This window comes from Salvia splendens, chromosome 4 (assembly GCF_004379255.2).
Source record: "Salvia splendens isolate huo1 chromosome 4, SspV2, whole genome shotgun sequence".
Lineage (NCBI taxonomy): Eukaryota > Viridiplantae > Streptophyta > Magnoliopsida > Lamiales > Lamiaceae > Salvia > Salvia splendens.
This window is the reverse complement of record NC_056035.1, coordinates 17599245-17671333: the sequence shown is the minus strand read 5'-3', so window position 1 is coordinate 17671333 and position 72089 is coordinate 17599245. Positions and strand designations below refer to the sequence as shown.

Genomic DNA, 72089 nt, shown 5'->3' with positions numbered 1-72089 from the left:
TACACATTGATGCCTATAATATACTATTACGGAGTACAATATAATATTGTAAGAGTAGTACTATTACTATAGAATGAAACCGGGTTGGAAATCTATTTAACAATTTATCCATGTTTTTTTAATTACAAATATTCTTTTTGTACCAAGGTAAGACATTTTTAGTCATGCTTTGGATGTTCCAAGATAAGTGAGAAATTTTCTATTTTAATGAAATTAATTTTTTAAATCCCTCCCGTTTTACTCTCTATCTCCTACTCCTATATTTTTAAAAAATTTATAATTAACTCATTAAACATTGTATTTTTAATTTGGTTATTGGCGTTATATAATCATTCGGCTCATAACGGAGCAGGACGACACTAAGTGCATTAATTTGCGTGCGAAAATTGCGATAAGATCGACTATGTCTTGAGCATCCACTATAGGGAAAATGGGGCGGACGCCTCGGAGGGGGCGACGGTGGGCGAGAGGATCGAAACAAGACACACAATGCGCGATACCCGAACTCACACTGAGCTTCAAGAAGACCTAATCAAACATATTTGGGCAAAATTCGGCCACGAGTAGTGATTTTTTTAATTTTATGAATTTAATTATGTAATTTTAAATTTTTAGGATTTGAATTATGTAATTTTTTATTTTTTAGTAATTTGTAATAGTATTCCGGGTATTTTTAATGCATTCTAATATTGTGAAAATATTTTTATTTAAATTGAATAATTGAATGGTAGAATCATTGGGCATGTCCTTACGGAAGAGCATGAATGTGAGTGTTGTTCTCTTACCTAAGAGTATGGAGTAAAAAAGTAATAAAAGTGGATACGTGCCCACATCCGTGCTCTTTGGCAAGAGCACGGATGGGGATACTCTTGATACTCCTTTGTCCTTTGGTTCTAAGTTAGTTGAGACTTGATAGGACAGTTTTTGTCATTTGCTCTAAAGCCTTATGCTTGGAAGTTGGAAGGATGGTGGTGAACAAGTAACCTCTGGAACTCAAACTACCTAGTTTGGTAAATTGACTAGTTTGTGATCGACGTTGATACACTTTACACTTTCACGCCACCTCATCAAGGCTTGAATCTCTTTTGTTACCATACTAAAAAATCAATGTCTATGTATTTTAGAGCTTAAACCATTCTTCCTTGGAGAAAAGAAGAAGTTCATGTCCCAAAATGTGAAGACTTAAAAAAATAATCTTTCGACTTTGTCACCTAAACCTTTTCATTCACTCATTCCAACTCTGAGCATAGTTTTATTTTATTCTCTATAGCATATTTTCTCTCTTACTTGGAAGAGAATTTCGTTCCCTATTTAGCCAAGAACATTTATTCATCATGGTGAAGTAGTTCTAGAAGTTTGTAATACTCCCTCCGACTTACTCTAAGTGGGATATTTCTTAATCGGCATGAGATTTTATATTATGCCGTGTTGTTTTTGTGAGTTCAAGTGTTGATAAAATAAAGCTCATTAAAAGCTGAGCTCCAATGTTTCATTTGTTACATTGTTGTGTTTGAATTTTCATTTCCAATCTGCAGCCCATTAAAAAATGCAATTCGAATCAAGCCCATTAACTTTTGAACAGACCCACTTACTGCTTAAAAACTTGCCTCAACACCATTGTATTCATCAGGTGAGTCTAGACGCATCAGTTTTATATGCTCAATAGTCTCAAATTAATAAATAAACTAAACAATAGTAGAAAATATCAATCCATTATAGAGTAATGAAGCCCATTTTGAAAGCCCACTCTTTCTTGTAGATTTTTGTTACAAGTAACTAAAATTCTAGCGCATCTGGATTCCAGAACATCCACAATGGATGTCCTAGTGAAAGCCTTATTGGAAGCCCTAGTGGTTCTCATATCTGCATGTCCCTTCTTTCTGCAATAGTTTGGCTCTAGTGGGTGCCCTATCAATTAAACTCAATTTGCTTTTAATTTTTAATATTATTATTTTTTTAAATTTTGTTGTTAATTAATAAAATACCAAAATGTATTATATTAAACATTACAAATTTGAAAAAACACCTACATTACTTAATTAAAAAAAACTACATCATATTTAGTAAAAAAAAAACATTACTAAACTAAATTACTTAATTACTTAAAAAAAACTTAAAAAACCTTTCAAAAAAACAACATTGCTAAATTAATAAAAACCTAACTAGTCATCTAAGTTCAACTTCTAGCTCATGTTCTTGATCATCTTCCCAGTCCTCCGTCGGGCATCTGGATCGGATTCGGTAGGAAGGTTGTTTTGTGCGTCAAGTATAAACCTATACTCAACCACCTCGCGAAAACCACTGAACTCTTGGATCGCTGAGGCAACGAGCTGAGTAGACGGAAGAGGCGCAGCCTGCGGGGGAGCCGATCCAGACGCGGCTGCCTTTACCTTCCCTTTGGCTTGGGCTTTGACAGCCTTGGTGCCAATGGGATGTCTAAAAGTAGACGTAGGCGTGCCGGAACTCCCTTCCGGCTCAGCATTCAGATCCACAGGAGATGGGCTGCTGCTCGTGTAACCGCCAGCGGCGGTGTTCTTCGTACGCTTCGCAGCTAAGGAGGATCCAACCGATATCCCTCCGTTGAACTTAGCCTTATCCTTCAAGATCGGCCAAACGTTGTACAACTTGAACTGCCCAAACTGCGAATGGTACTCGGACATCGACTTCTTGAGGACATCCTCCATGCTCTCATCGCTGCCCCTTGCGTCCCTGTTCCTGTTGTAGATATAGGAGAAGTTGTTGACGTGGAGCTTGATCCGATCCCAACACTTGCGAAGTTGAACCTTGGTCCGCTTGTACGCCCAACTCGGTTTCACCTCGTTGTATCTGGTCTCAATGCGATCCCACATCCTGGTCGAAGTCTGGTTGTTGGAGTATATCGAATCCTCTGATATATCGACCCAACATTGAGCCACCTTCACGTGCTCCTCCAACTCGTAGTCAGTGCGCCCTGTTGCGTACTCTTCGTTGGGCTCGTTGGATGGGAGTGGGACTAGGACGAATGGCGCATTTTCCTTCCGCACCATCTTCTTCCTCCTCCTCGGCGGCTCAGGGGCAGGAGGTTGCCCACAACTAGGCTGCATGTCCTCAACCCGATACGCGTCGGTGTTGAAGAACAGATCGAACTCAGAGTCCGAAATAAAAGTGGACCCTATAGATCCAGGCGTCTCAACCCGGTAGTCTTCGTGGTCGGGCCACCGGGCGCCGCCTCCGCCTCCTGCAAACATCGGCATATCGTCGTCGACACCATGGGGGTTTGGGAATTGACTCGGATCCATTCTTGAAAGTATGAAAATGAGAAAAGAGAAGAGAAAGTGAGAGGAGTAGAGTGTGTGAAGTGAAGAGAAAGTTGGGTATTTTTATAGTGGTTTAATTAGGGTTTAAAGAATTAAAAAATATATTAAAAAAATGAAAAATCGATGATCGGGCTCTGGCGCTGGGCTGCGATCTCACACCCGATGGATCGGGCGCGACCGATCTTTCGGTAGCGCTCGAAGATGCCCGATGTCTGCAATGGATGTCCGACGACGCCGAAGCCTGGTCTCGGGCGATCGAGCGTGAGATCGGACATCCATCGTGGATGCTCTAAGGTTAAATAAATTCATAGGAACTTGTCGACAAGTAACAATGAATGTGCTGGAATAACAGTGGAGGAAAAATCAATTTAATAGTATAGAGTAGTCAACGCCACCACATTATCTAAAAGAGTGATGCTAAATGGTCATAATGTGGCCGACCATAAAGATTTAATTTAGTCCATTTACATGTATAAAAAAATTAGAATTACCGATATAAACTTATATATGTGTGAATGGACTTGTAAGTTGATACTTATATTTGAATTCCATTACATAAAACACATTAATATCACGGATTACTGTATACGTTGAACAACAATCAAGAAATGACAGTAGTAATAAGTTGAGCAACACTAACATGTTGAACAATATATAATGAAGATGATATAAAAGTAAAATCAAGTAGTATTAAACCAAAAATTTGAAAAAAAATCAAAATTTTTTATTATTTAATTAATTTATGGCTGACCATAATGTTTCCGCATAGCATTATTCTATCTAAAATCTGTCCTAATTTCAAAGAGATACTAGTAGTTAAGTGTGGTCAGCAAGGAAACATCCATACCCTGCTCTGTTTCTATATCCAAAGGCAGATCCAATTGAAGGACGCTGCCCATCTGCCACGTGGTGGAATCTGGTGCACTAAGCGTATGATCGACGATACTCAGAGCGGCACTGATTGACGGTACGTGGGATTAAAATATACACTTTAGATTCACCAATGATTTTAATACTCCCTCCGTCCCCTAATAGGAGTCGCTCTTTGACCGGGCATGAGTTTTAAGAAATGTAGAGAAAAGTTGGTTGAAAAAGTTAGTGGAATGTGGGACCCACATTTTTATATTGGTTTTATAATAAAATGTGAGTAGAGTGGGTTAATGGAATGTGAGGCCTACTACCATTTATGGTAAAAATGAAGAGTGACTCTTAATGGGGGACGACCCAAAATGGAAATTAACGACTCTTATTCGGGGACGGAGGGAGTATAAAATTAAAAAAGTAGGATAAAGGTAGGAAAAAAAATTAAAATATTGTTAGTGAAGAATAAGTTTATATCATTAGAGTGAAAAGAGTTTTAAAATTAAAAATTATATATTTTTATGGGACGAATTAAAAAAAGAAAGAATGTATATTCTTATGAGATAAATTAAAATGGAAAAATGTATATTCTTTTGGAACGGATATAATAGCTACTACTACACTTTACTCCATTTATTTGCGCCTCAATTTATGGATCACTTATATATTTTCTTTCTCTCAGATATGATTAGGTACACAAATAATTTTTATAAATATAGGCTATCAGTGAGTCAGCTTTATTTAATATCTTAAGGCAGTTTTTAGGTAAGAGTTTAATCTGTATGTTTTAATGTGTTATTTGACTCATGAACATGGCAAAACAAAAGGTAAACTTAGTGGAGCAAAGGCGTACATCTCCAACTAGGCTGATCTTGTTTGGTGATTTCTTGGCTAAACGTAATAATTAGGGTAAGCTAGTTAGATTAGCCTAGATTTATTCTTGTACTTGTACAATCACAATATCCTTCACTTCTATTCCATTTTTTGGTATCATCACTTTATGTCAAACTAAAAAACAAAATTAGTGAATAAAATCATCAATTTCAGTTTCTTGTATTATACCTAGTACTTGATTGTCAAATAATTAAATAGATTTCATTGATCCAATTAATATCTATGATTTTTTGTTACGTGATTAATTTTCATTTTAACATTTTATATTGATCACACATATCTTATTCAGAATATAATACTGAGAATTAATAAATATAGGAACGAGAAATTAAAGAGATGGGGGCCTACTTGAATCAGAAAATGTTACGATGGAAAATTGGTACCGAAAATCATGTTTCATGAATATTCAATCAACGCGGCAAAAGTGCATTGCCCCTCATTATGAGATACTAATTACTTAATCGCCACTTATTAATTAAGGTTTGTGAAAATGTAATGAGGAAGGTGGTAGCATATATGGATGCAAGGGATGGCCAATCATCAATTACTTTAAGGAATATTCTCCACCGCCCTATTAATAAACTCTATACAACTTACCACGCGTACGCCCCAGATTCATTTGATACTCCCTCCGTCCCACATAATTTGACTCAGTTTTCCATTTTGGGCCGTCGCACATAATTTGACCCATTTCACTTTTACCATTTCTGGTAGTGGACCCCACATTCTACTAACTCATTCCTACTCACATTTAATTATAAAATTAATATATAAAAGTAGGACCCATATTCCACTAACTTTTTCAACTCATTTTTCATTACATTTCTTAAAACTCGTGCCCGGTCAAAGTGTCCCAAATTATATGGGACGGAGGGAGTATTACATACACTACTTACCAAACACCCCCTAATATTTTATCCTACTATTAGTCAAAACTAAATTCTCACTAGTCATTAAACTTTTTCCCACCTAGACCCATCTAACATTTTCTACTCCAAAAAATGTTACTAATACTTGTAATAGTATACTCCATGCAACAGTCATTTTTCCTCCCGAAACGTTTCTATATAAAGCGGCCACTCCCCTCCTTCAATATCAAACACACTAGCAAAACACCTCACTCTCTTTCCTAAACAAGAAAGCTTTTACACTTCCCTTCAAAATGGCGCCGGAAATCATGAACCGTCCCTTGAATCGGGGTCTGGCGAAGGCCGGAAGCCTCCCCAGCCGCGCTTACGTCACGTTCCTTGCTGGTAACGCGACTACGTGAAGGGCGTGGTGGGTCTGGCCAAGGGCCTCAGGAAGGTCAACACCATCTACCCTCTCGTGGTGGCCGTCCTCCCTGACGTCCCCGCCGATCACCGTCGGATACTCGTGGACCAAGGCTGCATAGTCCGCGAGATTGACCCCGTGTACCCGCCCGAGAATCAGACGCAGTTCGCCATGGCCTACTAGGTCATCAACTACTCCAAGCTCCGCATTTGGGAGGTATGTATATAATATAGAGTATACTATCAGTATCGATAATCACATAATTAATTCCAGAATTGATTTTATAAATCGAATTTGCAGTTTGTGGAGTACACCAAGATGATCTACCTGGACGGAGACATCCAGGTGTTCGAGAACATCGACCATCTCTTCGAAATGGAGAGTGGCTATTTCTACGCCGTGATGGACTGCTTCTGCGAGAAGACGTGGAGCCACACGCCGCAGTTCCAGATCGGGTACTGCCAGCAGAGCCCGGACCGGGTCGAGTGGCCCGAGTCTCTGGGCCCGAAGCCGCGCAAGTACTTCAACGCGGGAATGTTCGTGTTCGAGCCGAGCCTGCCGACGTACCACTACATGCTGCAGACGCTGAAGGTGACGGAGGCGACGGCCTTTGCGGAGCAGGACTTCCTGAACATGTTCTTCCGGGATGATGAGGTACGTACTAAACAAGCCCAATAGCAGTGACGGCCCATCAGCCCAAAGCCCAAGGAAGAGTATCAGTTAGGCATTACCAAAGAGTTCGGCCCCAGCCTACAGCTCGGTAAAAGCCGACCAATCAAGCTCTACTCTCAGATCGGCAAAAGCTGCTCGGCAATAGTTCAGCAGTTCGGTCTCAGTATTCGACCGAACTGGGAGATAGTGGTGTCAACTCATGCAGGATAGCGGACCAAACAAAGAGATAGTGGACCCATGCAGGATCTCATGACCTCCACGACATCCACAACCTAGTTAGTGGTGATGTAAGCCACGACCTAATTAGTGATGATGTAAGCCACGACCTAGTTAGTGGTGATGCAAGCCACGATCTTAGTTCAATGTATAAATAGAACTTAGATCAGATAGACTAGGGGAGAAAGAAAGCTCTCTAGACATCAAATATCATATAGCAAGTCTGTATTTGTAAGCTGGTAAACCAGATCAAGCAATACAATCTTGCCCTCCTTTCTTCCCGTGGACGTAGATTTACCTCAGTAAATCGAACCACGTAATTCCTTGTGTCGTGATCTATATTTATTACCTGCATTTACTACCATCAAAAATTCGCCCAACCATCACTGGCGCCGTCTGTGGGAAACAGAGAACCAAATCTGTGATAAAAGCGAGTTTTTGATCCTCTTCCACCAAAAAAATGCATACCAGATCACATAATACCCGTGCTTCCGTCCGTGATAACCATGAGGAAGCTAGTCCAGCCCGCAGGTCTGGAAAACAGCCTCGGGAGAAATCTACTTCCAGTTCTCACGGAGAAGGAACAAACCGCTCAAAGACTCATCGCACCGAGTCTTCCCAGCAGCCCGATTTGAACGAGGCTGTCAAGTTGTTTTTGGCCGAGAAGCAGGAAGAGTTCTTAATTTTCCTGCAAAAGGGCCAAAAGCCGGAGACGAAAACGGTGGATTCTCCCTCCTCATCCAGACATGAAAGTCACTACCGCAGTAGTGCCGTGTCTTCCAGGAAGAAGAATCCTCAACCCCGACATGTTCCTGTTCATCCTCGGTACCGGAATCACAGGAGAACTCCATCTCCTCCATACCGAAGAGATGTCGGGTTCGCCATGTACGGAGCATTGAAGACTCCGTTCTCGGACGATATCACCCGAACTCCCTTGCCACAGAACTACCGAACTCCATCGATGACTTATGACGGGTTAGTGAATCCTCATGACTTTCTGGGACGCTATCAGTATAACATGGCGAACCAGGGTCTCAATGAGGTCCATATGTGCAAGCTGTTTCCCGAGCTGCTTATCGGGAACGCAAGAAGGTGGTTCGATAGCCTCCCCCAAGGCAGCATTAGATCTTACCGAGATCTAATGGATGCTTTCCACAGGAGGTTCTTTCAGAAAGCGGAAGCCCGAATCACTTCGGCTCAGCTGCTTTCTATACGTCAAGGTCGCGACGAAAAGATCAGCGACTTTATGACGAGATTCCACAAGGAATGCCTACAAGTAGATGATCTCAATGACCTACTTGTCATTTCGGCATTCCAAAATGGAATCCTGCCCGGAGCTCTCTACAGAAAGCTCGTGGAATGCAGTCCGCAAACAGCTCAAGAGATGTGGGACATTGCGGACCAGTTCTCCCGTGCCGATGAGGCAGACCGTCGCAAACGGTCTTTAGACAGCTCATCCCGAGGAGACAGGAGGAAGCCCGATCATAGCGATCAGGGACATCCTCGCCGAACTCCTTTTGGCGATCAGGGACATCCTCGCCGAACTCCTTTTGGCGATCAGGGACATCCTCGCCGAACTCCTTTTGAAAGGATTCAAAGGACTCCGGTGCAAGACCGATTGGGGCCACGTCTCAATCCTGAGAAGCCGCCCGCTCAGCTCGGTTAGAACAAGCCAAAGGACAATGGGTAGAAAATCTCCCTCAAGTCCTATGGTCCTACCGAACTACACCCAAAACCTCCAACGGTGAAACTCCGTACAGTCTGGTGTACGGCACTGAAGCCGTGATTCCGGTTGAGATCGGCGTACCCAGTCCCCGAACTCTAAATTTCTCCTCAGAAATGAATGATGACGGACTGAGAGCCGAACTAGATCTGGCCGAAGAAAGAAGAGAATTGGCCTGCATAAAAGCAGCCAAGTACAAGGAGCAAGTAGCCCGGTATTATAACCAAAGGGTGAAAAAGCTGCAATTTCAAGTGGGAGATCTCGTCTTGAGAAACAACGAAGTAAGCCGAGCAGAAAAGCTGGGCAAACTCGAACCCACATGGGAAGGTCCATATCGGGTGTCAGAAGTCCTCGGCAAAGGGTCTTATAAATTGACTCACATGTCAGGAGAACAAGTACCCCGAACATGGTACATTTCCAACCTCAAGAAGTTCCATTTGTAAGAGACAGTCCGGTCAGTCAGTCTTGTGTCTAGTTCGGTCCTAGGGGTATGTGCTTTCTTTGTTTTTTACTTGTTTTTCATGTTTGTCTATGTGCGTTTTGTTTGTCTATGTGCGTTTTGTCTGTCTATGTGCGTGTCGTCTCTTACAAATGTTACTGAGGTATCTTGTTCTTCGAAGGCTGATCCCCTTTTTAGAACATGTATAAGCCAACGATTGTGAGTCCAAGCTTCTAAGGAGGATACAAGACCACAATTCAGCTTAAGAAACAAGCAGTTCGTCTGAAACGAACTGCAACAAAGGGAAAGTCCGATCCACGCGATAAAACTCGCCGAATTAGGACAAGGGAAAGTCCGATCCACGCGATAAAACTCGCCGAATTAGGACAAGGGAAATTCCGATCCCCAAATTAGGACAAGGGAAAGTCCGATCCGAGCGATAAAACTCGCCAAATTAGGACACAAGCTTAGTCCGGTCAAAGAAATTTACTTCATAAGACCAAAGACGAGTCCGGTCAAAGAAGTTTACTTCATAAGACCAAAGACGAGTCCGGTCAAAGAAGTTTATTTCATAAGACCGAGGACCAAGTCCGGTCAAAGAAGTTTACTTCATAAGACCAAAGACGAGTCCGGTCAAAGAAGCTTACTTTATAAGACCGAGGACGAGTCCGGTCAAAGAAGTTTACTTCATAAGACCGAGGACGAGCACGATGAAATTTTTTCGCTGAGCTGTAAATACGCAGTGATAGAAGCGAAATGAAGATTTCATTTATTAAAACTTGTTCGGCATACAACTCCGCTGCCCTACGAGAAGGCGTTACGCTATTACAAAGGACTATTCTACTGTCCACGGTTGCTAAAGTTGAGCCACCTATTCAAAAAATCCTCGTGAAGCCGAGTTCGGGCGTTCTCGGCAGCTGAAGAATAAGCAGGTCGACGAGATGCTCTAATCGACCTACCGCCTCTTCCCTGAGCCCGGGAAGCTCTAGCACCTCGGCGGCGAAGAGTCTCTTCACGAAGCATTTGTTGATCTTGCTCACTCATAATCACAGCTCCTCTACGAACTTCAGTCCGTCCTTGTCTTGACGTTTCCGGTTGCTCCTGAGTCCGTTCTCGTCTTGACGTTTCCGGCTGTTCCTGAGTTCGTTGCTGACTTGGAGTAGGGTTTTGAGCAAGTGAATCAGGGGTTTGAGCTGGAGTGCGACCATCTGTTGGCGGGAAATGCCTAAGGAATCTCTCGATTGAGGGACGCCGGGAAAGAATGATGTCGTACCGAGAAGCCCAGCGCCGCAATGATTTCACGACTTGTTGGCAAGCCGAGCTCTCCAGCGCATTGTTCCTCCGGAGTACATGATATTCCTCCCACAGTTCGTCAACTTGTTCCTGAACTTCAGAGATGGTCATTCCCCCGCGCCTGCAGATGAAATCCTCATACGCAGTCCTCTCAGCGACGGCAGTGTTCAGCTCGGCCTCCAGATCTTTCTTTTCGGACTCTAAGTCCTTATTGTCGGCCTCCAGCTTCACTAAACAAGCCAAGAGTTCGTCATTCTTCATCTGGTCAGCTATGGCTTTTTTCTCAGCTTCGTCTAAAGCGGAAGAGTACAACCGCTTCCAGTGAAGTACCTCCAGCTCCTTAAGAGTTAAGAATACAAAGCAGCTATGTCAGTTCGGCATTTCAGTTTACTGAGCAGGTAGTAAACCACAACAGGAGTAAAAGAGAGTACGAAAAGCTATACGAAGACACAAGTGTAGAAAGAAGAATTTTTTCATTCATAAGAAAAAAAATTTTTACACAAGGAGGGCTTCAAGGCCATTTTACAAGAAGGAAGAAACTAAACCAAGAGAAGGGAGACGAAATCATACTCCGCCAGCTTCGTCTCCGGCTCCTCGGTGAGGTTCAGCTTCCTTCTCCTTGTCTGCCTCAGCTTCAGCCTCGGCCTCCCTGCTCCCCCCAGCCTGCTCGGTGCCCCCATCACCGATCAGCAGCACCTCTTGCTCGGCCTGCCCGTCTCCGGTCTGCTGATCAAGCTGCTCGGTCTCACCCTCTCCGTGGAAAATTGGAGCGGGTGAAACTGGCCCTAAGGAGGCAAATATAGCCTCCATATTCTCGTCCCGGTCAGCTCGGCAACTACGAACTCGGTCAGCAGAAAGCAGGACCGAGGACGAAGCAAGCTCCTCAAGGAGCGGCAGACTCTGGAGACGAGCTGCTATCTCTCGGCCGTACAGCGGCAGGACGACTTCGGGCCCCTGCTCGGCATTATCGGTCATCAGTTTCAGCAGATCACCGACAAAGGCCGAAAATTGATTGCTCAGAAAGAGTTTCTCCGCGAAAGCACGGAGAACCTCCCCTTGGGCAACCACGGCGGCAGCATCCCTCCGTTTCGTCTGCTCTCGCTGGATGACGAGCTGGTTCTTGGCAAACTGGGCTTCATCCTGGGCCGAGATCCTAGCAGCTCTGGCCTTCTCAAAGTCTGCCTTAGCCTGTTCGGCCTGGTGACGAGCAGCCGCCAACTTCCTCTGCATCTCAGCATAATCGTTGGACGCTTTGGAGAGTTCAACGGCGACGAGCTTGGAGAGCATATCGTTCCTCTGAAAATGGAAAAAGGAAAAAGTCAACCGAGGGGCCACAAAAAATACAGGAAAAAAGCAAGGCCAGAAAATCAAGAAGAGAATTCACCTCGGCGAAGTCCGTGGGCCATAAAAAGGGCTCACAGATATGTTCCGAAGGAGGCGCCAAGACCACGTCTTTCTCTGGCGCTCTTGGGGGTTTCTGAATCCTCCCCTTCCCCCTTGCCGAAGTCGACTCCGGCTTCTTTGGATCCGAAGAGGTCTTTTGCCTCTTCGGATTCTTCTCGGCATCAGACGCCGAGCTGCTGGTTTTCGGCCTCTCCGGTTCCTTAGATTCGGAGGATTTGCGACCGAGCTTGTTTAGCAAGTTCACTGCCAAAAAGCAAGAAAACAAGGTTAGTTTTCGTCGTCAAGGCAGTAATGCATAAAAAAGAAATCCTCACCCTCAGCCTCTTCGTCCGAAGACGAGGAGTCGAACGCGAAGTCGCCCTTGACGAGCTCAGACTCCAGGTACTGCTTCCTAATCATAGGAATCTTATTGAGCTCGCCCTCGAGCTCGTCCAACGGTTCTAACCGAGGATGAGGAATCACGGACTTCGGCCCTCTCCAGGGAAAGCCCGGAGCCGCTGTCCTATTATAAAAAAAGAAACGATTTTGCCATTTCGGCCATTTGGTTTTACAAAAGGCTCTAAAGGGCTGTAAAGGGATCAAGTAAAACCAAGATCCCTTCCTCTTAAACTGGAAGAAATTAAGGATTGCCCTCAGAGACAGATCCTTATCTAGCCTACGCAGTTCGGCAGCAAAGGCCGATAAGTGCCTCCAAGAGTTCGGAGTCACCTGACCTAAAGGGAGTTGAAAAAAATCAAGCAGCTCTACAAAGGCAGGGGGAAGAGGGAAACGAAGCCCGCATTCCAAGCCGGCTTCATAAACGGTGGCGTAACCCTCCGGCGGCGAGTCAGCCCTATGAAGGTCATCGGGAATCGCAACCTTCCCCCCAGGAAAAAAATATTTTTCGTGTAGGGATATCACAGTATCCTTACTCAAGATGCTGTGAAAATACTCTACGGTCTTCTCCCCGGATTCTTTCCGGATAGAAGACCCCTTATCCCCTTTCCTACCGCTACCTGACTCAGAAGAAGAAGAAGAAGACATAGTTCTTACTCTTTGAAAGTCTGAAGAAATTCTGAAGAAATTTTTGAAAGCGGAAGGAAATTTTTACGCAAAAGAGAGAATGCAGAAGAAGCAATAGCAAAAGTGTTCAAATGATGAAGAAAGGACGTATTTATCAGATTCGGAGAAGATTTCAAAATCATCGCACCGTTTCGAATCCCACCTTTTCAGGATTCAACGGCCGGATTTTACTGTCGCATTTAATGCAGTCACGCGCAAGGCACGTCCCCTAACGTCAGCCTCCCCCGTACCTTTATCCAGAATGCCGAAGTGACTCGCTTCGCCGAAGTGATTCACTTCGCTTTTCGGGGGGGGGGTAGTGATGGGGTACGTACTAAACAAGCCCAATAGCAGTGACGGCCCATCAGCCCAAAGCCCAATGAAGAGTATCAGTTCGGCATTACCAAAGAGTTCGGCCCCAGCCTACAGCTCGGTAAAAGCCGACCAATCAAGCTCTACTCTCAGATCGGCAAAAGCTGCTCGGCAATAGTTCAGCAGTTCGGTCTCAGTATTCGACCGAACTGGGAGATAGTGGTGTCAACTCATGCAGGATAGCGGACCAAACAAAGAGATAGTGGACCCATGCAGGATCTCATGACCTCCACGACATCCACAACCTAGTTAGTGGTGATGTAAGCCACGACCTAATTAGTGATGATGTAAGCCACGACCTAGTTAGTGGTGATGCAAGCCACGATCTTAGTTCAATGTATAAATAGAACTTAGATCAGATAGACTAGGGGAGAAAGAAAGCTCTCTAGACATCAAATATCATATAGCAAGTCTGTATTTGTAAGCTGGTAAACCAGATCAAGCAATACAATCTTGCCCTCCTTTCTTCCCGTGGACGTAGATTTACCTCAGTAAATCGAACCACGTAATTCCTTGTGTCGTGATCTATATTTATTACCTGCATTTACTACCATCAAAAATTCGCCCAACCATCACGGGAGGTGTACCGCCCCATCCCGAACAGCTACAACCTGGTGCTGGCGATGCTGTGGCGCCACCCGGAGAACGTGCGGCTGGAGGAGGTCAAGGTGGTGCACTACTGCGCCGCCGGGTCCAAGCCATGGCGATACACGGGCCAGGAGAAGAACATGGATGGCCAGGACATCAAGATGCTGGTGGATAAGTGGTGGGATATTTACAACGACGAGACGCTTGACTACAAGGGAGAGGGAGAGGGAGACCTGGCTGCTGCCGAGAAGTTGATCCCCCTGGGCGGGGTGGTGGTTCGTTATGTTCCCGCCCCTTCCGCGGCTTAGACAACGCTACGCTGCCTTCATTCCCTTCATTCTCTTCATTCCCTACGCTGTTTTTAATCATATTTTGATTTGGGTTTAAAATCCTACCGCCGGTGACTCATCGAGTGTGTCGCCACCTCACTTATGTTGTAATTACTTCAAATATATAGAACTACTATATAATAATTCAAACATGTTTAGCATTTTGCTCCCTTTTATAGTATTAATATATACTAGTACTAATGTATGCATTTTAAAACCTCTTTCTTCTGCTTAAACTCAAAATTGATCATATATAACGAAACTCTCTCCCACCTCAAGTAACTCGATCGACTCACAGATACGCATAAACACCTTCATGTGATTTGCAACTAATTCCTAAATCCATTCATTAAACTATTCTTGCTATTGCATTATTCTAAAGTGAAAAGTGTTTCTCGTGGACATTAAAAAAGAGACGGAGAGAGGCAACGTTTGAGTCACATCTAACAGTGGCATATTTTAGTCGTACATAGGCTCAAAAATCAGAACGATTAGTATTCCAGTTTATGTAAAAACATAAACAAATTAGTAAGATTTGGATGGTAAGACTTGTAAACCAAGGGTATGCTATATGTGTATGTCGTTTTAGTGAGCTAGATCTGGACACTGCAAAAGTTGCCAATTTATGTTAATCCCCAATATAGAAAGTAATGCCGTTAATAGAATCATCCAAAGTCAAAAAATTAGCACAGCGCGACTAACTAATTAACGACCAACAAAATCTAATGACGTGAAAGAGAACTATAACTTCCACTGGGACACGTGTAGAGATATGAGAACCAAATCTTAACTGCTAAGACTAGAGATTTCTGTGTGTAGATATAGTTGTAAACTTGTAATATTAATGGGACCCAACCAATCACCACGTCACAACTTAGCTTTAAACCCCACGCGTAATTAGGTCATCCGCATCCCTGTCAACCGTCTCACCCCATCTCTTAACTAAGAGACAACACCTGCATCCTTCCATCTCTTAACCATCTTATCCCTTTACTATTCATTCAATTTCATTTTTTATTTTTATTTCTAACAAATTCAATTAATAAAAACACACTTCATTAAATAAAATAAAATAAAATAAAATTACAATTTAAAATCCTAAAAAAACACATTATTAAAATCCTAAAAAAAATTAAAATACATAATATAAAATACAATTTTATATAAATTATAAAAACTACTCCGCCGGCGAATCATCTCCCGAAGGCGGTGGCGGTGCACTCAAGCTACTTGGAGGCGGAATATCAATTTGTCTTGCCATATACTCAATTCCGGCAAGATGGGCTTGATATTGGGGAGGCGTCATGCAGGAAGTGCCATCGTGGCAACCAAGTACATGGACATTAGGGTGTTCGAGCCCGAGCCCGAGCCCGCCTGGCTTGATTCGTCTCGGCTCCTCCTCCCTCTAGCCACCTTCACCGCCTTAGTCCCTTGCGGCCGACGGCGTGAACGGGAGGAGCCCCCTGGATCGGTGGTCGTGCCCTCAATCTCTTGTGAGGCGTTGCCTGACCCGCCCTTACTAGACGAGTATTGGCCACTTGCCGTGTGCTTCGTGCGTTTCGAGCTCGAGCCCGTGCTGAACTGGACACCGCCAGCCTACCTTTCAACGTCTTTGACCGACTCCCAAACATCGACATGTTTGAATTCTTTATTGCTATCATCTTTAAAGACTTGCAAAGCCACTCTCAGAATGTCGGCTCCACTGGCTCCGCTTTGGAAATTCGTCGCTTCATTCTTGTAGATCCCGCAAATTTTTTTGACATCTCTGTCGACTCGGTCAAAATGACTGCGGAGCATCTTCAAGGTGCGGCGGTGGGCCCCCTTTGGCTTATTCTCGTTGTAGGCATTGATGACCTTTTCCCAAAAACACTTGCGGGTTTGTTGAATCCCGGCGATGGGATCGAACGAGACGCTGACCCAAGTGTTGAACAGAGTCATCGTATCCTTGCGGTTGTATGGATGACGGCCTACATCCTCATCCTCCTCCTCCTCGGCGCCGAATGCGCGACCCATGGAGCTTCCACCGCCTCGTGCTTCTTCCGGAGTGGGTTCATCCGGAAAATTCTCCCTAATTTGGGATAATCCCTGCGATTGCCCATACCTCGGGGCGGAGGGACGAGAGTATGCATCCACATCAAAATATGGTGTTTGGTACGCCGCCGGCGTCGATGAACCAGAACCGGAAGCACCCAAGACATTGTACATGCCCCCCAGTCGCCAAACGTGTTCAAGTTATAGCCGCCGGAACCGCCAGAGTTTCCGTCGCCGGACATTTTGACAGAAATTGGGGAGGAAAGAGAGATGATTTGAGAAGAATAGATGTCTGTTTATGTGTAGAATGAGAATGAAAGAGGAGTATTTATAGAATAAAAAAAATTAAAAAAAAATTTACCGTTCAACGGTAATATTACGGTTTTTTTTAAAAAATTCTGAAAATCGAATTTATTTTTAAAAAAATTATTTATTGCATCAGCATGACGACGTCCACTCGCGGGCCGGCGAGTGGGCGTCACGCCTAGCGCCAGCGATCGCCAGCTCTCCCTCCGGGACGGGACGAGGGACGAGATGGAGGATTGGATCGCTGTCTCGTCTCTTCGAGACGAGACCGAGACTGCATCGAGACGCGATGTGGATGGCCTTAAAGTCGAAGTAATTATGGGACAAAATGTTGTGAAATAGTATTAGGTAAATCTTCGTGTTTATTTTTCCATATTTATTGTGGTAAGCGGTTAGTATTGTCAGTTTGTCACACACATTTTTTTTACCCTTTTGTTGGGAGATATGGCTTATCACAGCAAGTGAGGATGCATGGAGACCGAGCATGGAGTCTACAACACACAATCAAGATAGAGTAGTTCAAAAATCAGTTGAGCTACGGCTACTAGCCGTTGGGGTTTCAGCGGCAGTTTCAACTGCATGGAGTGACTTCTTGTTCACTTCTTGATTAGTTAGATGCTAGTATAAATACTGTTGTAGTAGATCAGTTTAGAGATAGATCATTTCATGTAAACACTTCTTAAATACACATCAATAAGATCACTCTCATATTCGGTTGAACCTCAAGATTCATACTCTACTTCTAGTTACAGTTTTCTTCTCGGTGATCTGAGTTTCCAACAATTGGCGCCGTCTGTGGGAAGGGTTATTCTCATCGATCAACGAGGTTATCAATGGCTGCAAGGTTGGAAGTAGAGAAGTTCTCCGGCAAGAACGATTACCGTTTGTGGAAGATGAAAATGAAGGCGGTTCTAGTGCAGCAGGGTTTAGCGGTTGTTCTCACGCCTGCTGACTCTGATGACAAAGGGAAGGCTCCTGCACCGGATGAAAAAGCTCGAGCCAAGATGGAGGAGATGCAGATAAAGGCCCATAGCGCAGTGATTTTGTGTCTAGGCGATAAAGTCTTGCGTGAGGTTCAAGGGGAAACAACCGCATCAGGAATTCTCAAGAGGCTCGATGATGTGTACATGGCTAAATCATTGGCCAACCGTCATTATATGAAGAGGAGACTATATTCATATAGCTTCTCTGAGGAGAAATCCATAGTGGAGCAACTTGAAGACTTCACAAAATCTATTGATGATCTTGAGGCGGTTGATGTTAAGATTAGTGATAAGTACAAGGCAATCTTGGTTCTTAATGCCTTGCCAAGCTCATACGATCAACTAAGAGATGCTCTTCTTTATGGGAGAGACAAACAAATCACCTACAATGAAGTTCAATCTGCTCTCATGGCCAAAGAATTGCAAAAGGGTGGTTCAAAAGTGTTGGATTCCCAGCCAGAGTCCCTCAATATCAAGAAATTCAGTAAGCAAAAATTCAAGAAAAAGGGTGAAGAAAGTAAGGGTCAGAACTCTGGAATGAAAGAGACCCGCTCTTGCCATTGGTGCAAGAAGCCCGGGCACTTGAAGAAAGACTGCTATGGCTAGAAGAAGAAGCAAGCCGAGGAAAGAAAGGCTCATTCTAATCAGATTAGCAGTGATGCTGAGGAAGCTGCAGAGGTGATGAATATTGTGAATAGGATTGAGAAGGGGTCCTGGATAATGGACTCAGGTTGTTCCTTCCTCATATGTCCAAACTTGGACTGGTTCTTTGATCTTGTTGAATGCAATGGATCAGTTTTGCTGGGAAACAACAAGTCATGCAGTATTAGAGGAATTGAGAACATAAAACTCAGTTTAAATGATGGAAGTGTCAAGGTTCTTTCTGAGGTCAGGTACATCCCAGAAATCAAGAGAAATTTAATATCTCTTGGCACTCTTGAAAGGAATGGATGCTCCTTTGTGTCAGAGAAAGGAGAAATGAAGATTTGAAATGGAAGGGCAAGTTAAAATGATAGCACAAAAAGCTGGTATTCTGTATTATCTGTAGGCTAAGGTGATTATTGGTGAAGCCAATATCACTGTCAAGAATGATCTGAAACATTGGCATCTCAAGTTGGGACACCCGGCTGAATGCACATCAATAAGATCATTCTCATTTTCGGTTGAAGCTCAAGATTCATACTCTACTTCTAGTTACAGTTTTCTTCTCGGTGATCTGAGTTTCCAACAATTGGCGCCGTCTGTGAGGCTACATTTTATTAGAGATGAGGTGGAGAGTGGTAGAGTCAAAGTTATAAAGATTGATACGGCTCATAATCTAGCAGACATGCTGACAAAGCCTCTGAGCAAGGAAAATTTTCAGTATTGTTGTAAGCTTGTGGGTTTACATGCAATGGAATTTTGAGAAGCTTTGCTGCGATTAGCCAAGGTGGAGTTTGTTGGGAGATATGGCTGATCACAACAAGTGAGGATGCATGGAGACCGAGCATGGAGTCTACTACAAACAATCAAGATAGAGTAGTTCAAAAATCAGTTGAGCTACGGCTACTAGCCGTTGGGGTTTCAGCGGCAGTTTCAACTGCATGGAGTGACTTCTTGTTCACTTCTTGATTAGTTAGATGCTAGTATAAATAGTGTTGTAGTAGATCAGTTTAGAGATAGATCATTCCATGTAAACACTTCTTGAATACACATCAATAAGATCACTCTCATATTCGGTTGAAGCTCAAGATTCATACTCTACTTCTAGTTACAGTTTTCTTCTCGGTGATCTGAGTTTCCAACACCTTTCATAATTATGAATTACTTAAATCCTTCCATTCTTGATCCCAACCTCCCTAGCTGGCTAGCTCCATGACCATGATCATGTCCTCCGCATAACAATAGTAATTTCTCTTTCCCTATATCGATGATCATGTGCTCTCAAAGCCATATGCCACCATGTATGATACGATCTTATGTCGCATGTTTTAAGAACAACGAAGAATCTATCAAAATATTGTGGGTGGAAGACTTGAAAGGATGAGTTAGAAGGTGAATGGTGTCACAACGGTTATGGAAATTCCATTGATAAGCCGTGAAAGTGGAATGAATGATGCCATGTGAAAATTCTTTTGATATGACAAAAGACTCAATAAATTAAAAATTGAAGAGAGAAGATAAAAGTCATAAGTTGTTAATCTTCAAACGTGTGTTTTTGTCATCCAACAATGAGGACTTAATATACAGAAAAGAAACTTCTAAATATATCCTAAAGATAATAAACTATAAAGGAAATAAATTAGAAAAAACACCTAATTGATAAAAGGAAAGAATATCAAAGTTCATTAACATTATATTGGTTAATAACTTTCCATCTACTTGCATCATAAAAGTTATCCAAAATTGTATTTTTACAAAAGTCCTCGTACTTTTATAGATGGCTAACTTAGTAGATTACTTTTATAGATGGCTAACTTAGTAGATCACATACTTGGGTCATTCAATAAGTAGTCATAAATATGTGGAGTGCAATTTTTACACAATTATGTTGTATCGTATTAACATGTATCAACACACACTTCATGCATATGTCAGCTCATCAACTTAGATAATATTCATCGTTTGGTTCAATTGATATTGGAATTCGCCTTTATTTCAGCTAGTAAAAGTATCATGACCTCTTTTTATCTTTTTAGCTAAAAAAAACTCTTGTAATTAGTTAGCTTTGAATAATTACATGATCTATCTTGTTGTCCTTGTGCAATAACAATCGAAGATTAGACATATTTTTGGGTTGGGTTGTGTATGCGAGTTAAATGATTATTTTATTAAAAATTTGAACAAGTTGAATTGGATGATGGATAATTGACATGCGTTGTAAAAAGAATATTACTACTATCATTTTGCAAATGAATATAGTACTTTTTTACATCCATGAAAAATAATTTTTTAATTTAGTTCGTCAACCAAAATTAACTTCATTTCTATTCTAAACTTTTTTGACCATTTTTATTTTTTTCACGTTAAAATTCTATGTCGTTTATAAATAACATTATTTTTCATGTATATATAAAAGAATATATTTTTTATAAATTTGAAAGTATTTCATTATTTCATCGATCCAATCAAATTTGTTTTACTCTAAATATTCCTCAAACGTTTTGTTATTATCAAATAAACATCCAAAAAGTAGTGCAAATGAACGGATGTTTAGCATTCAAGCGTCCAAATGTGTAATTTGCTTCGAGTTATGTCTAAATTAAATATTGTACATAAGTAATAATGGTAACGGAAATTAACAAAAGTCCATGTACCAGTATTAATTAATATTGGAGTATTTTTATTTTTTAACTGAATTTTATCATATATATATATATATATATATATATATATATATATATATATATATATATAGGGAGATGATCAAAATAAGTATGTGTTTAAATCCAGAAATGCAGACCAAATCTCAGCCCTAGGATTAGATGATCTAATGGTCAATAATTAACCAAAAACACGGAAGGTCATAATTAAGCAATTTTAGGTCATATTATAATATTTGGATTTAATGTCATACTAAGATCGTTTTAGGTCATGCTTTGTTAGCATGACCTACAAATTACCTAATTATGACCTAAAAGTGTCCTAATTATGATATTGTTCTGCGTTTCTGTATTTAAATCCAGTTTTGCATAGATCAAAACCCTATATATATATATATATATATATATATATATATATATATTTTCTGGATTGGTAAATGAATTAAATTTTAAGGTCATGCCATGGAAGAACCTGAGATCTTTAGCCTCAGGCATTTGTTGCGATTTTAGTTATGGAATAACAAAAATCGCAAGCTCAATCATACCACGCACAATCCACAACTTTAATCGACACAACAACCCCACAATCAAGTCCACAACAATAGCAATCAACACCTAATATATAGAACAATAACATATTCTATAAAAACATAATCAGTAACACTAATTGCATAATTAAACTGAATATGAATATATCGACGTAAGGAAAATGATAAGAAGACAATGACAGAAAATGGAAATTAAACTAAGATAATGCATCGGATCATAGATCCTAGCCCAAGTGATCAGTACACCAATTTTCATGAATGTAATTGAAGAAGATGGCACTTGTATTTATATTCCTTAGATTTTCCTTCTCTCGTTTTCGTTTTAGCTGACATGGCATCTAGCTGGAAAATACTCCCTCTGTCCCTTAAATTTTGTCATATTTTTGATCGGGTATGAGTTTTAAAAAATGTAATGAAAAGTCAATTAAAAAATTAGTGGAAAGTGAGTACTATTTTTATATATTAGTTTTATAATAAAATGTGAATTCAAATATATGATCCGCCATAAAAAGAAATAGTAAAAAGTGAAATAAAAATTTGGTGTAGTGATCAAAAATTTAAAAATGTGATAAATTTTAAAGGACATAGGGGAGTAAGTTTTATGACAGTAACTAGACGTCACCACGGTTCGTGAACCGCCGGTTCACGGTTCGGAACCGCCGGTTCCGGTTCAAGAATTGGTGGAACCTGAACCGGCCCGGCCAAGACCTCACGGTTCCGGTTCATGAACCGTGAACCGGCGGTTCACTTGAACCGGCTAAACCGTCGGTAGTTATCCGGTTCCGGGCCGGTTCGGGCGGTTCGGCGGTTCATCCGATTTTTTTTTTACATTGTAAATTGTAATTCAAGTTAAAAATGTAAAAAAACTTGCGTAAATAAAATTAGAATGAAGCGATGTACAAATGTAATTTTATTGATACAAATTACAACTTCAAAATTACAAGTTACAACTTTAAAATTACAAATTACAAGTTAAAATTTACGAATTACAACATAAAAATTAGAAATTACAACTTCAAAATTATAAATTACAAAAGACTTAAAGTCTTCATTACAATTTACAAAATTACATATTCGAAATAAAGGGGAGAAAAAAGAAATAAAGGAAAAGGACTTGAGCTCAACTTAAATTTAAACTTAAATATAAAATTTAAGTTGAAATATAAGTTGAGATGCCTACGTATCCTCAATGCTCAATTGCATTTTGGAATCAAAGTCCACGTAGTTCTCTTACCTTGCTTACCTATTTGGCTTGATCGGAGGAATTGGCGCCTACTCTTCTTCATCGGGGAAGTAGTCTTGGTCGGGTTGTACTACTTGATTGTCTCAATCCGGTTCTTGGTCTCTAATTTCGGCGGAGCACCAATCATCAAGTAACATGGTGGCTTCCATGTTTTGCCCGGTGAGTCTACTTCTTCTGTCGTCCAAGACGTTGCCTCCAACACTAAAGGCGGACTCGACGGCGACAGTGGAAACCGGAACCGAAAAGATCTCCTTGGCCATTGATGCAAGGATGGGAAAATCTTTCTCGTGCGATCCCCACCAATCTAGGACGTCGATTTGTTGGGGAACGGGACCTCCTTCTTCCTCATTGAATGAAAAGTGTGAGTCAAAATATAAATCTAACTCACTTACCGAATGTGCCGTCCTTCCTCCGCTGCTGAAGCCGTATAGGTCCGCCAATTGGGATTGGGCGTCGGGGTCATCAACTTGGAAGAAGCCAAAGTTATGTGTTTAACGGGGGGTCTAGGTCGAACTTGGTGGGTAGTGTTGTACTTGGCTTCGTAATCGTGAAAGAGAGCCCGCAAGTCGAACTCGAAATTTCTTTGGAGGCTTGGGATGTGGGGGAGGTTTATTTGGAATGTTTGTGCAAGGTTTATGTAGTTGTCGTCGTCCTCGTTAGTTTGCAAAGCTCGGAGTGGTTCAAGATCAATAGAAGCTAAATTGTTGTAATAAAATTCTAAAATTTTGAAAGTACCAACTAGTTTCCACTTTGGATCCAAAACTTTGGCAAGTAAAAAAACCGTTGGGATCTCATTGAAATACTTGAGCCATTTTTCAACCATGTAATATAAAACACACATTAGCTCAAGATTGTTTGTGGAATTTTTCATTGCAGTTTTAAAACCAAGTGATATGATCATGCAATGTTCTAAAACACGAACGGATGTGCAATAATACACACCCGATAACTCCATAGTGGCATTTCGAAAACCTTTGAATAATTTAAATAAACTCATGCTTTGTTCCCAACAAGAAGACGTTAGATATAAATCATCAACAGGGTAAGTTCTATAAAAATCAACTAAATATTCTATATGCTCTAATGTAGATTGCAACATGTCATATGTAGAGTTCCATCTAGTAGACACGTCTAAAGTAAACTTTGTGTACCTTATTTTCTTCGAGTGGCAATACTTCTTCCACGCCTTGCCAATTTGAGGCTTCCAGTGGATCAAGGATACAGCTGTAGTAATAGGTTGAATATGTCTTTGCCATAAAGACAAAGCATCTTGTACACATAAGTTTAAAATATGACAAATACATCGTTGATGAAAAATACTTACCACTTATCACCGGGGAGCAAGCCGCAATTAAATCGGATATACTTGCGATGTTGGCGGTTGCGTTATCAAAACCAACCGAAAATATCTTGTTGCATAACTCATACTCATTCAAAACTTGAATAATTAAAGAAGCAATTGCTTGTGCGGTGTGTGGGGAAGGAAATTGTCTAAAACCAATCAAACGTTTATTTAAAGACCAACTATTGTCTATAAAATGACAAGAAATACCCATGTAAGAATTTCGTTGGAAAGAATCCGTCCACACATCGGAGCAAATATTAACTTTGTGCCCCAAGGTGGATAGAAACTTTGCAATTTCCATTTTTTTATCAAAATACTGCCGGTTGTTAGATCTTTGAGCAGTAGAGGGGGGAATTCTTTTTGCAGCAACATTAAAAGCTTGTTGAATAGTCATTTCATATTTTCTGTCATTAAAAAAATTGAACGGCAAATGTTTCATTGCCGCCCATCTTACCATAGTATCGGTAACATTTTTGGGGTCATATTTAAATAGAGGCGTACCTGTTTGAGACGATGAGCCGGAAGGGAAGTTGATTTGGCTTTGGGACTTAGTATGCCCATATTCCACGGGGTGTTTTGACTTCAAATGGCGATGGAGAGTACCATATCCACCACCGACTCCAAATGGATAGACTTTATCGCAATAATTGCAATATGCTTTGAACTCACCTGTCTCCACGGTAGTAGTGGTCGGATCATTAGGATTTGAAATTACAACCGGTACATTCTTGTAATGTTTGGTGAAGATATCGGATTTCAACTTGGGAGGCATCTTCTTCTTTTGTCGTCCTGCGGAAGGAGGAGGAGCATCGGCCTCCTCATCATCATTTTCGCCTACGTCGCCGGTGCTAGAAGGGGGGAATTGATGCGATCCATCATCGCCTTCGTCCGACGATAGATTCACATCATACTCGAACCGCGAAGCCAAATGTGAATGCCCCCCTTGTTGGTCGTCGTCGCCGAGGGCAAGTAACAAGGCCGCATTTCGATCTTCTTCCTCCTACGAGAATTATACGACTAAGTAAAAATACTAACATAAAAGTAAAACACATAGTCCATAGACACATATTTAATATAAATGAAATTAATACTAACATATAGAGAAATTTAATATAAATAAAATTAATACTAACATAATTGTAAACTTATAACATATAACATATTAAAACTTATAACATATTAAAACTTACTAACATATTAAAACTTAAAACATACTCCCTCCGTCCCGCACTACTCGCACTTATTTCCTTTTTGGGCGTCCCAAGTTACTTGCACTCTTTCCATTTTTAGTAAAAAATTTCACCTACAGCCGTCATTTTTGACTTTCCTATACACTCATTCCTTAATCTCCGAGCCGAAAAGAAAATGAGCGAGTAGCCCGGGACGGAGGGAGTATTAAAACTTACTAACATATTAATACTTAAAACATATTAAAACTTACTAACATATTAATACTTAAAACATATTAAAACTTACTAACATATTAAAACTTACTATCATATTAAAACTTATAACATATAACATAAAACATATTAAAATTTAGAAGTTTAGAACTTACTTGTACTCGAAGAGCGGCTCGCCTTCCCACCTCCTCCGCAACTTGTGCTCTAGTAGGGGCACGACGACGACGAGAGTCACTTTGATCTTGGGCAATTCCCTTGCCCCGATCACCACCACGACGAGATGAAGACATGATATTATGGAAATTGGAAGTAGAGAATAGAGAGTAGTGTTTATGTGAATATGATAACGTGAACAAGAACAACGTGAGTAAATTATGAGCGCAAATAACGTAAACAACTTGAGAGAATAAGGATGGAGAATAGAGAAATTGAGATTGAGAGAGAAATTCTTATTAACACAAGAATGGGGTAAGTAGAAATGAAGAGGAGGGGGGTATTTGTGATTAAAAAAAATAAAAAAAAATCAAATTTTCAAAAATCACGGCGAAACCGCCGGTTTACCGCCGATTTTCGGTGGAACCGGCGGTTTTGAGGACCGTTTGAAATTTCAAATTTTGAAAAATGCGGCGGGAAACCGGCGGTTTTGTCACCGGAACCGGCGGTTTTCGGTGGAACCGCCGGTTTTATCGGTGGAACCGGCGGTTTCCGTCCACGGTTTTAGTCAAAACCGGCGGCCGCGGGAGTGGTTTCTGAAAAGGCTAGGGAGTAGGCCTGAAATTGTGTCGGAAACCGCCGAACCGCCGGTTACGGTTCACCAAAAATTGGAACCTGAACCGGCCCGTCGGAACCGGCAGTTCCGGTGCCGGTTCGAACCGCTGACGACGGTTCCGGTTCCGGTTTGGAACCGCCGGTGACGGTTCCGGGCCGGTTCAGCCGGGCTGGGCCGGTTTGGTGATGTCTAACAGTAACAAGATTTCCTCTCCACCTCTCTCAATTCATCTACCCGCACAAAACTACACAGCATCTGAAAACTGGCAATTCAAATTTTCCAGATTCCCGCCATTTCTCTTTTAGCTCCGATCACCGCAATAGTTAAACCCTAGAAAAATTGGGCGGAATTTTCCCACTCTTAATAGCAATGGAAGGCGCCGGCGACGACGGCATCTTACGATACTTTAAGAAAGGATCCGCAATCGAGATAAAGAGCGACGAAGACGGATTTCACGGGTCTTGGTACGAGGGCACCGTGCTTCGGGCGCCGAAAGACTTGTCCAGCCGCGTTCTTGTGATGTACATAAATCTGACGGAGAACGACAAGGGAAAGCGGCCACTTAGGGAGCTGCTGAACTTGGCGCAGCTGCGACCGCCCCCCTCGGGAGAACCGCCCTACCTTCGAGCTCAACGACGAAGTGGATGCTTACGAAAACGACGGGTGGTGGGAGGGGCAGATCGCCCAAATTTTTGAGGGTGAGGATAATTATCTGGTGTACTTCCCCCCGTGGAATGAGAAGCTGCCCTCGTTGTTGAGGCTGCACCGCGACTGGATCGGGAGAAGTGGGTCACCCCTTTGGAAAATGTAAGCACCCTTGCAATGATGCTTCCGTGAATTCGAATTGCTGATATGTGTTTCTTGCAATTCTTTCTTGATTTGATTTTATTGATTGATTTTATTCTTCAAATTGCTGATTTTCCTTTTCCAGCTATGTGTTACGATCCGGCGTCGTGGCTTCCCAATCGTGACCGCAACTCAACGAATTCACACGATTCACAACAATATCATACACTCGAGCTAAGATCACATGAGCTAAGAAGAATCAATAGGAACTATATTGAAGATGATAGGGTTTAACAAAAGTAGGAAATACAAGAGGAATGCTTAAGATCCACTATCCAAGCTAAGAGAACAATCAACACAAAATAACCGCGACCCCAAATGAAAGAGCAACTACTACTATTTATACTCCGCAACCTAGCTCGCCTCTCTTCCGCGTTAGTTATCATCCACGTAGGACGACTTGCACGTCATTGCCTCGCTCTCATTGGTCAACAACACGTCATTGCCTCTTTACTAATGCCACGTCACTCGCTAGCTCAACACTTTGTTTATTATGCTAGCTCACATGTTGCATGCATGTGTTATCATTTTATGCATGCAACAATACCCCTCTCTTAGGATTCCTTGTCCTCAAGGAATCACAAGATAAGCCTCAATCTGCATTTATACTCCCTCTGCTATGTCCATTGCTTCTAACCGAAGCCTCCACTAACTACTCCCGCTTCGCAGCTCATATCCACTTCTCTCATTTTATCATGCAACAATTACTTCCCCCCTAAAGATTCCTTGTCCTCAAGGAAGGAAAGAAATCAAGCCTCCAACAAGTGAGCCATTGATCTCTCATCATTACATCAAATGCTATTATCAGCAAGCATTCGTGTCTCAGTTTCAATGCAGAGTTCGCTCGTCTCCAGCTCTTTGGCTAAGACCTGCCGACATACTTCGTAAGTTTCATCTTCACCATAGGCCTAGGAAATCGAACTGACAATCGCTTCAATGAACGATAGATACTTGAGCTCGCCATTTCTTCTACCTTTCCAAATTGTTTAGATGCTTGCTTCACCAAATGCCCCGATGTTGTTGGAGACAATTTAATATTATTCCTTGCCATCAATGAATCGTGTGACCAAACTTCTAGAACTACTTCTTCTCGCTTCATCTTTACCATTGGCTTAGGATACCAAATGAACATCCACAAGGACACACAATAATATGCTGAGATTGGTGAAATCACATCCAGCGCCCCCACTAAGGCATTTGGTCGAGCAGTTGGGAGGGATTCAGATTTCTTAAGCTGTTTTGAATCTGAAAATTCAAGCAATACATGGTCAGATTCCTTACCAATGAACCGTGGTGGAACCACAATCCTCTTTAGCTTTGCATCCGAAATTTCCACGGCCAGATAGCTCGTTGATTTCTGATAGGAACTCAGCTTGTATGATTGCAAATCAGTGATACTTGATATAGGTTGTAGCTTTCCTTCTTCGTGTGACTCGTGGCTGCCCCACTCCTCGTATAGCTCTTCATCACGTTGAGCCATGAACTTCAGCTTCACCGTAGGCCTCGGAAACCAATTGAGCAGCCACGGTAGTGACAAGCTATAATATGTCGCGATAGGTAAAACCATAGTCAGCTCATTCACTTGCGCATTTTGTCGAGCATGTGATATGCATTCAGTTCCCTTGAGTGTATCCTGCTCCAATTCCTTCCTCTTCTTCACCTCCGTTGATTTCCCCATAGGCATGAATATCTCCATCTCCCTTGTTTTCTGCAATGGAGTCACCACTACCTCCAAAAATTCAATATCCTCAATTTCCTTCGACACTCTTGTGCAATCCTCCACTCCGATCTTCAAATCTATATCCATTTCTTCATATCTCTCACTGCTATGTTGCTCCATTAGATCTTCATCAGCAATTGCTCGATCAACATCAATTGATTTATGAAAATCCAGATCGTCGGAGAATTTAGGAAGCTCCAATTGTGATTTGCAGTTGCCGGAACTAGCATCCATTGTCTCCATCGATCGACCTTGGCTTGAGATGCTTAGATCTAGAATTGCTTTCTTCAATGCATCGAATTTAGCCTCTTGTTCTCGCTGGATTTTGCAGAAAGATGCCTCAATCCTGTCCCTAATCCTCTCCCATACACTCTCCCATTCCAACTCTATCTCCTTCGCCTCCGTCAATCGCGTCGCCGACGTCATTTTCCGAGGAACGTTGGCTCTAGATACCACTTGTTACGATCTGACGTCGTGGCTTCCCAATCGTGACCGCAACTCAACGAATTCACACGATTCACAACAATATCATACACTCGAGCTAAGATCACATGAGCTAAGAAGAATCAATAGGAACTATATTGAAGATGATAGGGTTTAACAAAAGTAGGAAATACAAGAGGAATGCTTAAGATCCACGATCCAAGCTAAGAGAAAAATCAACACAAAATAACCGCGACCCCAAATGAAAGAGCAACTACTACTATTTATACTCCGCATCCTAGCTCGCCTCTCTTTCGCGTTAGTTATCATCCACGTAGGACGACTTGCACGTCATTGCCTCGCTCTCATTGGTCAACAGCACGTCATTGCCTCTTTACTAATGCCACGTCACTCGCTAGCTCAACACTTTGTTTATTATGCTAGCTCACATGTTGCATGCATGTGTTATCATTTTATGCATGCAACACTATGGTGGTTAGCTTATTTTACTCCCTAGTTTTGAATGACTAAGAGTGTACAGTGCTTATATCTCTTGCTTTTAGTACAGAAAACTCCCTGCAACTTTGACGAAGGAGACCATGTGGAAGCCAGTAGTGATGAAGATGGTCTTCAAGGTGTTTGGTTCCCTGCAATTTTTAAGAAAAAAGAGGCTGGCAAATATCTGATTGACTGCCCGCAACTGGCGAGCAATGATGAAACAGGCCTGTTTGGAGAAGAGGTCGATGAACTGCATTTAAGGCCACGCCCTCCTGATGGTGAAGTCCCTGACAGATTAGGATATACCGAAAAAGTTGATGCTTTCCACAACGAAGGGTGGTGGGAGGGGGTGATCACCAAGACATTGGAGGAAGCGGATGAATATCAGGTGTTCTTCCACAGGATGGGGGAGCATGTTTCCTTCACCCCCTCGAAGTTGAGGCCTCACCGTGAGTGGGTCAACCAGAGGTGGGTCCCCCCGTTGGACCCCTCCTCGTCGTCGTATAATGCTGATGTAAGCATCCTTTAAATGATACTTACTGTGAATTTGAATTGCTGATATGTGGCCTGTTGTTTCTGATCATCTTGATGATTAATTGTTTGAACCTGTATAAGTTGTGAAATGAGTACTATTTTAGTCTATTTGTTGTATACTTGGATGTCCCATTTTGCTTTGTTGACAACTGTTGCTCAAGTTAGATACATGTACTATAAAAAGTATCAGAAGTAAATAAGTATCTTAAAGCCATGTGAAAGTAATTTTCTTAATAAATCCCTTATCACTTCCTTCACCAATTGTGGTAGTAAGTTATTTTACTCCATTGACTAAACATAACTTGCCTTGTAACACAGCAGTTGTCACCTGAAGCGGAAGCAGTGACTGAACATAACTTTAACCCAGGGGACCATGTTGAAGCCCGGATTGATGAAGATGGTTTTGATGGTGCTTGGTTCCCTGCAACTGTTCTTGAGAAAACAGAGGCTGACAAATATATGATTGAGTACGAAAAATTGGCGAATGATGATGGCACAAGCCTCTTGAGAGAAGAAACTGATGGACTCCATTTAAGGCCAAGCCCTCCTGATGTTGGAGTCACTGACAGATTTCAAGTTAACGAAACGGTTGATGCTCTTTACAATGATGCTTGGTGCGTTGGTACGATTACGAAAGTTGATAGAAGAGGAAGATACTCCGTATACTTTGAGAAGCCTCCCGAGGAGTCAAAGTTTGATTATTCTCAGTTGCGGGTGCATCAGGAATGGATAAATGGCGAATGGTATATTGCCTCAAAGGTACTACTCCTACTTTCTAGCTGTAAACTGACATATGCAAATCATAAAATTGGTGATGATTGTGAATCATATCTTTCATCACAAGTGATTGAATTTGTGAGGTAAGTAGTACAACATTGTAGAACATAACATTAACATGTATCTGTAATTAGTCGACCAATCCGGGAAAGAGAAATCATCAGTAGTAACCTGCATAACTGCCTCATCTTATCAACAAATGTAAACCTTACCTCCTAAATGCTTCATGCTTGTGTAAGAAATGAGTAACTAAATTGTGTTTTGGTTGTAGTGCAGGATCCCAAGTCTTCGTAGCAGCCTTTGTTGTGTAAAAAGTGTAAATGCTTTAACCCTCTGCTTCATTTTTACTGGTATCATACTTTCAAGGCCAGGTAGCACAGTGCCACCAGTAGAATCTGAATCTTCTGCCTCCATGTATAAGGTTACCATAGGTATTCTAGGGCTTTCAAAACCTGATGCCCAAGTTGGTAAATACTACAAACCTTAATAAGATGATAAGATCTACGTATTCTATCATCTGTTATGTTCAGATTTTTCTTGACAATTTTATAGTTATCTGATGCAATTTTTCTTAAATTTCTTTTCACCATCTAAAGGAGGTAGACTTTTGAAATATTTTATCATCTAAAAACTTCCCTATCTGTTCAAATTAATTGCTATTTTAAACGAGTACATCCCCTTTTCTTTTCTTTTGTTTTTAAATGAGGTAAGATAAAATTATGTTGTATAATCACTAAGCAACCGTTCTCAAAGTACGAAAATCCAATTATCTTAACCAATCATGATGCAAATTATCTTAACGGTGGTTTTTCATTCAAATAAATTGGCATGAGATACAAAATATTTGCAAACCTAATACAATTTGAAATATGACTAATAGATGAGAAGATAATATAACTTGAGCTCTGAAGAACTGGACAAGGTGTGTGAAGAGATTTACCAATGTATGAATGTAAAAATTTATGCAAAGTTTGAGTTTCAAAGTGACTGCAAGATCTTGTCTTTCTAAAATTAGCAAGAATGTGCCTCTTTTTTGAATGCATTAGGATAACTATTTTGTCTTGGGCAATTTGCAGTTGTAGGTAGGAGTTACAACCAGCTACCAACCCATTCAAGAGTGTAACGCCCTCACATTACCAACGGTGTGAATTCATGTTTGAACACCAAAATGCACCTGGACATGTTTCACGTTTGGGCAGGTCGAGACATGATCCCGAACGATTTCCTCCTGATAAAACAGGTTTTTGTGAAAGGTTTATTTCTATCATTCACTTCATTACTCGATACACAATATACATGCCCCTTTATAGGCTTGAGGATACATTCTTATGGTAAGTCTATTCCTCTAAACCCAATCTTCTATACAAGGTAAGAATCAAATTAAATCAATCACTAATTCCCCTACTTATTGTGATCGCAGGAAATTGACAATTGATTCCTCGAGATCTTTTCTTCCAACACTCCCCCTCAAGTTAAGTAATGGGATCACCAATGCTTAACTTGTCCAATACACTTCGAAACGAGTGCGAACTCACAGCTTTTGTTAAGATATCCGCCAGTTGATCCTCTGACTTGACATAGGGTAATTCCACCACCTTTGCATTGATTGTGTCTTTTATGAAGTGTTGATCCACCTCCACGTGCTTGGTTCGGTCATGTTGAACCGGATTCTCTGAGATACTAATAGCAGCCTTGTTATCACACAGCAATCGGCATGGTTGGGTAGACTTGAGATCTAGTTCGGTCATGAGTTTCCTAAGCCACAGTACTTCAGTTAATCCACTCTTAATGCCTCGAAATTCAACCTCAGCACTCGATAAGGCTACCACCTTTTGCTTCTTACTCCTCCATGTCACCAAGTTACCTCCCACAAAGGTGAAGTATCCCGCGGTTGATTTCCTATCGTTGGGATTTCCTGCTCAATCTGCATCTGTGTAACCATGTATCTCTAGATGTCCGTGATTCTTGAACAGTACTCCATGTCCTGGTGTGCCCTTCAAGTATCGTACTATCCTCAATACTGCCTCCCAGTGTTCTTCATGTGGTGCATGCATAAATTGACTCACAACTCCGACGGCATAGGCCAAGTCTGGCCTGGTGTGGGACAAATAGATGAGTTTCCCAACCAGTCGTTGATACTTTCCTCGATCAGCGAGTTTGGCTCCCTCCCGAATCTGTAGTCCATGATTTTGAATCATTGGAGTGTCAGCTGGTTTACAATCTATCATCCCGGTTTCAGCTAGGATATCTAGCACATATTTTCTCTGGTTGATAAAGATCCCCTGTTTTGATCTGAACACCTCTATTCCTAAGAAGTATTTTAAGCTGCCAAGATCCTTCATCTCAAACTCCTTGGATAGGTTCTTCTTCAGCTGGCCTATCTCTTCCTCATCATCACCCGTGATAATCATATCATCAACATAAATAATAAGGCATGTAATCTTACCTTCCCGCTTCTTTAGGAACAAGGTGTGATCTGAGTTGCTTTGATGGTAATCGTACTTCTTCATCACGTCAGTAAACCTTCCGAACCATGCCCTAGGAGACTGTTTGAGGCCGTATAACGTCTTCTTGAGCTTGCAGACGTCTCCATCCTGGAAGTCTCCGGAAAAACCTGGTGGGGGAACCATATAGGCAGGTTTGGACAGTTCTCCATGTAAGAACGCATTAGTCACGTCAAACTGGTGTAGAGGCCATTCACGAGTAGCTGCTATCGAGAATAACACCCTTACGGTGTTGATCTTGGCAACTGGTGAGAAAGTTTCTGCATAGTCGACACCGTAAGTCTGGGTATACCTTTTTGCCACCAGTCTTGCCTTATACCGGTCAATAGATCCATCTGGTCTTCTTTTGATCGTAAACACCCACCTGCACCCTACAGTAGACGCTCCTTTTGGAAGTTCACTGACTTCCCAAGTCTTGTTCTTTAGTAGTGCATTCATTTCCACCATCATCGCGTCTCTCCAATGTTTTACCTGCATTGCCTCCTCGGCTGTATAGGGAATCTCCTCTTCCTCGTAGAGAGCGGCTTCAAACGCTCTAGCCATCTTGGTCAGATTTCCTTTCACAAAGTTTGCCACTGCATACTGGCTTCTCTTTCCAATCTTTTCTGGTGAGTACCGTTTTGGTGGTATTCCACGAATACTTCGTGGTGGGAGTATGTATCGGCCTGTGCTTTCATCCAGGGCTGAATCCCCTATTTCTGCATCAGTAGGATCAGCGGTAGGAATATTTTCTTGAGGTGAGTCGGGAATTACCTCATTTGCCTCGGATATCGGTTGAAGAGAGACACTTGGAGGCGGTTGAGAGGACTCTGGTGTGGTTGAGATCTGCTCGGCGACAGTGCTAAACTCCTCTGGTGTGTCCTCATTAGAAAGATTTGACTCGGGCACACACCAGCTTAGGTTGTCTATCGTGTTGTGTGACTCACTCTCCCCCTGAATACTAAGATGGGTGTGGTAATAAAACTCTGTTTCCAAAAAATTACAATTCATTGTGGTAACTACCCGTTTTGTAGTTGGGTCAAAGCATCTATATCCCTTTTGGTTAATCCCGTACCCCACAAAAACGCATTTAGTAGCACAAGGTGATAGCTTGGTTCTTTCATGTTTCGGGACATGGACATAAACGGTACATCCAAATACTTTGGGTTGGAGGTTAAGGTGTTTGGGTATCTTGGCTAGTTTGGAGAGGGTATCGAGAGGGGTTTTTTTGTTAAGAATTTTGGTGGGAAGTCGGTTTATTAGGTAAATAGAGGTAGCTACAGCTTCGGGCCAGAAGTGGTTAGGAACTTTAGATTCAAGCATCAAGGCTCGGGTGATTTCGAGAATGGTTCGGTTTTTTCGTTCTGCTACCCCATTTTGTTCTGGGGTGTAAGGGCATGAGGTCTGATGGATTAGGACTTTCTGGGTAAAGAAGTCTGTCATTTTTTGGTTCACAAATTCCCTCCCATTGTCGGATCGAAGGGTTTTGATTGTGGTCTGAAATTGGGTTTGGATAAGGTTAAAGAAGAGAATGAATTTGTCAATTACTTCGGATTTGTGTTTCAGAAAGTATATCCACGTCATCCTAGTGCAATCATCTACAAATATCACAAAATATCTAAAACTGTTCCCCCCAATAATCGGTGCAGGCCCCCAAACATCAACATGGACAAGGGAAAAAACATAATTCATACGAGTATTTGTAGGTTTAAATGATTGTCTGTGGCTCTTGGCCAAAACACAAGTTTCACATGAAAAGTCTTTTGGAATTGAGAGTTTAGGAAAAAGCAATCTAAAATAACCAGGGGAGGGGTGTCCCAGCCGTTGGTGCCAAAGCCAAATTTCTCGTTTTGTGGACCCGTGAGCCAGCATCGCACTGCCTTGTTGAGCTATCTCGTCCACATAGTACAGTCCTTGGCTCTCAGTGCCACGCCCAAGTATCTTCCTCGTCCGAATATCCTGCAAAATACAGAAGTCGGAGTGCATTAGCAAAGTGCAATTCAATTCCTTCATTACATGGCTTATAGACATCAATCTCTGGGATAGAGTAGGAACATAAAGGCAATTTGACAATCTCAAGGTTGGGGATATTTCAATAGTGCCCGCCCCAGCCACAGTAATTAATTCCCCACTCGCAGTCTGTATATAGGTCTTAGTAATATTACTAAAACTAACAAAATCATCTTTATTGGGAGTCATGGTGTTGGTGGCTCCACAATCAAATATCCAACCCTTTCTGTCACCCTCATTCTCCATTTTTACAGTAAATGCAGCGGAAATATGGTCCAAAGGCTCAAATTGATTTTTAAGTGTAATAGGACTAAACTGCTCAATTTTCAGACAATCTGGGGGTTTTTCACAATAATTCATAATCTGGGGATCATACTGTAATTTATCACAAGTGTAAAGGCCATCATGCAATTTTCGGGGGCCATGCAGGAATTTCGGAGGAACTGGGGGTTTATTTTGCAAATAAGAAAAGGAATTGGGTATGTTAGGAAAATTAGGGTTAGGGCATGCATTCCCCAACCCTTTACCTCCTGAACTCGCGCCGCCTCCCCCATTCCGATTCCACGTTTTTCCAGCGAAATTGCCGGCGCCAATCACCCCGTTCCCGCCTCCGCTGGGGACCTCCGTCTCTTCCTTCTGTTTTCCTCGACCGATTATCGTGTCCCGATTTCCGGTCGTTGTTCTGGTCGCTTCGTTCCCGACTGATATACCGGCTGCCATTTTCGCTTTCGCTACTTGTCGTTCCTCCCACCATTCGGGATATCCGTGCAATTGGAAGCACGTTTCTCGAGTATGTTTCTGCATCCCACAGTGGGAGCACCAAAGTCTCGAATTATCCGTCGGTTTGTTCCCCGGGCGGTGAGCGGTGGTGGTATGGCGCGGTGTTCCGCTCCGGTAGCCTTGTCGCTGCCCTTGCGCCGCTAGTCCATGTCCGATTCCCTGTGGGTCTCCTCCGCCTTGAGTATTGGTTTTTGGGGATTCTGGTGGCCCCAATCGCCGTCGGGCAGCCTCCCTTTTAACCCACCCGTAGGCAGTTTCCAGTGGGGGAGGGGATACCTCCTTGAGGATGTCTCGCCGGACTCCCTCGTGTTCCTCATTAAGTCCCGCTAGAAATCAGAGCAAGCGCCTGGTATTGGAGTAGACTCGGAACTGATTGACTCCCTTCTCGCAATAATCGTTCGGTTGTTTCTGACACCGGTCGATATTGGTCCTCATCCCGTGGATCTTGCGGTAGTAAGTCTCCAGATCCATAGTACCTTGTTTAATTGTGTTTGCTTGATCTTCCAGGTCGTATACGAGGTAGAGATCGGCCTCGCTCTCGTATGTGGTGGCTAGGCTATCCCATATAGCCTTGGCCGATTGATGGTGGGCGAAGTGTGCAATAATATCGTTTTCGATATTATCTACTATCCACGAGAAGACGATCAGATCCGTCTCCTCCCAATCGTCGTACTCTTTGCTTCCCGGAATTGGTGGAGCCGGTTTGCCGGTTATGTGGGAGTAGCCTCCTCTGCTCCCGATTGCAACCTTCATTAGCCTCGACCAAAGTGGGTAATTCCCTCCATTGAGTTTGAACGCAACAGTTACGTTCTTACTCGCTCGTATTTTGCTACTTGCTAATTCTAGTTCTGTCGGTTTAATTGGTTTCTCTTCGTCTGACATATTGGGTATTGATTCGAATAGGTTTGCTCACTGGTTTTTGTGTTGATTGGCTGAGATATTGGTATTGATTTGAATTTGGTTGCTCACTGGTTTTTTTTGTTGATTGGCCGAGATTGGTATCAATGGGCAGTGATGAATGAACAATCTGAGCCCTAATCTAAATCCTGCTCTGAAGCCATGATAAAACAGGTTTTTGTGAAAGGTTTATTTCTATCATTCACTTCATTACTCGATACACAATATACATGCCCCTTTATAGGCTTGAGGATACATTCTTATGGTAAGTCTATTCCTCTAAACCCAATCTTCTATACAAGGTAAGAATCAAATTAAATCAATCACTAATTCCTCTACTTATTGTGATCGCAGGAAATCGACAATTGATTCCTCTAGATCTTTTCTTCCAACACCTCCTACGCACAACAAGCCTGACCTAATCCAACTACATAATCATCTTTAGGTTGGGCAAGTTGCAGCTCGAGTCAATAGTCCAAGACTACGAACAAACAAGACCACAAATAGCCCAAAAACAAATTGTTAATATCTAAGTCCAAACCAAACCAAACCAAACCCACTTTGTAGGCTTAGACGTAGGCCCGCGGCCCATAAACTCAATATTTAAGTGACAAACTAAATTAAATTGTAGATCGATCGATCTATATCATCATTTAATAAACAATATAGCACAATCATGCAAGCATAAAATTAAGAGGTTTCTAATAGGCATAGTCAAAACCACCTTAATATGATAACAACGAAGGTAATTGGGCGAAATGTGGCTTAACATGCAATTTCGCTTCTTAAAATTAAAATTACTTGTTTTCGACTAAAGTGTTTACATTGATACTTGCACCAATATAGGAAATTAAAAAAATATTTTTGATATAAAAAATACAAGAATAAAATGTGTTGATCGGAGTAAAAAAAATGGCAAAAGCACGGTAAGATTTATGCCAACTAGTTGGCCGCAATTCAATCTTGATAATTAGATCTATGCCAACTAGTTAGCCACAATACAATCTTGATAATTCTACCTTACCCTACTCTCACAATAATCATAGTAGTAGTCAAAAGAGTTACTATTGCTGAAATAAGGTAATGTCATAACATAACTACGACTCTACGAATTAATGGTCTTTCGCCATAAGCTATAATTAGGCCATCCGCAACGGCCATAAGCTATAATTAGGCCATCCGTAACAATGTCTCTTATCCGTCTCTTAACCGTCTCATCTCTTAACTATTCATGGGTCCCACTGTACTTTTCACTCCATCTCTTAACTAAGAGACAGCACCTGCAACCCTTCATCTCTTATTCGTCTCTTAATCATCTCATCCCTTAACTATTCATTCAATTTCATTTTTTATTTTTATTTCCAACAAATTCAATTAATAAAAACGCATTCATTAAATAAAATAAAATTACAACTTAAAATCCTAAAAAAAATACATAATTAAATTCGTGGCAAAATAAATAAAAAAAGACATAATTTAAAATACAAATTTATAGAAAATTAAGAAAACTACTCCGCCGGCGAATCATCCCCCGAAGGCGGTGGCGGTGCACTGAATGGAGGCGGAATACCAAGTTGTCCCGCCAGATACACAATGCCGGCATGATGGGCTTGATATTGGGCGGGCGTCATCCGGGAGGTATCCACCATCATGGCGGTGAAGTACATGGACATTAGGGAGGAGGGCGGCCCTTGGGAACCCGCCTGGCTTGATTCGTCTCGGCCCCTCCTCCCTCTAGCTGCCTTCGCCGCCTTGGTCCCTTGCGGCCGACGGCGCACACAGTAGGACCCCCTGCATCGTTTGCCGTGCCCTCAACCTCCTGCGAGGCAACCTCTTGTCTGGCGCTGCCCGAATCGCTCCCACTAGACGAGTATTGGCCACCCGCCGTGTGCTTCGTGCGTTTCGAGGTCGAGCCCGTGCTTGACTGGACACCGCCGACCCACCTTTCGTCGTCTTTGACGGCCTCCCAAACATCGACATGTTTAAATTCTTTACCGTTGTCGTCGAAATAGACTCTCAAAGCCGATTTCAGAATGCCAGTTCCACTGGCTCCGCTTTGGTAATGAGCCGCTTCATTCTTGTAGATGCCGCATAATTTTTTGACCTCTTTGTTGACTAGATCAAAATGACTTCGGAGCATCTTCAATGTGCAGCGGGACCCCTTCGGCTTAATCTCGTTGTAGACCTCGGTGACCTTTTCCCAAAAGCATTTCCGAGATTGTTGATTCCCGACGATGAGATCGTACGAGACGTTGATCCAGGCGTTGTACAGAGCCATCGTGTCCTTGCAGCTGTACGGATGACGGCCTACATCCTCCTCCTCCTCGACCGCCTCCTCCTCTTCCTCCACGGCGTCGAATGCCCTGGAGCTTCCACCGCCTCCTCTTCCTTTCGGATTGGGTTCATCCGGATAATCCTCCCTAATTTGGGATAATCCCTGCGAATACCTCGGGGCGGAGGAACGAGCTTATGCATCCACATCAAAATGGGGTGGTTGGTACCCCGACGGCGTCGACGAACCGGAACCGGAACCACCCAAGACATTGTACATGCCCCCCAGTCGCCAAACGCGTTAATGTCAAACCCACCGGAGCCGCCATAGTTTTCATCGCCGAACATTTTGTGATGAAAATTGGAGAGGAAATGAGATGATTTGGGAAGAATAGACGTGTGTTTGTGTGTATAATGAGGATGAAATATGAGTATTTATAGAGTAAAAATAACGGTCGAAAACGGTAACATTACCGTTTGAATTTTTAATTTTTAATTTTTAATTTTTTTATTAAATTCGATTTGTTTTAAAAAAATGATTTATTGCGTCAGCGTGACGAAGCTCACTCGTGGGCCGGCTAGTGGGCGTCACGCCTAGCGCCAGCGCGCTCCAGCCGTCTCGGTGGGACGGGCGTCTCGGCGAGACGGGGACGAGATGGGACGCTGCAACGCGTCTCGCTGCCGTCTCGTCTCGGAGGGACGAGATACGAGACACCCGCGTGACGCGTTGCAGGTGCTCTTAGCCCTTCGATTATAATGAAATAAACTTACTTTAGTCAATTGTTGTCAAGTCTAATAGTAATAAGTAAATATTGGACTTAATTTTTTTTATTGGAGTCGTCTACATTCTTAAAAATTGGATTAATAAGTGACAATTAACCATACCATATTAGAAAAGGAAATTGGTTTATAAAATTATAAACTTTGCATAAAATTTGGTATTTTCCGTGAACTTTGAAATTGATATATAATATCACAAACTTTGCATTTTGTTTGGTATTTCTCACGGCATGTCTATTACCATATTTGACTAATTTACGAGGCTTTTTACTATACATGACACAATTAAATCAATGTGGTTTTCAACGTAACTTTTTACCTTATATGGAATAAACTTAAAAAGTTATTTAAAATATCAATAACTGTATCAATTGATACTAAATTTTAATTTATAAAAAATATCGAATTTTAAACAAAGTTTATGATTTTAAAAATTTTAAAAAAAACATTGGCTTAGAATTTGGATAAATAGGTTGAACTGAGACTCGGGCCACCTATTTGCGCGTTTTCTATTCTCGTCTTCTTTCCTTACTCTCGAGGTTATTGCTTCTGTTTCTCTATTGCCCATTTCGTCGAACACAACAGCTGCGCCACAACTCGACTAGAGCAATCGGAACTCAGCCATGTCGCTGCGACCGGGCAGCAGGGCGGAGGTGCGGAAGAAGGGCTACAAGATTGGCGTCGACGCCGACGAGGCGCGGCGGAGGAGGGAGGACAATTTGGTCGAGATCAGGAAGAGTAAGAGGGAGGATAACCTCCTCAAGAAGCGCCGCGAGGGCCTTCCCAATGGCAGTTTCCCCCAGCAGACGCCGCTCTTTTCTCCTGATCCATCGCAATCCCCTGCGGCCGTCGAGAAAAAAGTTTGTATCCGTTTTTTCCTCCTTTTCCTTTTGCAAATTACTGGCTATAGACTATAGATTGCTGTAATACGTAGTGATCTGTCTTTCTTTTGATTACTGATTTGAAATTGAGGGTGCGTGTGTGGCTTGGGTTTTATTTTTGTTTAGACTTCGGTGAGAAAATGATGATCTTATGGTTTTTTAGGATCTCTGAGTGGAATAGTTGGCAGATTGGATTCGCTTGGTATTTTATTGAGGTCTGTCGAGATAATGTAGGAGAAGGAAAGCTCTTATCTAGCGATTTTGATTTTGGACTTTAAATAACTACCTAGGAATTGAGGATTGGTTTTGAAAGATGATGTAATTATATTATCTTCTCGATGTGCTTTGGCTTAGCCCAATTTTCCCAGTTAAAATGGTGAAATCAACCAATGGATGGTTAGTTTTCACTTAACAGTGATGATTGCTTTCCTGTTCATGCCTTTTAATGCAAAATAACTTTTCCCGGTGGTTATAGGTCCAAGTATTTGAGATGTCTTAAGAAGTGGCATGGATATCTCAAGCTCTTATGCTAAAAATTATTGTTGGATATGTCAAAACTTTTATTTGAAGCTGGCTATATATTGGGGGAAGCTACAGTTATAGAGTTACTTGATTCAAATGATGAAGTTACTACTTACTAGCACTTGATGCACTCTGTTTTACGATGATGCTTACAGTGAATTCCCCTAACAGTTAGAAAGTATTCCTTCAATGGTGCAAGGAGTGTGGTCAAATGACACAAATGCTCAACTGGAGGCAACTACCCAGTTCAGAAAGCTTTTGTCAATTGGTACTATCTATATAAGCCTATATTTCCTTTGTTATCTGGATTATATTATTTACACTATATATTTTTGTGACCTCAATTTGCAGAGCGAAGCCCGCCTATTGATGAGGTGATTAAAGCTGGGGTTATCCCAAGATTTGTTGAGTTCCTTGCAAGGCAAGATCTGCCTCAGCTGCAAGTAAGTCCTCCATTTGGAATTTTGGATAATTCTTTCATAATATAAGCAAATAATAATCAATAACTTCTTATTTTTTTGATAAGTTTGAAGCTGCATGGGCTTTGACAAATGTTGCTTCTGGGACATCTGAACACACACGGGTTGTTATTGATCACGGTGCTGTACCTAAGTTTGTAGAACTCCTCAGTTCTGCCAGTGATGATGTTCGTGAGCAGGTATTTGGAGAGTTTTCTCATATTTATGTTACTTCTTAGCCCAGGTTGTTAATAAATATAAATGTTTATGGTCATCTTTTGTTATTGGTATCCAAGTGAGTGCTAGTGCATCGTCCTTTAACTGCTTTTTCTGTGCAGGCAGTTTGGGCTCTTGGTAATGTTGCAGGTGATTCTCCAACTTGTAGGGATCTTGTTCTTGGGCATGGTGCTCTTATGCCACTGCTAGCTCAGTTAAATGACAACTCGAAGCTCTCTATGCTTAGAAATGCTACATGGACACTTTCAAATTTTTGTCGTGGGAAGCCACCTACTCCATTTGAGCAGGTTGTTAGAATATGATGTCTAGTTTCTTGGTAATATTTATTGGGATGTTGCAAAAACTCTACTGGTCATTGCTCTTCCATAGATCTGCTCTTATTATCAATAGCCTTCAAAATTAGCATTGTCTTTCTCTGCACATTTCAAGGTAAGGCCTGCATTGCCCGTTCTACGGCAACTTATTCATCTTACTGATGAGGAGGTTTTGACCGATGCTTGTTGGGCTCTTTCTTATCTGTCTGATGGAACAAATGACAAAATCCAAGCTGTGATTGAGGCTGGTGTCTGTCAAAGGCTTGTAGAGCTCCTACTGTATGTTCTTTTTCTTGCTCTGTTTCATTTGTCTTTTTCTTTTTCCTTATGTATAGATATATATTATTGAAATATTTCTTTCAATTCATGGAATTTTATATATTGCCTCACTGCAGAAGTACTAAAATGCGTAGCTATCTATTATGTTGCTAACATCAATTTGTTTCTCATGAAGCCATCCATCGCCCACTGTTCTAGTACCTGCTCTTCGGACTGTGGGGAACATTGTCACTGGTGATGATGCTCAGACACAGGTATGTGGTTACTCCATACATTTCCTCTCTGCAAACTATTTTCTTCAGAACTTGATGTCTTTTATCTCTCCTTTTAATTATTGGAGATGAATGTGCATCCAGTATTCGTAAGTTCTTATCTAGTTACAATGAAAATTGGGTCCCCATTGGTTCCGATTATTGGATATACTTTCATTATGATTATGGATGATATAGTGACTACCAAATATTCTTGTAAAAGTTTAAAGTTATGTTTATGTTGCTTTGGTCTTCTTAGTTATAAATCATATGTATACATTATTAATGCATGTGTATAATTTCTTTATTCAATGCAGTGAGATGTAGTAGGCCAAACAGTCCTTCTTGTATGCATGAAGGACTTTATTAATTTGCTGTAATGGTGTGTATTAAGATCTCAATTGATATGTATGAAAGACAATATCTGTAGAATCTTATATGCATGTCATTTTTTGGTAGTGTACTTGGGGATCGAATTTAGCAAGCATCTTCACATAGATTTTATTTAGTTTTAATTGTCGTATTCATACACATGACTTGCTGACTTGCTGTATAGTACTAGTGAGACAAATATAAGATTGTTCGAGTTTACCCTTTTCAGATGGAACATTAGACACAAAACACTTGCAATACTCATTATAGAGGTTTTTCGGCTTCAATTTCATGTTCTCGGAATGTTTACTCAGTAAATTTATTTGGCAGTTTGTGATAGACAATCAAGTGCTCCCTTGCCTCCAACTGCTGCTTACTCAGAACCATAAGAAAAGCATAAAAAAGGAAGCTTGTTGGACAATCTCTAATATTACTGCTGGTAATAAAGCTCAAATTCAGGTACCTTCAACAGAAACCCTTTCTTTGTTCCTGCTAGGGAATCCATTTTATAAAATGCATTTCAGTTGTCCAATCCATGAATGGACTCGAGATCATACTGCATCTACTTAACCAAATACAAATGAATGGACACTAATTTACATTTTCAATTTTTTTGGGCTTTCCGGTGGTTGTTAATTTTTTATATCGTTAGAAGTGTGTCTTTGTTAGATAGCTATTCTTCCTGCAAATGTGTGGACTGAAAACCAAATCTAATGTTTTCTCTAACACATATGTTTGATAGTTGATAATTGAGACGATAATGTAAGACATTCTATATGGCAATACTGGAGGAATAGTCCAAACAAGTAAAACATATTTTTTTTGTTAGGACAATTAACATTTCCGATAGTTTATACTTTCCAGCCAATATTTACTATTGTAGGTAGAGGCAGTGTTGTGAATTAGTATGAGTTAGTTTTGATAAACCTAGAGGGCAGTATGGCTGTAAAGTTTCATCTTAAAGGAAAGGAAAAGGCTAGATGTTTATAATCTCAATATGACTTCAACTGAAGGTAATTATATGCATGAGGATGCAAGTTACCGATTTTTATTTGAAATTTCTTCAGAAGTGGGAGAGAAGTATGTAGAGAAGCAAATTTATTTGTAGTCTACCTATTTTTATCTGGTGCTTTGTGACTGGTTTCCTATCTACACCTCTATTTCTCTGGAACAGGCTGTCATTGAGTCAGGCATCATTCTGCCGTTGGTGCAACTTCTCCAACATGCAGAGTTTGATATAAAGAAAGAGGCTGCATGGGCTATCTCGAATGCAACCTCTGGTGGATCACCAGAGCAGATTAGGTATGTCAGAGTTATATGGTTTATATATGTGGAGGCATAATACTTATATTTTGCTGATCTTAATGCTTTTCTAGAGATAAGTTTGGAAGCACCCAATAATGGAATTTAAAAGGAATAGGTTGGTGGTCGTCTGTAGTAATTTGGAAGGACATGCTAAGTAATCCATCTACCCTAAAATGCAACTCCCTTCCTCTTTTCATATATACCCCTCCTTCTCAAGAAATTAGTCCTCAATTCCTATCTGGGATGCCCAAATTGTAATTCACTCTCTTAATTTGAATTGTCTTTAAAGTTTCTGATATTAAAAATAATCTTATTTAATGTATGTGAATATAATATGTGAGCTCTAAATCAGGGTAAAATAGAACAATTGCATATAATTACATTTTTGAGAAACCATCGCAAGCAATAAGAAAATGCAGTTATTGTTCTTTGTAGATAATATCACTATGTATGCATAAATGTAAAGGTTTTTCTCTAAGAATTTGGGTTTGCTCTTGCACTGGAAATTAGGGGTTCCTTGAAAATGTCAGAGAGATCAAGTCTAATATTGGTTAGAGAATAAATTTATAGCATGCCATCTGCCTGCAGCCTAGTCATTTTTGGAGTATAAGGGAATTTTCAGAAAACAGTTCATCTTAATATACTCCCTCCGTCCCATAAAAATATGTGCACTTTCCATTTTCGTCCGTCCCACAAAAATATGTGCATTCCATTTTTGGAAAGTTATATCATTTAAATAATGTAGGTCCTACTATCCACTAACTCTACTTTAACTATCATTCTCTTCCTCTCTCTTACTTTACCATACCATTTTCATCCCTCTCTCTTACTTTACCAATTTTGTCTTAATTCCCGTGCCACACCCAATGCCCATATTTTTATGGGACGGAGGGAGTATGTGCCAAGAGTCATTTTTGGAGTATAAGGGAATTTTCAGAAAATAGTTCATCTTAATATATGTGCCAAGAGTCATTTTGGTAATAAGGTGAGGCACCACCTTTCTGTATTTAGGGTTGTCAAATCGGATATCGGGTATTGCCCATTCCGACCTGATACCCGGCAGGTATTAGGTATATGATCGGGTGTAATGGGGGTGTGTGTATTGCATATTCAGTATACCCAAATACCCGATTTAAAGGACGATTATGTTAGGGTTTCAATTCTAATTAACTTTTATGTGGCTCAGCCTCTCCCTCCAACACCACAGATTAAGGGGGTGTAAGTTTTCATTGCCTTTTTCTGTAACATTAATTTGTGAATTATATGAGTGAATATATTGACAAAATAGTAGTAATAACAATAATTGTAGAACTCACAATGTGAATTAGGGTGATAGAATAATAACAATACTCCAAATTATTTAGTGCTGGAAATACACACGTGTTATACATAGTATGTAGCATTAACATCTTGTAAACTGCGCAAGCATATTTTTAGTTGTACATATTTTGTTATGTTTTCATGTATGATTGAGGCCGGAATGTTTCTGTCCTCATTTGGTATTTGTATTTAGAAAGGGCTGCATATGCGTGGCGTTTAGAAGACTCATTGTGTTTGCGGCATCCATTCTGGGACCTGTTTGGTTGGGTTACCTGAATCGGTTATCGGGTACCCAAAATAATATTCGGGCAGGGGTACCCAAATAATATTGGGTTGGGTATTGGATAGGGGGCCAAGCCATTTTTTGGGTGCGGGTACCAATTTGACCCTCCTCTGTTTCTATTAACAAATCCAAATCCACAATCCACAATCTGTTCATTATTAAAATCATTTTGAAATCTATCACTTTGGGCATTCAGTATGGTGCAACTCAAATTAATTTTAGTTATTTCTGTTGTCACCTCTTGCAGTGATGTTAGTATAGACATTGTTGGCCATATGCAACAATGAATATTATTTCAAGGTTTATCATACATTGGCACCATCTTGTGCTTTCTTTTCAGGAATTGTTTGTAGTTCACAATCTTTAATATTGATCTAGTAACAATCTCTTACTGGTTTATCCACATTTCCTGCATTCCTGGACCCACCTAACTCCTGCTTTTGCTAGCAGGAATCAGCAGAGACTTATGTCCTCTATATATTTTCTTTTGTTTTGATGATTGTGGACCTTCACATGCTGACTGACTATATGTAATGTCAAATTGCAGATTCTTGGTGACTCAAGGTTGTATTAAGCCGCTGTGTGATCTCTTGATTTGTCCAGATGCAAGGATTGTTACTGTATGCCTGGAGGGACTTGAGAACATTTTGAAGGTAGGCGAGGCTGATAAAGAAAACGGCCAAAATGGCGGAATCAATCTATATGCACAAATGATTGATGATAGTGAAGGACTGGACAAAATAGAGAATCTCCAGAGCCATGACAACAATGAAATATACGAAAAGGCTGTGAAGATATTAGAGAAGTACTGGGTTGAGGAAGATGAAGATCAACATCTGGCCGATGGCGCGGATGCAAATCAAGGAGATGGAGGCTTCAGTTTCGCCAATGGCAAGCCAAATGTTCCTCCAGGAGGCTTCAACTTTGGTTGAAAAGGTTTTGTGAAGTGCCCTCTAGTTTAAAGTTTGAGTTTTAAACTTCGTCGTTGCGTCTGTTTCAGTTTCTTGATTTCGTCTGTCATAGTTTTTGGCCTGGCAAATCGTGTTTTGGAGTGTTTGAAGTGTTAAAAGAATTTAGTCTTTCACGTACGGTTGTTGCATTACAAAGAATATACTTCATGCCTTTGGGGTTTTGTACATTTAGGTGTGTAGACTTGAGTCATTTCAAGTCTCAAGAGAATTTGTCTTTCTTTTTCCGAAGTCTTTAATTATATATGTATATATCGATAGCCAAGCTTCGTTCTTTTGTATTTTTTTGCCCACACCAGGAAATAACAAGATTGACAGGTGTGCAAAACAATGAAAGATTTCATGAACAACATAGCATGAACGAATGAATATAAGGAGGTAGCTATAATCTTTTTATACTTTAAATGCATGCGATTACGTAATTTTAGCAATAATTTGTTTATAATAAATAAATTTGTATATAAAAATGAAAACAAAAGAGCGTGTTTAGAACTAAGACTGGCCTGGAACGGTCAAAATCGGCAGCCTCGGAACCCAAAACCAAACTGGAACCATGAAAACCCTCAAGGCTAGGTTCATGATATCTTCGAACTGAAATTAGTCATCTGAAACCATGTAATTAAACCTTTCCTTCTTCATTTTAACTCCACTATATTTTCACCAATATATGATTTTTTTTCAGTACGGTAAAAATGAGAAATAGTAAAAGATAAAACTCAATTTTTTTTTAATAATTAAGTTCAATAGAAACTGAGGCATAATAGAGTGCGAAGTGGTGAGTGAAACATGTGCATTGAGATAAGGCGAAATTGAACTGATTATAAATAGGATTAGTAGTTATTTAAAATGTGAAAATTTGAGTTGGTTAAATTGAAATAAAAATATCAAATCATAAAATTTCAGATTTTTTTCAATTAACTCGTATATATACAAAATGTGACAGTTCAAAAAAAAAAGAAAAAATGCTGTACGAGAGAATTAGATTACACCAGCCACCAACTAAAATGAAAAGACAAGAGTATTGATTGCAGATAATATTGAGCGTGGACAATAAGAATACAAAGCAGTATAATATTGCATTATTTTGTTTACTTTCTTTGCCTCTCCCTAGCTAATCTTGCCCTTGTTCCAACCCCAAAGCCATCAATCAGATATTTTTACTGCCCACCAATTTGAGCATTATTTTATGATTAATCACCGAATAAGAAAGTTGCGATTAATATATATATACGATAAAACGTAAGAGGGAAAGTTAAAGATTAATATATATATATATATATAGGGAGATGATCAAAATAAGTATGTGTTTAAATCCAGAAATGCAGACCAAATCTTGGCCCTAGGATTAGATGATCTAATGGTCAATAATTAACCAAAAACACGGAAGGTCATAATTAAGCAATTTTAGGTCATATTATAATATTTGGGTTTAATGTCATGCTAAGATCGTTTTAGGTCATGCTTTGTTAGCATGACCTAAAAATTACCTAATTATGACCTAAAAGTGACCTAATTATGATATTGTTCTGCGTTTCTGTATTTAAATCTAGTTTTGCATATATCAAAACCCTATATATATATATATATATATATATATATATATAGGTATTTGATCAAAACAAAAATGGTCTTAAACCAAGAATTGCAGACGGGTTTTTGTCCATTGGATTAGACAATCTAATCTTTAGATTACATTAATTAACGGCTAGATTTATTAGGAAGATATTATTATTTTAATTACTTATAATCTAAAAAGGTTAATTAAGTAAATTGCATATTGTCGTTAGTTATAGTATTTCCTATGATTGTGCTCCTTCATCTCTCCACTAACTTCTCTCCACTAACTGCTCTTTAGCGTAGGTTATCAGCCCATAATTTCTTCTCCTTTAATCTTTCGTCGAATTTTCATACCCTATTCCATTTACTGTAGTTCTGCTAAGTCTTATCATTTGAAGATATGCAAAAATTCTCTGTCGATGTAGTTATTGTGGTGTAGTATACTATGCTATGACCCTAATATTCATTTATTATGACACAAATTAAGCATATGATGCTATGACCCAAATATTCATTTATTATGACCCAATGTATGAATTCTCATATACTATTAGTTTTTTTGCCTAATTATGCTTATTATGACTCGTACATGCATATATTATGACATGAACTGCTAATTTACATAATCAATTTTTTCTCACAAGTTAGCTTGGTTATTGTACAAAATTCCCACAACAAATTAATGATTTTATTTTTATCTTTTTTTGCTCAAAATGACTCTAACATGTACGAAGTATGACATAGAGTCATCTTATACTTTGTTTTTACTTTTCAGAAGAGATCAAACAACCATTATATTTTTACCTTGGTCATAGAGTCAGAAAAATAATTCATATTAAAGTCTAATTTGCAGAAACAATAAAATCCAAAGCCATTTTAAAGTATCACCCATTGATGAAATAAAATATTTGAAAACCCATATGTTAAATACACACATAATTATATCAATAAAACATACTTTAAATCCAAAATTTATGACATGGCCACTACAGAAACTCTGTAGCTTGCTATCATCTTTTCAACGTCGATCATCATTTTCTTGTTGTCCGTTGCATAATGTTTGGATGTCGATGTTTTATTGGAAAGGGAGCTGTGATTATTTTCGGCCAACTTCAACACAATACTTTTTAGCTCTTAAATACTTAAGCGCACCCTTATATCTAGTCGATAGTCCACAATTCCAATGGCCTTCTCTCACCCATGTTGACTTCCATCTGAGAAAATAAACATTGCAGTCACTTATGACATAAAAGTGATACAAACATGACCTAATTCATATATTTCACTTATGACATAGAAGTGATACAAACATGGCCTAATTCATATATTGCTACTACATAACCCATAAAACTATTCCAATGCTAATCAATGACCATACATTTATTTTAGGTGATTCCAAATTGAATGCAACCTATAGAAACAATAACAGTTTGTAAACATGACACAAAACTGTTACATATATGACCTAATACACTCATATTCTGATATGACATATATAATTGTTTAGTATGACCCAAAAGCATATCTATTTTTTTAATAATTGTTTTTGCATGATTCAATTGTATTACCTCTCGGAGTCTTTGGGATCTTTTGTAGCTTTGTCTTCGCGGATGTTCTCTCATACACTACGTGAACAACAGATTTAAATTACAAATCGGCCTGATTTTGTCAACTTTAAGTCATGGGTTACAACATCGTACTAACCTTTTCCGTCACGAGGTGCGGATCCAGAGGCTCTAGTGTTGACCATGGTTGTAGTAGCTTTTTTGTTATCCTTCTTCGTCAAGTTTTGAATTCTGCCAAGGTTTTGTGGTAGAGGAATCAGTTTTTATGGAAAACTCGATTTTTGGTGCAGACGAGGTTGAGATAGTGGAGGAGACGACTAATGTTTACAGATTTGTATGGTTTGGGCGATTGGGTAGAGATTTTGGTGATGGGGTTGAGATTTGGGTGTTTTGTCGTGTAGATTCTAGGGTTTGTTGGGATGGGGTTGAGATTTTGGTGAGAGAGATGCATTGAATGGCGAGGGAACCGAAGAATCAACTTAGAAAACGTGTGGAGTAATGATCCCAATTAATCTGGTCTTAATTAACGGAAGGGCGGTTGTTTATATTTTCTATACCTAAATTGCCCTTTCATGACATAGATCAATCCTATTATGACCCACAGAAATTGTTGACAAATCCACATCGTGGCCATTCATTTCCATATCTTACGGTCCATAATTGGTCTGTATTTCTATACTTAAGGGCTTCTTTTGATAGATTAAGACCCTATATATATATATATATATATAGGATTGTATTCAATGTCGAACTAATTTTAAAGACCGAACTAGAGAACAAATCTCATCCACCCTTTATTCTAATCTAACGGTTAATTCATTATCAATTTTATCTCATTTGTTTATTCAATTAATATTACAAAAGGGTTGTAATGGAAATTCATAATTCATACGGTTATTGTTTTTCCATAATTCATGCTAAGTTAATTAAGGAAATTGGATCAACATTATTGTGATTCACGATTATTTGGAACTGAATTTTGCATTCCACACCATCGCTCACACCTTCAATTACATCTCCATCACCAATTCACGTCCTGCAAGTAGATGAACATGTTTCCATTCTGCGGCTGCAATTAACGCACACCATGTCTTTAATTCAGCGCCTGCAATTATATCTCCATCGACTGCAATTCAATATATGCAATTCAGCACCTGCAATTACATTCACCATCTGCAATTTAATCTCCATTGATTTCAAGCCTGCTATTACATCTCTGACTGACCTCGAGTCGGTTGCCGCCCATAACTCAGCTCCCAACACCGCGCCTCGGCCCTCCCTACTCGCGGTTCAGCGTTGTTGTTCGGGCACCGTCTCGAGGTCAGTCCCGGGTTGAAATTCACCCGCAACTCGGCCCCAATGTATTGTGCCACCGCCGTCGCTGCTACAATGTCGCCGTTCAATCACTTCATCTTATAATTACTATACTTCATCTTATAATAAAATAACTTCATCCGAGAAATGAATCAAATTTTGAAATTATAGTATGAAATCACTTCATCCTATCATCAAATTTCTTCATCTTTTAATGTAATAACTTCACCCAGGAAGTGGAAACATTTCAATTTAAATGAATAAAAAATTTCAACAATCCAAAATAAATAACTCCATCATATGATATAATTTCTTCATCTTAAGAGGAAATCACTTCATCTTACATTGAAATCAATTCACCTTATACAGTTAAAAAAACATGAAGCTTACTAAATTAACGTATCACTGCACTCACAACCACCAGATCTGGAACACAGATTCCGCTCATCGACAACCAAAATTCAAGACTTTAGTTTGTAAAGTTTTCATCGATACCTTTGATTTTCTTCTGCCTCATGTCAACCATGGTGAGAATTGGATGGTGAAGACAAAACGATGTCGGAGATCTCTGCATTGTCGACCTGATTAGAGAGAATGGAGTAGTTAGAGATGAAACCAGGGCAACGAAAGTTGGAAGAGGGAAGACGAAGGTGTGAATTTGATTTACCCTAATTCATACTTCCGTGATTTTTGTTTACCATGTTTGACTAAATTAAAAAATGACCATGCCACCCTTGTCTGAACTAATTAAATAACGGGATGAAAAACTGAATAAAGATGTTGTAAGTTTAATCTCTTCCATTAAAATTTTAATCCAATGTTCAATATTTAGTCTCTAGTTCTACACTAAGGAGGTGTTGTGCATATAAGGTGACCCTATATATATATATATATATATATATATATAGAGTCGTGATCATATGATAACCCCTAAATATCGTAATAACCCTATAACCAAATCTGGACCACACATATTTCTAATCATGCGGTTGAGATTCAAACTTAGATTTACTTCATAAAAAAAGCGCGGGGTAAAACTATCATTTCTCTAATTTAATTTCTGAATTTTGTCAAATATCACGTAAAATGATAAAATGATAGGTTTATTGCATAGAATGATAGTTTTGAGATTCAAACTTAGATTTACATCATAAAAAAAGCGCAGGGGTAAAACTGTCCTTTCCCTCATTTAATTTCTGAATTTCGCCAAATATCACGTAAAATGATAAAATGATAAAATGATAGGTTTATTGCATAGAATGATAGTTTTGCCGGATAGAATGATACTCTGAGTTGATAAAATGATACTTTTGACTGACTGATAAAATGATAAAATGATAGGTTTATTGTATAGAATGATAGTTTTGCCGGATAGAATGATATTCTGGGCGAAAGCGACTGGAGATGCCCTGACTAATTGACTATCATGTTCGGTGTCATTGTCAGTAATAACAACCATTTTTAGTGAAATTCTTGATCCTTCAATTTATTATTCGTAATATGAATTTTTTAAAACATACTCCTATAAATTAATACTAACGTTAGATGATTTGCAATTTATTTTGTTTTTTTATCAATTTTAATGTTTTGATTGATGGAGAAATAAAATAAATATTTAAATTTATCGTACTCCTTTCATCTAAAAAAATAGTCTCACATTTTTTATGACATAAATTTTAATAAGAAATTGGTAAAATAATAGAGTAGGCGAGAAAAAAATGGTAAAATAAGAGAAATAATGAGAAAAACTGGGTAAAATATGAGACCGGGAGAAAAGGCGAAAAAAGTACTCCGTATAGGATAGAAACTTTCCATTTTAAGAAATGAGAATATTTTTCGTGGATATTCCAAAATGACAAAATGAGACTATTTTTCTTAGAGGGAGAAAGTATTTGATTCTCATTTCTAAAATACAAATTGAATATTTACTATATAATTATTGGTACTACTATTAATTAAGAAAAAATAAGACCACTTTGAATCCAATATGGAATCTGCTTGAATCCTTAAACCACTCCCTTGAGAAATTCCCTTTCCCTTACCAAGATCGGCAATGACTTTGAGACCAGTAGTACCAACCCCGTCGGAAACCGGCAGCGAATGGGGGAAGGTGTCGGCTGTGCTGTTTGACATGGATGGGGTGCTGTGTAACAGTGAGGATCTCTCCAGGTTAGCGGCGGTCGATGTTTTCGTCGAGATGGGAGTTCAAGTCTCGGCTCAAGACTTCGTCCCCTTTATGTGCACAGGTATTCTCCTATTTCTTTCTATCTCTTCATAACTCTGCTCCTCTTGTTTGTTTGTCAATGCACAATTGCATTATTATCCATCAATTTGAATCAGGTGAAGCTAATTTTTTGGGAGGTGTTGCTTCTGTAAAGGGTGTGAAGGGGTTTAATCCAGAGTCTTCAAAGAAGAGATTTTTTGAGATATACCTGGATAAGGTGATTGTGCATTTTTTACGCAATTAATTTACTTATCCATTTCATGATATTGAAAAACATGTGAGTCCATGAATATATTCTACTTTTTTGTAGTATGCAAGCCAAATTCAGGCATAGGCTTCCCTGGTGCCTATGAGCTTATTGTACAGGTATACTTGCTACAAAAGCATTTTTATTGCTCATTTTCACAGTTTTTTTTATTTTCTGTTGAATTTACTGCTGGTGAATTCAATGGCCTTAAAGTTGCCGTTGCATCTAGTGCTGACCGTATCAAAGTTGATGCCAATTTAGCAGCTGCTGGTTTGAAATTATCAATGTGAGTTTAGTTGTAAATTTTTTGATGGCATTGTTTACATGGTGAAATGCAATCATGAACTAATAATAGACTAAAGGTTGTACTAACAAAGTGAAATAATGTTAAGTTTATCTCAAGACTCATTTGAGCCTCAACCTCCTTTAGTGGCAGGAATGTTGATTTGGTCCTAGGTTTAATTAATATGAGCATTAAGGAATGCTGTGAATGCTAGGACATATTGTTTCATAATGACCATGTGCAAATAATTTTAGTCTGTAGGATATCCATCCCAGAATTGTACGTTAAACCAATGCAATTACTTGAGGAACTAGTGATGGCTACTGAATGGAGTTTACTTTTACAACTTTTATACGTTTGTAGCGTTTTCCTGGTGATGAAATTGTCTCTGTTCTGTTTTCTGTTACATTAACAGGTTTGATGCTGTTGTATCTGCGGATGCATTTGAAAATTTGAAACCTGCCCCTGATATTTTCTTAGCGGCATCAAAAATATTGGATGTGCCAACAAATGAGGTATGCTTCTATAACTGCCTTTCTCAGTGGCTATTGTCCTTTGGTTCTTATTCTTAGTTTTGTCCTTTGGTTCTTTTTCTCAGTTCATATTTAGGGATTATTGAAGCCATGGTGTAGTAATCTAATCTAATGAATTTACTGATATATAGTAGTAGCTATTATCATCCAATAAGTATTGAGACATTTCAGATATTTTATTGCTGCAAATTATCTAGTTGTATTACTATTTAGTTGCAAAACTCGTTGAGGCTTTTGAAATATATTGAGGGCTATGTAGGGGTATGAAAAGAGTGCCATAACTTCGATTGATTGCCTCATTCTTTGTGCAGTGCCTTGTGATTGAAGATGCATTAGCTGGAGTTCAAGCTGCAAAATCTGCTTGCATGATGAGGTAAGGATTTGTGGCTTACTTATCACTTGGATTGTTCGGCATTACTCCTGATTCTTCCTGCAGGGTTCTCATTGTTGAATCTGAGTACATTGATGCAAGTCTACAATCTCGTAAAAATAGATATTTGGGACGGCCCGAATTTTGTGGGTCGCGTTATGGTAATACTAATTTACAGTAATAACTAATAATTTTCAATTTTGTGTATTAAAATTATCAACACAAAGAAATAATTATATCAATACGACATGTAAATTTAAATTTCAACACAGAGACATAAGTTTATCAACACAAGATGATTGATAAATTTAGTGTCATTGTGTTGATATTTTTAAATTGAAATTAGTTATTAGTTATTGATGTAAATTAGTTAGTATTTGATCACACACCCGAGTTTTTAACGTATATTTGGTAAAGTAGGAGAGATATCAAAAGTAAAAGTTATTAGAGTACGTTAGTGGAGAATGGAGTCCACCTTATTAGAGAGAAAGATGATATCAAAAATAGAAAGTGGAATATTTTTATGGGATGACCCAAAATGGAAATAGTCTCTCTTTTTATGTGACGGATGAACTATAAAATTTGAAGTGCAGCATCTTACAATAGGTTGAGCTATGCCAATTAATATGTGGAATATATATGACTAAATGATCCACATTATAACAGAGTAAAAAAGCTTATAGAAGTGACACCCAAGAACAAGTGACCTTACTTAGTGTATCCCAAACTTTATTTTGAAATTCATCATTTCAATGCAACCCCCTTTCCTCTTCTCTTCTCTTCTCTGCGATTAATTTATGGGTTTATAGAGAATTTGGTGTGCTTGCAGATGCATAGCTGTAACAACAACTTTAGGTGAAGATACTTTAAGTGCTGCTGGTCCATCACTTATCAGGAAGGAGATAGGTGATATTTGCTTTAATGATATTCTTAATGGTGGCTCTGATTGAGACTCCTCTTGTATAACATCTGAAACAGGATCTAAGGTTTATTTCTTATAAAATTCTACTCCTACATACTTGAAAGATTTTATCCATTTTGATTAATGAAATTTTATTTTTCACTTATTTATGTTTTCTTGTTTCTGTAAAGTTTGTTCTCTTTCTTTCAGCCCAGCAAGTGTAGATTCACTTAGCTATGCACTTCCCTACAAAAGCATTGGTGCTTGATGTTAAAGATTTCCTGATTCAAATAACAAGAAAATATTGCAGATCCAGAGAAGCAACCTTCTGAAATCAATTTGTGCAGTAAAGAATCTAAATAATTCAGGAGTACAGATTCTATGGATTCACAGGGCGAATTCCACGAATGGACCTCCTGGGAGGTAGTATCCGCCATTTGTACCCACCAAAAAAATGTTTCCAGAGAGGGGAAAGACGCGAGAAGCTCTCGCGTGTATTCATAGTAAACACACGTTTGACTCATGCGTGTTTCAACTAAACACGCGAGTTGCTCATGCGTGTTTAAATTTATACACGCGAGACGCTCAAGCGTGAATTAATGTATACACGCGTTTTGCTCTAGCGTGTATCAATATATTATAAGTAGTATATAGGAAAAAGTGCTTGCTATCCAAGTAATGATTCTATTCTTACTTTATGCCATTTTCCACACCAGATGGGGCCTTGCTCAAGTACGAACAATATTGAAAATGAGTGGTTTCAGCAAGAAAGGAAGGAAATCCCCTCATGAACAAGGAAAATGTGATTGGTTTTGTATGATGATAATTTAAAAGAAAGGAAAAGCAAAATTGAATGACTACTGCAATCAAATGAAGACAACTCCAACAACAACTCAACTTGAAGAAGACGACTGGTTGTAGACTTGTATAGTATAATTAAGTATTACTCCCTCCGTGAATCAACCCACTTTCTATTAAATGCTGCAGGCCCTCTTAAATGCTCTCTACTTAATATCTTCAAAATACTACTACTAATGGTGGTGGTGCCTACACATGGCATAGCCTCCACATGGTGGTGCCTACACATGGCATAGCCTCCTAGATTTGTTGAACGATAAATAGTACCATACTGCATTATTGATTGAGAAATCCAATAAAAAGTATTCTGCAATTTTATACACGCTTGAGCAAAAAGTAAAAGTAAAAGTAAAAGTAAAAATAAAATGAAAATGGAAAATGGTAAAAATTGTGTATACACGCTTGAGCAAAACGCGTGTATACATTAATACACGCTTGAGCCTCTCGCGTGTATAAATTCAAACACGCATGAGCAACTCGCGTGTTTAGTTGAAACACGCATGAGCCAAACGCGTGTTTACTATGAATACACGCGAGAGCTTCTCGCGTCTTTTCCCTCTCTGGAAACTTTTTTTTGGCGGGTACAAATGGCGGATACTACCTCCCAAGAGGTCCATTCGTGGAATTCGGCCTGGATTCACACGCTTAATGAAATAACAAAGAGATTAGGAATAAATGGATAAAACTAACTAAAAGAAACAATGTAAGGGTATCTTCTCCGATGAATATGGTACAAAGGCATGTGCAATGTTATCAAGCCATCAAGGGCACTCATGCTGTGAAAATCAGACACAATTTGAACCACAACCCATTTTTTTCTTGGCACGTCAACATTTTAAATTTTAGTCACACCACCTACAATTAGGGGTGGATCGATACGATATATCGTATAGAAAATTTTGTATCGTTATCGTATCAAAAATATCGATATGAAAGAATTTCATATCGTTATCGTATCGAAAGTTTCGGTATACCGAAATTTCGGTATGGATAATATCTATACCGTTACCGTATCGAAATTTCAATATATCGTACCGAACTTTGGTATACCGTTTGGAACGGTATATCGAAATTAAATGGTTATCTATTTATGATTTTAAGATTTCCAATAAATATTTTGTGAATATATAAATAAATTAAATAGATATCTATTTATGAATTTAAACTTTTAATATTTAAAAAATAAATCATATTATTATAATCAGTATAAACGGTATGTATCAATAATTTAATACGTATTCATTTTCGATATATTTCGGTATACCAATAATATCGATATATATTAAATATTCGATATAAAACGGTATACCGCGGTATAAGAAAAGTTATATCGTTATCGTATCGAAAATTTAACGATACGGTATTGTATCGTACCGAAAATTTCGATATACCAAAAATTCGATATTTTTAGATATTTTCGGTACACTGCGATCGGATATACCATTTTTTTGGTATATTTACCCAGCCCTACCTACAATAAGGCAGTCCCATTTTAGGCCATGATTTATTTCACAAATTTTCACGTTTTTTTTCTTTTTAATTTTTAGAGTGAATTACGTTTATGGTTCCTGAACTTTGGATTTTGCATGCCAATAGTCTATGTACTTTAAATATATTATGGGTAGTCTCTGGACTAAAGTGTAATCACATTTGTTGTACTTTTTCACTATTCATCACAATTTTGCACTTAAAATGCCCCCAAGACATAGATGACATTTTCTGTGACATCCCTAACCCGAAACATGCATCATTTTGCATATTAGCATAGTTGATTATCTTTGCATATGTATATTGTTATTTGTATTATAGAAATGGAAATAAAAGATGATGTTTGATTTATAATGGGAAATTAATATAGTTAAGTATATATATGTATATATATATAGAGTCTCATTATTCACAAATCCACTCTTAAAGACCGAACCACCGAACCATACCAAATTAGGGTTTTTAGATCTAGTTTTTTATGGATGAGAGACACAAATTTATCAATTATTTTCGCCTTCATCACGAGCCTATTTTAATTTATCCGAAGGTAAATAAGTCATACTAACATGTTACGAAGATTTAACTTCATTCCAGTAGATTTTTACTTCATTCCAATAGGATTATTACTTCATTCCAGTACGTAAATGCGGTTTCACCGTCGCGTGCCGTTCTTTCTCTCTACAATATATATATATATATATATATATATATATATATATATATATATATATAAATTAATGAAACATAAATATATAGTTAGTTAGCTATTTACGTTAGCCTAATTATATGTATTATACGTATAATTTAGTAGATTAAGTGATTGTGCATGCATGGAATACATATATATAAGTAGAGTACTGTGCATGTAATATTTATTTATATATATATTTGTGCATGCATGAATATGAATATTAAGGATAAGGACTCACTATGGAGTCACACGTGTAAGTATATAATTATAAATGGAATAGAGTTAAGTGGTGGAAATAATATAGGAAGTACACTTCTTTATTTAATATAAAGGGGAGTCGGTTTATGGAGGATATAAAATAATAAAAATAATAATCATAGGGAGGAGATGAGTTTAGCTAGGGGGAGTCGGAGAATAAAACCGAAAGGAACATTTGGGAGAAAAAAAGAAAAAAAAAATGAGAGGGTTGGAATTGAGAAGAAATTCACGTATATTTTCAGTTTCGAGATTGATGGCTATGGAACCGAAGATGGAATAAAAAAACTCGGTTAGATTATCTATTTTAATTAGGTATGTATAAATCACACTTTTAATTTTACATGTTTTATTTGCTTCTTTGCTAGGTGTTAAACAAAATGAATGATTTGATTATATGATGGGATCCAATATGATTATGTGTTATTTGATATAGATGGTGAAATATGATATGGATATGTTATTGGTGCAAATGATATGTTTATGATACTGATTATGTGAATCATTGGATTAAAGAGGATCTGTGACAGCCTTGTACTGGATCTGAAATTTTAGAGGGACCTATGAGTCCAAATACAGAGGGACCTTCGGGTCAAATACAGAGGGACCTATGAGTCCAAATACAGAGGGACCTTCGGGTCAAATACAGAGGGACCTATGAGTCCAATTACAGAGAGACCTTCGGGTCATAGAGGAATCCCGGGCAGATACCAGGCTTGACTGTTACAAAATAATAAACTAAATAGAATGGCATATGCATATGAACATGAAATGATTTGTTTTTTTTAATTATGTTACATATTGTTTCTGATTATATGTATTGATGAAAGAATATGCTTGATGTTTGTATCATGTGAGATTAAAGGTGGAAATTTATATATACTGAGTTGTGGCTTATATAAACCACTAAAATTTTCAGGAATAAGATAGCAGTAATGTTTTGACTGACGTGAGTTATAGGAACTCCACGTGTTATCAGGTTCGGCGGCTGACGCATATTGGCAACCTTCTCCTCCTTATCATTTTTGCATGTAGATAAATGTATAGTACATAGAGTGGTGAGAGGGTTCCACTACTTTACAGGATATTTTTGAAATATGTATCGGATAAGTGTTGGTTTGAACTTATATAATATGGTTGTTCTATGAATTAGACACGGGTATTAATTGCTTTTATGATAAGAGATTTATTTATTATAAGAGTATACGTCAGAGGGGTTGAGGTGTGACAGTTTAGGTGGTATCAGAGCGGGGATAGAATCCCGATGGGACATAGTATTCATGTATATCATATGATACATTTATGTTATAAGTTTCATTTGTTTTTGTATTGTCATGAACATATCTCACTGGGGAGAGAAGGGTCAGCCGCCCTGCATCATCAATTAATTATAGAAACCTCTCATATACATATTGCATCATATGGTGATTTCTAGTAAATACATGGACCAATGATGAGTCAAAGAGGTAGAAACATTAAATAGCACTGAAAAATGGAATTGTTGACTTTATGCGACTACTGATCCGACCGAGGCCAAGATATGGTTGAAAATGATGGAACATGTGTTCAATCAGATGAGTTGTATGTCAGAAGAACGTTTTGATTACACGTTGTCTCTTCTTTGAAGCAATACTTACTATTGGTGAGAAACAGTCCCACAAGCTATTATACAACCTTTGGTATTAAGTCCAGATGATTTTCCTAGAAAATTTAATGATAAATATATGCAAGAAGTGTATTGTGATGATGAAGTAAAGAGAGATTCTGTCTTTAAACAAGAACTATGTTTATTGTTGATTACGAGCTGACATTGTTTCAGTATACACGATTTATCTAGACTACGTGGTGCGAGTTAATTCAGTTGAGCTGCCAGCGAATATTGATTCTCTTGTTCATACACAAATTTGATATTATCACGGGTATAAATTGGTTGTCACTTCATCGAACTAAGGTAGCTTGTCATGTTAAAGAAATGGTAATATAATCATCGAGAGGAGATCGAGTGATATTTAATGGTATCGACCAATTGCAACTTGTCTTATATTAGCTACATCAACTTTTCAATTTATTCGAAGTGGAAATCTCTCTGGATTATCACCTGATCAAGAGACAAACTTCACTATTGAGTTACTACCAAGTACTGCATTTATTTATATTCACCATTATCAAATGTCTTCATTAGAATTTCAGGAGTTGAAGAAACAGTTACTTGTCAAACAAGAGATATGTATGACTCCATGTTTTACCTTAGAGATTACTAATATTTTTTTGAAGAAGAAAGACGACACACTGCGACATTATATACACTATTGGAAGTCAAATCAAGTGACTGTGAAGAATAAATATCTATTACCGAGAATAGAAGATTTATTTGATCAATTCAAGGTATGCAACTGTTTTCGAGTACTGATTTTCGATCAAGATACCATCAGTTGAAGATAGCTAAAGAGAATATTGCAGAAACACCATTTTAAACTCAGTACGACCATTATGAGTTTTGGTTATGCCTTTCAAATTAACTATTGCACCTACAATTATTTATGACATTGATGAACGAAGTCTCTCAACCATTCCTATATCACTTAGTGATTATTTACGATTATATTTCACGAAGTACAGATGAGCATGTTAATCACTTGCAGTAAGCATTACAAGTTTTGTGAGATAAACATCTTATTGCAAGGTTGGGTAAGTGTGAGTCTAGCTAGATCATACACTATTGGAAGTCGAATCAAGTGACTGTGAAGAATAAATATCTATTACCGAGAATAGAAGATTTATTTGATCAATTTCAAGGTATGCAACTGTTTTCGAGTACTGATTTTCGATCAAGATACCATCAGTTGAAGATAGCTAAAGAGAATATTTCAGAAACACCATTTTAAACTCAGTACGACCATTATGAGTTTTGGTTATGCCTTTCAAATTAACTATTGCACCTACAATTATTTATGACATTGATGAACGAAGTCTCTCAACCATTCCTATATCACTTATTGATTATTTACGATTATATTTCACGAAGTACAGATGAGCATGTTAATCACTTGCAGTAAGCATTACAAGTTTTGCGAGATAAACATCTTATTGCAAGGTTGGGTAAGTGTGAGTCTAGCTAGATCATATGGTATTATTGGGACACATGGTATTAGGTTGAAGAATAGAAATGGATATACAGAATACTGAAGTATTTGTCAACTGAAAATGATTCTCGATTATGGTTGAATTGATGAAGAAGTTATTACGGAAGAGTTCTTCTCTTATATGGAGTGATGCATGTCAAAACAGTTTTGATGAGTTGAAGCATTGATTGACTATGTCGTCTATATTGGTTATTTCCACAGGTATATGATATTATGTTATTTACAGTAATGTACTGCAACATGAATTTGGTTTTCTTCTATTAAAAAAAATGGAAAGTTTATTGCTTATGCGTCAAGGACGATCACGAGTACATGAAGCTTCTTATTCTCTTTCTGATCTGAATTTAGCAGTGTTGTTTTCCTTCAAAGATTTGGCATCCTTATCTGCATGGAGAGACTTTTTGAATTTCGGCCGATCATGACAGATTGAAATATTTGATGAGTTAGAAGGAGTTGAATATGAGACTAAGACATTGGATGGAGTTTCTTAAAGAATATGATTACACCATCGTAATACCATCTTAAAAAGGCGAATGCTGTTACAGATGCTTTGAGTTACAAGTCAAGCAGAGTGATTACATATATACAAATATCATTATTAGAGTATTATTGTTGGTCGAAGAGGAAGAAGAAAGTCGTAGAGTTTATTTTGAGGTGTTTGACGTGTCAACATGTTAAAGCAGATCATCATATGTATACAGGTTTGTTAAAGCCTTTAGCTATTATAGTCTTGAAATGAGAACACAAAAAGAGAAAAGATGTTGTTTAGATGATTGTAGACAGACTAACAACACATTTCTTACCGATCCGATAGATTTCTTCGTTATATCACTTTGCTGAAAAGTACGCAAGAGATGTGTAATGATTTTCACCCTCAGAAAGATGGTAAGTCAGAGAGAACTATACAGACGTTGGAGGTAATGTTTTGTGCTTGTGTTATTGATTTTCAGGGTTCATGGGATAAGTATATTCCGCTGATGGAGTTTGCTTACAACAACCAATATCACAACAGTATTGGAATGGCACCGTATGAAGCATTGTATGGCAGAAAATGCAGAAGTCTGGTATATTGGGACAAAGAAGGCTTGGAGATTCTAGAAGGATCAGAAATTATCCAGGATACTGTTTCTAAGATTGACATCATTAAAAGTAGGATGAAGGCAACACAAGATAGACAGAAGAGTTATTATGACAAGCATCGAAAAGAGATGGAATATGAAGTGGGGAAAGGAGTCATGCGATTCGGGGAAAAAGGTAAGTTAAGTCCTCGTTATATTGGGCCATATGATATTGTCGAAAGAGTTGGACCATTGGCGTATAGGTTAGCACTACCTCTGGAATTGACACGAATTCATAATGTTTTCCACGTCAGTATGCTTCGACGTTATCGATATGATCCTTCACATGTTCTGAAAGATACTGATATACATATTTCTGAAATTTTGATTTATATAGAAAAACCTGCCAATATAGTGGACCGCCAGATAAAACAATTGCGAAGAAAAGATATTCCAATAGTAAAAGTTATTTGGCAAGATCACGGAGTCAAAGAAGCGACTTGGGAAACAGAGGAAAGATGAGAAAAAACTATCCACATCTGTTTACGGGTTAGAAATTTTATTGAGCATGCCAAATTTTAAAGAAATGAATTTTGCGGACAAAATTCTTAAAGAGGGGAAGAGTTGTGACATCCCTAACCCGAAACATGCATCATTTTGCATATTAGCATAGTTGATTATCTTTGCATATGTATATTGTTATTTGTATTATAGAAATGGAAATAAAAGATGATGTTTGATTTATAATGGGAAATTAATATAGTTAAATATGTATATATAGGGGAGTGATCAAGATATAACTAATCTTAAGTGTATAACTAGAGAACAAATCTCAGCCACACATCTTAATGGAACAAATATTATTTATTTTAATAATATAAAATAGGGCAAGGGTATTTTTGGAAATTATATTATGAAATTCAAAATCACGTTTCATTTCCTTCCAGATTTTCAAATTTCCTTCCAAATCTCCTTCCAAATCTCCCTCGTAATCTTAGGTCACGAAATTCTCCAATAGCTCGAAACCACAAATTCCCCAATAACTCGATAATTTGACCAAATCGCGCTTCGAGGAGCGCTTCAAGACAGGGAAAAACCGTTGGTTCTTCACCAAACTCAGGTTCTGAGTGTTTTGCGAGGAGATATTTTTGTTCAGCTTTTGTCTCTCAACTTGAATGTCAATCTGGTTTAATGTCAGATGCGTTGAACTTCTTAAGTTTTTTCCTTAGATGCAATGCTTATTTTGGTGATTTCTGCTGTCAATTTTGATTTTTAAACCTTCAATGTTGATTCAAATGTTGGTAGGTTGGATTTGATTTTGGGCGACGTCATTTGGGGATTATGATTCATATTTCATTGGTTTACTCATAATCACTCTATTTGCCTCCGATTTATAGAATTGAGTCCACTTTACTAAATGAAATAACAGTATGCATTTTCTTAATCCGTCATATTTATCAATGGAGTTTACTATTGAAACAAATTTGTGTAAATTAATTATATTTATGTTTTACTCCATATATATGTTTTAGGAAATATTTTTTTTATTTCAATGTTGTTAACAAAACACATCATTATTTGCATGATTTTACTTTACTGTTATTAATAAAATATATCACTCTTGTTTACAAAACACATCACTTTTCGCATGGTTTTACTTCACTCTTGTTTACAAAACACATCACTCTTAGCATGGTCTTACTTCACTCTTGTTTACAAAACACATCACTCTTAGCATGATCTTACTTCACTCTTGTTTACAAAACACATCACTCTTAGCATGTTTTTACTTCACTCTTGTTTACAAAGTACACCACTCTTAGCATGATTTTACTTCACTCTTGTTTACAAAGCACATCACTCTTAGCATGATCTTACTTCACTCTTGTTTACAAATCACATCACTCTTAGCATGATCTTACTTCACTCTTGTTTACAAAAAACATCACTCTTAGCATGATTTTACTTCACTCTTGTTTACAAAACACATCACTCTTAGCATGATTTTACTTCACTCTTGTTTACAAAACACATCACTTTTAGCATGATTTTACTTCACTCTTGTTTACAAAACACATCACTCTTATATGATTTTACTTTACTCTTGTTTATAAAACACATCACTCTTATCATCATCTTACTTCACTCTTGCTTACAAAACACATCACTCTTAGCATGATTTTACTTCACTCTTGTTTACAAAATACATAACTCTTAGCATGATTTTACTTCACTATTGTTTACAAAACACATCACTCTTAGCATGTTTTTACTTCACTCTTGTTTATAAAACACATCACTCTTAGCATGATCTTACTTCACTGTTGTTTACAAAACACATCACTCTTACCATTATTTTACTTCACTCTTGTTTACAAAACACATCACTCTTACCATTATTTTACTTCATCGTTGTTTACAAAACACATCACTATTAACCTTTACACATATATAAATCTAGGGAGAAGAGAAGAGAAAGAGGAAAACGAAAAACAAAAACAAAAAAAACACAAAATTCATCAGCAATAATCACCAACATCATGATGTAACTGAATAGAACGTAGCAAATCCTTGAGTCGGTTAGCACACACTGAAAATTCATCTCCAAAAACCATGAGCGTGTGCGTCGATTTGATTTGATTACCCGTGAGAAGAAGAAAATATGAAATTGAGATCAGAAATGGCATCCGCAGCAGAGGAAGAAGAAACTGAGCGCGGAGACCAAACACACTGCTTCGAACGCGGAAACGACTTTGAAGAGGACATCATCTATAAACCAGAGGTGCAAATTGAACCTCTTCTTCCACCTCAATCCCGCAGAGGTCTTCAACTTCCACCGCCACGCACTGCCCCCGCCGCTCCCCTTCTTGTTCAGCCTCTTGAAGAACATCGAGAACATCGAAGTAGAACTCGCCTTTTTCTCCATGGCTCCGCCAATCTGATTGAACTGGAAACGGGAAACGGGGGAGGGGTTTGTGACTGGAGTTTTTTTAGATGTCAATGACCATTATACCCCCGCTTTGTTATTGTGGAGTTAATTTGTGAGAGAGGGAACTAATTTCTCCTTTAAATTTTAAAATTACATGTATTAATACTAGCCCTTGATTTTCTTAATCTTGTGGCTGTAATTTGTTCTCTAGTTATGTAATTAGTAGGCACTTGCCTTAGATCACTACTCTGTATATATATATATATATATATAGGGTAGTGTTAAACTCCTTTTCTCCCATTAGATTTAAGTTCCTTCTTAAATTGGACCGTTGGATTTGGAGGATGGACGATCCGGATTACATTCCAAATAATCATCCCGTAGTTCATTATTTAGTGTATTTCGTGCATTACGAGGGTGATTATTTGTTATTTCGTGCATTATGAGGGTGAATTAGTTCATTATTTGGTATAATCTATTCATTATTAGCCGATGTGCTTACATTATTTGCCTATGTGCATGCATTATGTTCATCTCTGTTTTTAATTGTCGAATAACAAATGGAATAATTAATAATGAATAGATTATGCCAAATAATGAACTAATTCGCCCTCATAATGCACGAAATTACTAATTCACCCTCATAATGCACGAAATACACTAAATAATGAACTACGGGATGATTAGCTAGGAATGTAATCCGGATCGTCCATCCTCCAAATCTAACGGTCCAATTTAAGAAGGAATTTAAATCTAAGGGGAGAAAAGGATTTGAATACAATCCTATATATATATATATATATATATATATATATATATATATATATTTATAGGGATGTATTCATTTCCTTTTCTCATATTTTCTCCTATTTCCTTTTTGATCTCAGCCGTTGATTTCCTATATCCTATGGCCTATATTAATGGGTTGAATCATTAAATTTAATGATTAAAAAACCCGAAAAGGTCAAAGTTGGTAATCAATATTTTTATTGGTTATGGCAACTTCCTTAATTTACTCCTTTGAAGATCTTCACGGTTATTCATCCGTGCCACTCGCTCTAGACGTGAATATCTCCCTACTCCCTCTCTGCAATTGTTGTTTTCGCTCAGGCACTCTTCCGTTCACAATTCCTCAGTGTTATATCCGTCTCTGTTCTGTTCTTCTCTGTGGCAGTAGCTGCAATTTCTTTAATCCGTGGCGTAAACACCGAATCTAGTAGATATATCTTGTTCAACTCTCTCTCCCTCCCCTCTCCAATATAAAGGATGTGTAATTTACCTGTGAATTATTGTCATTGAATTCCAAGGTTTAATTGAATTCCAATTTATTCCGAAAATCTGTGTTTATTTTGAGTGTAATTGGCGTTTCTTTCTCCCATTTATTTGTTTTACGACATGCTTGGATGCGATTGAGTGAGAATTTTGCTCTGATTGTGAAACATTTGGGGGAAAATCGAGAGGTATTGGTGATGGGGAATAAATTGGGGGGGAGGAGGCGGCAGGTGGTGGATGAGAAGTACACTAGGCCTCAGGGGTTGTACCAACACAGAGATGTGGATCATAAGAAGCTCCGGAAGCTGATTCTCGACTCCAAGCTGGCACCTTGCTACCCTGGTGATGATGATACTGCCTGTGATCTTGAGGAGTGTACAATTTGCTTCTTGGTTTGTACTCTTTTGTTTTTGGAAATTTTGAAAATTTAATTTAATATTATTTTTTTGTGCTTTGGTTGATTGAAATTGGATCGGCACAGTTGTTGGAAGTCTTGGATAAAGGGTTTAGTAGAATTGTTGTTGAGGACCTCGAATTTGGTGGTTGTCTTTATTATAGTTTGGTGGTTGTTGTGCTGAACCATGAATGAACATCTATACATAATGTACCTATTGTATAGTATAATGAGTAGTTTAGTTTATGTAATGCATTGTTTGTGATATATAATGAACATGTATCCTGACCCATTTAATTTAAGTTGTGTCGTATTTCGATGTTTGGCGCACGTTTCTTGTTTTCCCTAAGGGTTTAGCAAGCCTAGAGGCTAGGGTGTAGTATGTTCTAAGTCTAAAAAACGTTGTCCAAATACACGAGCTGCAGTAATTCAGATGGGGTTGCACATGCATAGCGCGTAGGTTTTTTTACTGATATAGATGATGTACATATTATATAGTATAATGCGCAATTTAGTTTATGTAATACATTATTTGTGATATGTAATGACCATTAATCCTGACCCGTTTAATTTAAGTTGTGACGTGTTTCGATGTTTGGTTCACGTTTCTTATTTTCCCTAAGGGTTTAACAAGCCTAGGGGCTAGGGGGTGCACATGCATAGCGCGTAGGTTTTATAGTCAATAATATCCATTACTCGTTACAATTTGGTGCATTATTCGTATCGGTTTACAATTTGTTATTAATGTCTACGTACTATACCCTAGCCCCTAAGCTTATTAAACCCTTAGGGGAAACAAGAAACGTGTGTCAAACATCGTAACACGGTACAACTTGTTCTTATGCATTGCAGTTCACATATTGAGCATTATATAGTCAATAATATCCATTACTCGTTACCATGTGGTGCATTATTCGTATCGGTTTAAACTACTACCCTAGCCAGTCCGATATCTACACCCTAAATAATTGTCTCATACACGCGGTCCTTCATAGCGGTTATGTGTCACACCCTATAATACACCCCTATTTCCCAGAATTGGGCAACCCAACACCATTAAACGAAACCTATAGGACAAATACTCAAAAATGGGCGACATGTTTTAACACAACCGTGTTTCGATGTTTGGCGCACGTTTCTTGTTTTCCCTAAGAGTTTAACAAGCCTAGGGGCTAGGGTGTAGTATGTTCTAAGTCTAAAAAATGTTGTCCAAATACACGAGCTGCGGTAATTCATCTTGGGTTGCACATGAATAGCGCGTAGGTATTTTGTTAACTGATATACATAATGTACATATTGTATAGTATAATGCGTAGTTTAGTTTTTGTAATGCATTATTTGTGATATGTAATGAACATTTATCCTTAAGTTGTGTCGTGTTTCGATGTTTATCGCACGTTTCTTGTTTTCCCTTAGGGTTTAGCCAGCCTAGGGGCTAGGGTGTAGTATGTACATAATAATGCAAAATACTTGACAAACAATGCATCTCAAAATATATTACGAAACTGATATTGTACTTTGTTAGCGTTGAAGGTTTTCATTATTATGCACACACACTTAATGGAATGTACAATAATAATATACTACAGTTTAGAAACTCAGACGGGGTTTGTCGACAATAGAGATGGTCGATCTTTCTCTCCCTGGCTTTCTTCTGCTCACTATGTTCTAGAGCCGTGCTTGGGTCTGCCTCGACCAATCGTTCCCTATATTTTTGTGTTAGGGCTACTGGAATAACATCATGACTGATTCATCGATTTCCAGTCGTAGCAGCTTCTCTGATATGGAATCATCAAAATTAAATATCAGACTTTTACTATTACAAAATACAATAATGCATAATATAAGTTATATAATGCATACTATTGGTTACAGAATGCACAGATTCTTTAAAATAATGCACAAATGAGTAATACTAAACATTTTTTTTGAACTCTCGTTAATACCCTTTCAACCACGTACGCATGAAATCTTATAATGCATAATATCAGCTAAATAATATTTACTACTACAACCAAAATGTACAGAGTCAGTCGAATATTGCATAATAAATGACAATTATGGAACAGTACCACATAAATAATGTACAGTTTCAAACAAATAATGTACAAGCAAACTTTTGAGATGTGGTAAGCAGCAATTCACCCATCTACGCAATAATTATCAAAATGCCTACTAGATTGCAAACTTTTGAGATGTGGTAAGCAGCAATTCACCCATCTACGCAATAATTATCAAAATGCCTACTAGATTGCAAACAATGACAACTACTTCATACATAATGCACAGACTCGGGTAAATAATGCACATATTTAAGATGAAATTGAGTTGATTAAGTCAGAGACACAATACCCCCAATAATGCATAATATACTGCATATAATGACAATTACATACTGCATAATGCACTGCCTAAATCCAATAATGCACATATGTAAGTTGAAATTGAGTTGATTAAGTCATAGACACAATACCTCCCATAATGCATAATATACTGCATATAATGCACTGCCTAAACCCAATAATGCACATATGTAAATTGAAATTGAGTTGATTAAGCCATAGACACAATACCTCCCATAATGCATTTTGTACACCGAAAAATGCATACATATTACACCAAATAACTAGTAACCAATGTCAACAATACATCACAGCTTCATAATGCACTACCCAAACGCATGAGTAACCATATTGAAGCTTGTCTGAGTTTCTTAAACATCTAAGCCACTTAACGTATTTATGCCTGCTAAAGACATCATAATGCACAATATATGATATATAATGCACATTCCAAAATAACTAATCCATAACATAACCATATGCACACTTTGACAAAGTCACAACACGTATTAATACATATTATACCCAGAATAATGCAGATATCATGAAACACAATGCTCGGTCCACAATAGATAATGCACAAAATTAATTGTGCCTAAGTGTAGTGCTTAACAAAAAACCACCCTAAATCATGCATAAGTTACGCCACATAATGCCACTTACATATATACATAATGCATTGAGTTCACCCAATAATGCACATGTAATACACACAAAGACTAGTATACCATATCAACACTAAAACTCAAGGTCAGCCACACACTACACCAAATGCATAAACACGGCTTCATAATGCACCTCCCACACCAAACAATAACAATATGTAAACTTTGACAGAGTTGCTTACACCACAGAATCAGTACCCGTTCAGGTACAACATATCTTGCAAAAATACTACCTATAATGTGTTTGCCAAAGCAGATAATGCAGATATCAAGTAACATACTGCATAGACCACAATAAATAATGCATACACATAATTGTGCATAAGTGTAAGGCTTAACCATAAACACCACACAATGCGTTGTGTACACCCACAAATGCACATGTAATACACACGAAGACTAGTATACCATATCAAGTCTGCAACTCATGCTCAGTCATACATTCCACCAAATGCATTGTT

At 38.8% G+C, this 72089-nt stretch overlaps 3 protein-coding genes, 1 long non-coding RNA gene and 1 pseudogene across 13 annotated transcripts; 4 read left to right on the top strand and 1 right to left on the bottom strand.

Annotated features, from left to right (window-relative positions):
• The first annotated feature begins 6213 nt into the window (after positions 1-6213).
• On the top strand, positions 6214-14379 carry LOC121799553 (annotated as a pseudogene).
• A 15463-nt stretch (positions 14380-29842) lies between these two features.
• LOC121800756 (protein AGENET DOMAIN (AGD)-CONTAINING P1-like) lies at positions 29843-31615 on the top strand. The gene is made up of 3 exons (XM_042200262.1): positions 29843-30331; positions 30670-31211; positions 31405-31615. Exons 1-3 carry the CDS (start codon positions 29843-29845, stop codon positions 31613-31615), a joined length of 1242 nt encoding a protein of 413 aa, XP_042056196.1.
• Positions 31616-40855: 9240 nt separating this feature from the next.
• Positions 40856-47820, top strand: LOC121798935 (importin subunit alpha-4-like). Of its 2 annotated transcripts, none has more exons than XM_042198206.1 (10): positions 40856-41209; positions 41924-42020; positions 42104-42195; positions 42279-42410; positions 42549-42734; positions 42877-43040; positions 43216-43294; positions 43994-44122; positions 44838-44965; positions 47119-47820. In XM_042198206.1, exons 1-10 carry the CDS (start codon positions 40973-40975, stop codon positions 47501-47503), a joined length of 1629 nt encoding a protein of 542 aa, XP_042054140.1. In that variant the 5' UTR covers positions 40856-40972; the 3' UTR covers positions 47504-47820. The 2 variants fall into 2 exon arrangements, with proteins under 2 accessions (XP_042054140.1, XP_042054141.1); XM_042198207.1 differs by having other exon boundaries at positions 41072-41209; positions 41908-42020.
• Positions 47821-50006: 2186 nt separating this feature from the next.
• LOC121798962 lies at positions 50007-51115 on the bottom strand. Its single transcript, XR_006050125.1, has 3 exons — positions 50801-51115; positions 50665-50721; positions 50007-50310 (listed from the first exon to the last, which is right to left on the bottom strand). It is a non-coding gene; the product is annotated as an uncharacterized LOC121798962 (long non-coding RNA).
• Positions 51116-53934: 2819 nt separating this feature from the next.
• Positions 53935-57709, top strand: LOC121798961 (protein SUPPRESSOR OF QUENCHING 1, chloroplastic-like). 9 transcript variants are annotated; one of them, XR_006050123.1, is made up of 10 exons: positions 53935-54221; positions 54316-54416; positions 54510-54565; positions 54676-54732; positions 55145-55244; positions 55574-55635; positions 55699-55793; positions 56462-56538; positions 56744-56956; positions 57250-57709. XR_006050123.1 is itself a non-coding variant. In XM_042198249.1 (8 exons), the coding sequence occupies exons 3-8, from the start codon at positions 54549-54551 to the stop codon at positions 56467-56469; spliced, it is 339 nt and encodes a 112-aa protein (XP_042054183.1). In that variant the 5' UTR covers positions 53935-54221; positions 54316-54416; positions 54510-54548; the 3' UTR covers positions 56470-56699. The 9 variants fall into 9 exon arrangements, 5 of the variants coding, with proteins under 5 accessions (XP_042054183.1, XP_042054181.1, XP_042054182.1 ...); XR_006050124.1 differs by lacking the exon at positions 55699-55793; XR_006050121.1 differs by lacking the exon at positions 55699-55793 and having other exon boundaries at positions 56462-56618.
• The last annotated feature ends 14380 nt before the right edge of the window (positions 57710-72089 follow it).

What these genes read in the sequence shown, in the direction of transcription:
- LOC121800756 (XM_042200262.1), top strand. Translation starts at nt 29,843, where the DNA reads ATGACTAAGAGTGTACAGTGCTTATATCTCTTGCTTTTAGTACAGAAA. An exon ending in CGTCGTCGTATAATGCTGAT is followed by an intron (nt 30,332 to 30,669) that starts GTAAGCATCCTT and finishes CTTGTAACACAG; the next exon opens with CAGTTGTCACCTGAAGCGGA. An exon ending in CAAGTGATTGAATTTGTGAG is followed by an intron (nt 31,212 to 31,404) that starts GTAAGTAGTACA and finishes GTTGTAGTGCAG; the next exon opens with GATCCCAAGTCTTCGTAGCA.
- LOC121798935 (XM_042198206.1), top strand. Translation starts at nt 40,973, where the DNA reads ATGTCGCTGCGACCGGGCAGCAGGGCGGAGGTGCGGAAGAAGGGCTAC. An exon ending in GTGATGATGCTCAGACACAG is followed by an intron (nt 43,295 to 43,993) that starts GTATGTGGTTAC and finishes TTTATTTGGCAG; the next exon opens with TTTGTGATAGACAATCAAGT. An exon ending in GGATCACCAGAGCAGATTAG is followed by an intron (nt 44,966 to 47,118) that starts GTATGTCAGAGT and finishes GTCAAATTGCAG; the next exon opens with ATTCTTGGTGACTCAAGGTT.
- LOC121798961 (XM_042198247.1), top strand. An exon ending in TGGATGTGCCAACAAATGAG is followed by an intron (nt 55,245 to 55,573) that starts GTATGCTTCTAT and finishes TTCTTTGTGCAG; the next exon opens with TGCCTTGTGATTGAAGATGC. An exon ending in AAATCTGCTTGCATGATGAG is followed by an intron (nt 55,636 to 56,461) that starts GTAAGGATTTGT and finishes GTGTGCTTGCAG; the next exon opens with ATGCATAGCTGTAACAACAA.